General features: G+C 44.3%; 1 pseudogene; it reads left to right on the top strand.

Moving 5' to 3' along the window:
- Nucleotides 1–28034: 28034 nt before the first annotated feature.
- Nucleotides 28035–28154, top strand: LOC136643307 (5S ribosomal RNA; annotated as a pseudogene).
- The last annotated feature ends 43935 nt before the right edge of the window (nt 28155–72089 follow it).

The raw sequence follows: 72089 nt of genomic DNA on the forward strand, positions 1-72089 counted from the left end.
CACTGAGCTAGTATGTTAACACAATCCTATATTAATTGTTTAAGGCTGGAATCCTGTGCACATTTACCAGAGGGTAAGCCCCACTGAAGAATTCAGAGTAAATGTGCATAAGCTTGTACAGTAAATTGCTGAAAGCATGTGCGTGGGGGGGGGGGGAGATGAGTGAATGAGAGTCTTGTTCACGAATTAAGGTATACTTGTCTATTTATACCCCAATACAGATAGCAGAATACATGCATGGAAGTATCTCTGTCTGCCTCGGGAAACCATACGTGCAAGTGATATGCTGTGCAAGCAAGTTTCATTCTTCTGTTTATCAGCTGGAACTGTGTCTGAAACATTTTTTTAAACACTGCAACTTAGCCATGGATGAAATGCCCACTCGCACTGGATTGCTCAGGGAAAAATAGCCAAGCTACTGAAAAAAACATCAGAAATAGTTTGGTTTTGAAACAAGCCATTCTGATGTTGGCAGTTGCCCTACAAACTTTTGGACCCACTCAGTCTCTCCAGTCTTCTTCGAACCCACCAACCCTCCTGCCCCTTTCCCTTTCACCCCAATAAACCTGTTCAAGGTAGCAGGTCTGGTCGCAAAATGGAAAAAAGGGAGATCCGATTTCTCTTTCTTCTTCCCCTCTTCATTGTGCTTATTATGAACGTCAGGAGAAAAGCCCTCGTGCTTCCAGGCCTTAAACATTTTTGCCATTACTTTTTCAAGTTTCTTTCTGGGGTTAGAAATAATGAGTTTTTGGGAGCCTCATGAACAGCAGCCCATTAGAGTTACAAAAAGACTTTAGAAGCACACCCTTTCCATTTTTTTTTTTTTACACTGCAAGGTTATATTTTCCTGCACATCACTTACAACAATCCAAAAAGCCAGGACTAGTATGTAACTCATTGTTCCAGAATAGCCCCACTATAAATGGGAAGTTGCAATAGCCGCAGCAAACAGGAAGTTGAAATCCACGGAGCAAACCAAGATCTACTAAGTCTAAAGAGACTGAAGGCCTAATCCTAGCTGACTTTCCAGTGCCGATGCAGCTGCAATACAGCCCTAAGGAAACAAATGTTCCCTCACATCAAGGAGGCCTCTGTGACTGTTCCCCCCATCACAGGATGCAGCACACACACTGTTGGCATGGGTGCATTGGTGCTGGAAAGTTGGATAGGATTGGGTCCTGAGTCTTATTATGTTTGTATGTGGATCTGACCTTGTTGTAATCACGTTTTCTTGAAGCCACAAACGTTGCAATATATGTGGTATCCATCGGGACTATAGTAAGGCAGATCAGCACTGACAGGAAGTTACAGGGCAATTTGATGGAAAAGAAAATCATATTGCTAAGCCTTGCTGCCCTCAAGATCCAACAGATCTTCCTCTCAGCGGCGACATTACACCTGATTTCTTTCATTTCTTCTAGAAACCAGACATTTTGCTATTCATGTCATCAGGGTAGGTTAGATCAGAACCAGAATGACAAAGTCTCCTTCAGCCTTTCTTCCCTGCAGTTTGGTGTGCAGCTAATTGTATCTGGATGAATAATTCTAATAAAGCTGTGACCTTTAATGCCAACTGTTGGTTTTAATTTTAATTCATAGGCAGTCGCCTCAGTGTGAGCTTTTCTTGGACGTGAGCAGCAGAAAAGGCCACTGTGAATATTTACATTTACACACACGTAGAGGCACATACATAGGCGGCACAAAACAAATACAGGTACAAGGAGGAATCCCATGGGGTGAATTCTCATATTGTAGCTCTTTTTAAAAAAGGAATAGCACATTGCTGGCTTTGGGATAAAAATTGTATCAATTCCTAAGAATCAAAGAGGAGTCAAAAGGATAAAAAAGGCATTCATAACTAGAAAGCAGCCCCTACAGCTCATGAATAGACTAATTATGTGACAGCCCCACAGGCAAATGCAAAGTTACCAACACAATTGCCTTTGGAACTCACAGAGGGGTCAGTCACTACCCTTGGAATATTATCTTCTGTAGAGGAACACCTGGGCCCTCTACTTAACAGTGCTATTGAAAAAAAACATAACAAGGGGCAAATAGGAGGTGGTAACAGCTGTTCAAAGCACATGGAAACTTGCCACAGAGATTATTTTGAAAGCATCTATCACCAAGCTTTTTTGTTTTGTTTTGTATTGCTTTTTCTTACAGGAATCTATGTGCAGAGGACTCTGTTTTTAACGGAGTGCTTTCTAGACACCGTTGCTTATACCAGAAACAAACATAAGTGAAATGTTAAGCTTTTACCATATAGACTCAAAATGGCTAAAACTCCTGTTTGTGGCACTGGTGCTCATAAGAACATAAGAAGAGCCCCGCTGGATCAGGCCAAAGGCCCATCTAATCCATCTTCCTGTATCTCACAGTGCCCCACCAAATGCCCCAGGGAGCACACAAGACAACAGACACAACCTGAAGCCTGGTGCCCTCCCCTGCATCTGGCAATCAGAGGCAGCCTGCTTCTAAAACCAAGAGCTTGCACATACCTACTATGACTTGTAACCCTTAATGAACTTTTCCTCCAGAAATTTGTCCAATCCCCTTTTAAAGGCATCTATGAAGATGCCGTCACTACTTCCTGTGGCAAGGAGTTCCAAAAATGAATTACACGTGGGGCAAAGAAATATTTTCTTCTGTCTGTTTTAAATCTCCCAACACCTAGCAACTTTAGTGGATGTCCCCTGGTTCTGGTGTTATGCGAGAGGGAAAACAGCATTTCTCTATCCCCTCTGTCCATTCCCTGCATAATTTTGTATGTCTCAATCATGCTTCCCCTCAGGCGCCTCTTTTCTAGACTGAAAAGCCCCAAACGCTGTAGCCTTTCCTCTTAAGGGAGGTGTCCCAGTCCAGTAATCATTTTGGTTACTTTCTTTTGCACCTTTTCCATTTCCAGTTCCTGGAGGGGAAGGGCAAAACACTAAGTTTTTCAGGCGCCTGAACGGTGGTGTAAAGCAGCTCCTCCCCTTTCCCATCAGAGCGCGTTGTGGCAGCAAAAGCAAAGTGGAAGCATCTCTTTTGCTTTGCTTCCGCAGCCGCGATGGGATTGCCTCCCTCCAGAAATGCCAGTGGTTTGTGGTACAGTTCAAGTCTAGTCAGTAGTGATACACTGAAATGAATAAGAAATGGCTGTTTAAGGAACCTTCACAGTGTCAATCACTTTTCCGACATGGGAGTTGCTTTTGTAGGTTGTTCTGTGTTGCTGAATTTACTTTGCTATTTGCTGTGTTACTTGATTCTACGATGGCATAGAATGAAGAGTGTCTGTGTCAGGCGGCCATCCCAACACGGAGGCTCTGGATCGCTGCACCAGTCCTGCCTCCCTCCCTCCCACCCCACTCCCTCCCTCCGGCATGCCTCCACCTTCCCCCATGTCCCCGCCTACCTCTCCACTGCCCGGTGGTCTGTGCAACCACCAAGCAGCTGAGGTCCTGTGCTCTACAGGCAGTAGCCCAGTGCCGGCCAGCGTTGGGCTAGCACTGGCACTCCACTGGTGCTAGGGCCCACAAACATGCAAATTCTTAGGATTGGGCCCTCGGTTACTTTCTGTCCAAGTTCCAGGGGTATTGCCGTATCTGGAATGGATTCTGCAGGCACTCAGGGCTTCTCTGTTCCAGTTCTGGCATGCTGTAGGAGTACTGATATCACTCACCCCAGGCAGACAAGAGGAGACCTCACATGGTTGGAAAGAGCTCTTTGCTATATTTGCAAAATCTGGAGTGCAAAATGGCTAATGAAGACTGTTGTATTTTGCACCATAGGTGACAGGTCAACATCACTTGTGTTGGAAGTAATAATGGGAACAAAACCAGCACAAGTTGTTGAGCATTTTGCACACTGTTGATTAGGTGCTGCAATATTAGAAATAATAGAATATAGAGCGTTCTTTGAGAATCCAACTCATTGTGTCAATTTGCATGACAGACCATTATCCTGTTACATAAATGTTTTTGTGCATTTGCTGTGCTGGGAGCCATGACTATCATATGGTTTTGGAATTTATAATCTAATTCCCTTCATGATTAATTTCTGAGAGAATATGAAGTGATTCAGTATGTATGGTTTTAACTAAAATAATATTTTGTTAGCTACTAATACCCCTATGAGACAGAGTAATGCCATTCCATGTTCATCTTAATTAACCAACATTAACTATCATTAGACTTTTATATGGTACAATGCACATTACTTTATAACTTCAACTCAGATCACATCCAGCTAGATTATAATGCGTAATATCAATCATGGCTTTCTCTCAGCTTTCCTAACACCTAGCTTTGATTTTAAAAGTTAAGGTCAATGTTAAGTGTTACACTTCAGCTGAAAAAGGTAAAATCTATGTTAATTAACAGTGTTAATTAAATGTTAATCAGTTAAATGAAAGCATTTTTCATCCATTTCCCTTCTAAATTGTGGTCAGGTAACCTTGCATACATGGTTGGAGGTGGCCGAGGAGTATGTCATCACCCATGGGAGGAAGGCTTGTGTCAAGTGCCATTGCCAAGATAAAACCAATTGCTTATTCTATACAAAAGGGACTAAATTAGAGTAGGAACCCAGAGCCCAGACTTTCACAAATCGGAAATTCTAATCTGATACATTTGAAAATGGGCATGTGGCTCACCAGTGGCTAGTTTTATCTCATAGCTAAAGATAAAACTCACCTGCATAAGTTATCTGGATTCTAATAATAATATTTAATATTTCTATAGCACTCCTATGTAGCACTATATTTCTATAGCACTCCTACATTTTCAAAATGCTTCACATGTATTGAAGCAGCATTATAATGTTTGGTAGCATTATCTTGAAACAACAACCCTGAAAGGCAGAGCTAACCCAAGATGCCCAAGGTGGCATGCCAAATGCTGCCGCCTCTATTGGATCATGTGCATTGAAGGCTCAGAAGGCTTCCCGATTCAGTCCTGAAGCCGCACAAGGCTTCACTGCACTGCAGGTGAGTGGGGGAGGCAGCTTCATGTGGGGATGTGCCATCTTGAGTGGGGGGATGGCGGGGAGGCGCCTTCGTGGACCTTTGCCCCGGGACGCCTCGAGGGCAGGTCCGCTAATGAATTGACCTATGTCCGGGAGAAGTTTATCATTCAGAGTCTGGTAAAAGACATGGTGGAAAACCCTGGCTGTCTGAATTATTTTCCTCAGCTCACGCCCCACTTTATCTGGTGGTTGGAGTGGCAGTGGAGGTGGGCAGAGACAGTTCCTTCCTCTAGCTTGCTCTCCAGTGGCAGTCCTGCTCCTGGGTAGCACTGCCAAACTGCGCTGGTCACTGTGAAAGTGCGGGAAGAGGGAATATCCAGGCAAGGCTTTTCTCTTTCCTTCCTTTCCCAGGGGCCAGAAAACTGCTGAATGGAAAGCAATGTGGGGCTGGATGCTATTAGCTAATGAGGAGGCAGGCTCCAGGGACACCACAGAGCCCCTGGGAAGTCATGAGCCCCCAGCACATGCCCAGATAGGTTCTGCCCTTTGAAGTGGGCCCTGCCAGTCATCCACAATGAAGTACAACTAGAAATGGCCTCTTAGGTCCACTGTCTGCTGCAACTCCCAGATTAGCATGGCTGGCAGTATGTCTCAGCTCCCTCAGCAGAATCATTAATCCAAGCCCTGATATACAGAAAGATGCATCTTTGAGTTATAGTCCACCGTATTTTGCCCTTTCCTAGTTCGCACTAAATAATTTTGAAATAGCATGGTGCGGCCTTAAGGGAAAGATATTGAAACATCTTTTAAGATGGAGAATAAACAAGTCAGAATTGCTTCCTTTCAGGAAAATGCCCCTTAATTCTGTTCCTGTTTAAGACATCCAAGTTTGCTATGTTAATTATAGGACTCCCCACCACAACCTCTGTGGAACCAAAAGAGATGATGCATCCAGAAAAGAATCCTGTTACCTTATTTTAGTGCACTTCCTCCCCAGTCATGGGGATTTCCTTTATCTTTCAACTACATCTGCTGTTTTACAGGACTGACTATCATTACAGCAGTTCTTGAATGGGAACTAAAGATCATGAAACTTCTGGCTAGTGAAATGATGCTTTTTAGTCTGGAGCTGCACAATTGATTAAAGGCAAAGTTTCACCATATGTCAACCAATGATTACCCAGTGAGGATTTGCTCCCAGTGCCTAAATAGATTCATTGGGCTTCAAAATAAACTTATTGAAGGCAACAAGCCTTCTCTAGAATAAGCGGTTAAAAATTAAATGAGACTGGGAGAAACTGTGCTGTGTAAGACTCGCCATAATGCTCCAGCTCAATCCTATGGGCCATAAAATGCCCCGCAGTGTGCAAACATTGTGCAACAGTAGGTTCATTTGCAAAGTGTTAACAGCTCCAGGCAGCCACCATGACAGAGCATGGGCTGCACCGACCCTGGAAAGTCAGTGGTAGGGGTGTGTCATGGGCAGGGAGGGAAGGGGTGGATCCTGATGGCAGTGCCTTTGCCAGGATCTCATCCCCTCTTTCCCAGGCCACCCACTCCCTTTCTCTCCTTGGACTTACACCAGCTACATAGCTGGCATGGGTCTGAGGAGATCCATAGGTGGTCAGAAGGCTTACCCATATTTTCACTCACCTATGGTGAGTGGCCACCATCCCACACCTTCTGGTCACCGTTCCCCACCATTGGATGCAGCATGTGCTCCATTGGCTGCATTGTGGAGAATGGTGAGGAATAGGATTGGGCTGTAAGACTGCATATCTTAGTAACTCTTCCACAGATGACCCTGGTAAACTTAATCCCCAGTTCAGGTTTAGATCACCCAATAATAGCTGAACGTATCTGCTTTCTTTGTTATATTGCTTACCTCCCCTTTGTGAATCTTGGCTATGAATCTAAGATGGTTGGCCATTTCTTCAAGGGTCCTACAGTCTATTTTTGTGTAAAGTATTTTTTTGTAAAGCAACTACAACCCCAAATTTATTGAAAATGCACACATTTTGACACATTTAGGGTTTGCAAATGGAAAGCAGAGAGATTGCTTTTCTGAACACTATGTTTGCCTGGATGGCTTTGGGCCAAAAGGCTGGAGGTTAATTTCACTTCTGTGAAAAGGGCCAATACCACAGGTTACCTGCTACAAGTTATTTGCTTTAATGCCTTGATTACCGGTGAAGTTCTTTGCCATTTGTTGTTCCAGATGTCAAGCATAATCATGGTGGCTTATTCTGACCTTAAGGTCTATTAATCTTGTTTAGGGGGGGATTAAGTTAGGTTAAGAATTTTCATTCAAAGAAAAGGTCCATTCTTCCTAAACAATTGAAGGATAGGCTCTTTGTTCGTCAAATAGTTCTTTTTAATCCATATACTACATTGGGGAGGGTTCTGGTTCCCCATCATTCTGAAAGGCAGTGGCATTTTATAGCAAAGAGCTACAATTTACATTTGAGAAACTGTGGACCGGTTTCTGTCCTCTCTCTTCTAACTCGTCATCAGTGTTGTGCAGATATGCTAACCCTTTTCACTTTCAGGCCTGCTAACTCACACCACCTCTATGCCCTTGGCATAATTCAATTGCTTCTAGAACACTGCTTGCCATGTGCTCTGTCACTTTATAAACAAGGTAGATGGCTTATGATACTGACATAGTGGTGGCCAGAGGTGTACCTAGGAGCCACAACACCCAGAGCAGTGACGTCATGTGACATAATGACATCACATCCGGGTTCTCTCTGGAAGAAGAGGTGCTAGCAGCTTCCCCCCTCATTCCTAATACTGTGGAGGCTCCCCTTTGAAGGGGTGCTACTTGAAGGATATGCCACTGATAAGAAGAGATAGGGAATGAAGCTGCTACAGCAATCACTCCCTTCTCTGGGAGGACCGAAAGTGGCATAAGACAGTCATGAACCCCCCCCCCCCCACTCTTGATGTAGCACATGGGTAGATGCCCCTCAGGCTCTGCTGTTGTTATGTCTCTGGTGGTGGCAGATCAGGTGGTAAACGGGAATCAGTGGGTATCTTGAGAGGTCAAGGGAACAGGAGCAAAAACAATGGAAACATCTAAAGAGCAGACACAATATGGGTTCTTGAACGTTTTAGCTCAGGACCTACTTTTTGAATGACAATTTGCTGGGACCTGCCGGAAGTGATGTCATTACCCTGGAAGTGATGTCATGGTCAGAAATGACATCATCAAGCAGGGAAAATTTTTGACAATCCTAGGCTGCAATCCTATCCACACTTATCCAGGAGTAAGCCCCACTGACTATCATTGTTAAAAGCATATACATGTAGCCTGCTAAAAATACAGATCTCCCCAAATGCAGCCACATACCAAAGGCCCATCTAGTCCAGCTTCCTAAATCTCAGAGTGGCCCACTGAATGTCTTGGGGAGCACTCAAGACAACACAATACCTGTATCCTATTGTCTCTCCCTTGCATCTGGCATTCAGAGACAGGCTATCTTTAAAACCAGGAGGCTGCATATAATCATCATGGCTTGTCACTTGTGTTGGACTTTCCTCCATAAATCTGCCCCATTCCCTTAAAGGTCACCTTCATATATCTAACATATATCTGCTCCCCTCTTGCAGGTGCAGCAGCACCAAAATCAGATGTGCTGTATCCAGCGGCGGGGGTGTGTGTGTGTGTACAGAAAGATTTTGAGGTGAAAAGGGAATTCCCTTATACCTCCCAATCCACAATGAGTTCCCTTAGACCTGCACTAGCGATTTCTCTAGCGCAAGTCCCAGGAGAGAAAGGGGATAGGGAGGCTGCAGAGAGGGGGGATAGAATCTGGCATGTGCCATTGCTGCTGGATCCACCCTCTCCTGCAGTCTCCTCACCCATTATGCCCCCTTCCTGCCCAGTTTCTGCCCCCATTCTGTCCTCCCACTGCCCTCTCCCCCATTCCACACGTTCTTACTGTGATTGGTGGGTGGCTGGAGATCCACTGGTGCTAGCAGGAAGGCTCTAGAGTTCCTGCCAGTGCCATGGCAGTGTGCTACCCAGTGTGCTGACATAGTGCCTTTTATGGTCAGTGCCAACTGCTTTACAGCAGTCAGTGCCAGCAAACATGTCTTGCCCCAATAAGATAGCCATAAACCAAATAAATGGAAAAGGTATGAACTCTTACAAAAAAAAGGGGGGGGCCTAGATTCTTGAAACTTTCTCTTTGTATGGCACACACACTATGGGCGCAATCCTAACCCCTCATGTCAGTGCTTTCCAGCACTGACATAAGGGCAATGCAGCTCTGAGGTAAGGGAACAAACATTCCCTTACTTTGAGGAGGCCTCCATGAGTGACACCCAACTGCAGGATGTAGCACAGGCCCCATTGGTACCGCTATGCCGGTGTTGGAATGTACTGACATAAGGGGTTAGGATTGCACCCTATGTTTCCTTCTGGAAATTCAGTTTCATCTTTCACATACCCAATCAGAGCATCCGCTTGTGCCTGAAGCATCAGGCAGGAGGGTGAATAAAATGACAGATTTATGGGGAAAGTATCACTGAAGCTTTAATGGGACCATGTCTCAGAAGGCCCACTTACAAAGGAAGTTCTATTTGGAAAAGCGAGATTCTCCAAAGAAAAGGCCATTGACGAAATCCCACTGATATGTTTACAGTCGTTTGGAAGGAGAAGTGAAACTAAAGAAAGGCAAGAAATGATGATATAAGCTACTAGTCAATCAAGCAAAAAATATACCTAGGAGCCTCTCCCATTCTAATATTTGTTTTTTCTTTATGATGGTTTAATAGCATTCAGCTTGCCATAAATGAGTTCTCCAGAACTCTTAATTTTCTAATGACACCCACGGAACATATGAAGCAACATTATGGCTGACAAAGGGGACCCACGCCAGTGGTACAAGTTACGCTGCAACATGTGAAAGAGGGGAATGTTTGTTTTTGAAAGGCTTAAAATATTGTTTCTTTACTTTTCCCTCCAACTCTCGAGAACTCTGGCATTTGACTAGTTCACCGTGTGTTTAAGGCTGGTAGCAATATTGGAAAAGAAATACGATAATCGCATGCTGCCACAAAGCATTTTCTGTCCCTCGCTTTCTTTTTCCAGCTCCAGTTTCACATGTGTTGGTTCAATGGAATATTCAATAGACATTTATAGGAAATAAATTGAGAGATGGATGTAAACCATATGGCATCTGGAGGTTTATTTGTAAAGCTCTCGCATCAAAGCTTTCTGCAGATCACACCATATTAGCTATGTTTTTCCAGTCCAGCAGAATAAGGAAGGTAACCACAGACTTCCTTGATGGAAAACACATGAATACCACTGCTGATTCTGAATAGCTACCTAGAGTAACTGTTCAAGGAACATCATTTGAATAAATTTGTTCTTAAAAGTGTCAGGAGTATTGTTTGGCCAGGCATCTGACCCTAAAATCCAAAGGTTCTCCACTAGACCTCCCACCCTGGATTCATATACCAAGGAGTCCCTTTGAGAATTTCTTATCCTCTGGACAATGCCTGTCATGTCCCATCATCTGTTGCTGCTGGTGTTTTCTTGCTTTTCCCCTGTGGGGTGTCTGGCATACAAATAGTGTTCATTTCATAAACCAGTTTAGTTAAAGTTAGCTGATTTTGTTCCAGTGAAACTGCTGGTATTTATAACCTGATCTAATAGGAGGCCTGCCTTGCAGCATGGAAAGTGTGTGTGTATGGCTGCAATCCTAACCACACTTTCCTGAGAGTAAGTCACATTGAACAAACTAGGACTAACTTCCGAATAGGTTAGGATTGTGCCCTGTGTGTGTGTGTGTGTGTGTGTGTGTGTGTGTGTGTGTGTGTGTTTACAATGCCAGAATGTATGGTGGGTCAGCTGGTTTGCAAGAGGCATGTAGCATGTTCAAGCTGCATCTATTAGAGCCGTTGCTAGGTTTGCTACCAGTTTTGAAAAGGAGTAAATAAATGTTTTGAGTAGTCCATAGGTAGTTGCATCCTATCACTTAAAACTGGACATGCTCTTTACCTGTTGGGATGACAACGTATGCAAGTGTCATGCACTTACATCATACACTATCCTTTATATCCTGCTAGTGACACCCTACTCTGCTTCTCTTTTCCTCTTCCCACTTAATTCCTCCAAGTCTTGGTTTCTCTTGCTGGCATTTTGGAAAGGAGCAATGATGGCCCAAACGGTTATATTTCCAAACCTCAAACTGCTCTGCAAGCAAGTTTGGTACTTCAGATTAAAGATGTGGAAACTGATCAGTGGATTCCAGTTTTCATCAAAAGCTGCATGGACAGGTTTACTTATGTATTTATGTAAAGGTTTTATATTCTGTCTTTTCATTACTTGAGGTCCAACACGGCTAATATAAAACGTTAAAAGGAAAGTAAAATGGTAAAGGCCCCACCAACAATAAAAAGCTCATGCAAATCAACACATAGATTGAAATCAATAAGGCTAAACTAGTCAGAATTAAAACTCATTGAAGGTTTTAGAATTAAAACTGTTTCTTCAGGTACCTGAAATATATTAAACAAGGCTCCAGGTGAATATGTTTAGACAGATCATTCCATAGTTAAGGTGGCACCACACACAAGGCCCTGTATATTTACTAACCATCTACCTACCTTCTGAACTTCTGAAGGTGATGGCACCTGGAACTGAACCTCAGATGATTATCTCAATGGATGAGGCAGGTTCATATGGCAGCCAGGTTCTTCAGATATCTTGTTCTCAGTCTGTTAGGCAACAAAACGGCAAGGGAGGTTCAGGGGCAAAAGGGGAGGTGTTCACATGTTCATACTCCTGTCAGGAGTGTCAAGTGTCAGGATTGCATTGTGATTAGAGTGTTAGGTTATGATAGCAGATATCAAGGTTCAGATTGTCACTCAGCCATGAAGCTCCCAGGTTGACCCTGGACCAGTCACATGCTCGCTCTCTCCTTTTCTCTCCCTCCCTCTCTCTCTCATAAGGTTCCAGGAGGATAAAATGAGAGGGAAGAGAATGAGCCCAGGGACGCATGGTGAGTGGGGAGTCAGGTGAAGCAGAGCCTCCCCACTGGAGACCTTCGAAAAGCACCAATGCAGTGTGAGGTGCCCAGGCACCCACAACCCACATGCACTCTGTGTGGGTTGTGGGTGCTTGGGTGCCTCACCTGGCAGCGGCGCTTCTTGAAGGACTCCTCTGCCTTACCTGCCTCCCCACCCACCACACATTCCTGAATGAGTCATATACACCACCCTGAGCTCCTTGGATAAAAGCAGCATTAACAAAAACAAGGATGGTAGGAGATGGTCAGGAAAGAGTCTTATCTATTTGTCATCTTTGGAGTACCCCTCATTTGCCCAAATTGTCAGCAGTCCTAACAAACAACAGGGCATGCGCTGCATCCTGAAGTGGGGGGCAGTCAGCAAGGCCTCATGGTAAGGTTACTTTGATTCCCTTATGTTGGGTAAACCCCTGCATCCCGCTGGGTCTCCGGATGGGTCTCCAGATGGGTCTCTAGAGCTGGCATAAGTACAAGGAATGTAAGAGAGATGAAACAGGTGAAAGGATAGAGATAGAATCCTGGGGCACACTTGGCCAGAGTCACATGCTGTGTGTGGCAGTGGTTCCACACTGCAAGTGCTGCCATCAAAACATTTGCAACATTAGAACTCTGTTCCGCTGTCACAGGGCAGCCCATAGAGTTGGGCTGTGAGTTTAAGTTGCTAAAAACCCTGGCCTACCTCTGGTGTAAAACTACCAGTTAAAACTCAACAAGTCATTTATAATTAGTGACTCTGTTTAAACGACACATTTAAAAGTCATTAAGATCCTTTTGGGCTTTACTAAGTGCATATGTACCAATTTCGTTTACAAATACATTATTAGAAAGGTGGCACATTCTTAAGGTAGAGACTATTGATTCATATGAATGAGAAATTTGTTCTCTCAAGTGTATTTGTTTTAGTAGGAGGAAACAATTGCTTCCTGGAGAATGGCAACAACAAGCCTTACATCTGAAATCAAATTAAATTGTATTCTCCTGCAGTATGCCTTATAAATCATAATGAAATGCTATGAGCCTTTGTGTGTATGTATGTATACATATACATTTTTTTTAAAAGTGTTCCTTTCCTTTCCAAAATAATTTTCATTTTTCATTGTCAGCCCTTCTGTCGCCACTCAGTTCATTTGCAATGATTTTTTATGTTAAACTTTTATGTGATTTGCGTTTTTTTTTTAAAAAGTCACTAGTTTAATAGTTATTTGTAATTATAATAATTATTAAAATAATAAGTCAAAGTTTCCTCACTGTGGCTTACCTACTGCAGAGTTGAAACCAAAGGACCTGCCTGTCTGCGGCAATTTCATTTGTTAAAAGTAGGTTCTGTAACATGGTTTGCCATCACGATCAATGCAGAAAAAAAGAGTGCTTGCTAATGAAAAGGGAATCACAAATAGAATCCAAGTTCTGAGTCTTGATACTAACTGTGCATCAACTAATTAGCAAACAGACATGTGTAGTTATACCATATACAGCAAGAATAACGACCCACTGATGGACTTTGAGGACCCTGCAGTGATGTTCCCCAGGTCCTTCAAATGCCCAGATGTAGTATAGATGTAGTATAACATGTAGTTATACTACATAAGAGAAACCTGATTGGATCAGGCCAAGGCCCACTGAGCTCAGAATCCTATTCCCAACAGTGGACAACCAGTTGTTCCTAGGAAGCCCACAAGGAGGAGACAAAGGCTACATACCCATCTTCCGCCATTGTTTCCTGCTACTGACCTCAAAGGCATATTATAGAACGTGTTGGAGGTTCTGTGACCACATATGCTTAGTGACACATGTGATGGCTGTAAGCTTACTGGTACTGGTGGTGGCTGAAGGCTGGGGGTATGCATGTGTGCAGTCTCCAGCCATTCATGCTGGTGACTCCTAGCATGTGCTGTCGCTGAGGCCTGGGCCTTCGTCGACAGAACCCAAGTTCCATCAGTGGAAGGCATAGGATTAAGCCATAAGTGTTGTTACATGTGTACCAAAATGCAAGTTTAGCCATTGGTTTGTGCTGCATCCCAATGGAAGTTGGCATTATCCATAGGCAAGAAAGACATCAGTGCAATATAGGTGAAATCACATTATTGGGGGAATAAATGTGCAACCGGAGGGAGTAGGCAATCAAACAAGAGTGCAATCAAATTTTTTAAAAAGGGATCTGAGCAATTGAATATCCAATATTCTTGCTCATAGAATAGTGCTAGAACTGGTTGGAAGCAACAACTGAGGACATGGGGAAGAGGGAGAGAGAGATTTAATATTGCCTTGGATGGTAAGGGATGGATGAGAGTGGAGAGACTCTAGATTTGGCTTCTTGGAGTGGAGGGGATGTGAGGGGGGGAATGCAAAAGCAGAGAAATACTATTTACTCAGAAGGCAAATTGATTTCAGGGGAGGCAAAAGATTCTTGGGCAGGTGGAAGAGGAACAGAGGTATCTGCTAATTCAGCAAGGAGAATGGAACTGAAGATGAGGCAGAGGGATGTGGCTGGGCTCGTCTTAAACTAGCAAAGGAAGGAAGTTCAAAACATCACCTGGGATCTTTAAAATGGCAACTGAATTAAATATACAGGTGTGCGCTACATTCTATTACATTTAGCCCCATCTAGTGGCTGAATGCAGTATAGCATATATGTAATGCAGTGAAATTGACTGGAATGTAATGCAGTAGGCTGAATGTCCACATAACAACGGCATCATTTAATGATGGGGATAGGAGAACATATCCCTGTTTTTAAATGATGCACACCTGTACAAGATAAACTTAGAATGTAGATTTAGGACATAAATCTTTTATGAACATTTCATTGAAAAGCGGTATATAAATACTGTTACTACTACTAGTACTACTACTACTAAAACTTATGAACTGCTGGCTGCAGCTGTGGGCAGTCAATTCTCCAACCTCTCTGGTAATCCGTATGGAAGCTTTCATTCCCCATGGATTACTAGAGAGGGTGACGAACAGACTTCCCGCAGCTGCAGTCAACGATAAAAACAGCAACAAACAAATTTCTATAAATAATAAATACATAAATCTTCTCTAATAATTACAAATTTAATTGTTTCTGGGTGTGTGTAGGGGTGGGGAGAGTTGCATGTGATCCATGATTCCAATTTTTGCCTAAGTGGTCCACAGGCACCTAAAGGTTGGGAACCACTGGTCTGTATGTACCCCCAGTATTTGGCCCTTGACTAAAGAGACATGCTGGGGCACCCCCCAAAATAATGTGACAATGTTATTGTCACGTAATATAGCCATTGTGACTAGGATTGTATCCCCAGAAGAGTGAATAACATATACATCCACAGAATCAATAACACCCATAGCAGACAAAATAGTATGAGCATTTATAGCCCAATCTTGTCCTCCACCATTTATGATGATGCAGCTGCACCGAGGGAGGGTGTGCTGCATAGGTGGTGGTGGTGGGTTCAGAAGGCCAAAACAAACAAACAAAATTGTACTTACAGCTGGTAGTCGTCTTGGCTGCCTATGGATAGCTGCTGTAAGTCCAAGGAGAAATGGGGGCAGGTGGAGCTTATAAATGGGGAATAGGATTTGACTTGCACTTTTGCTGCTGAGATCCACCCTCTCTAGCCAACCCACCCCTTGCCCCCCCTTCCCTTCCCTGGAACAGCCCTGAACCTCTCCCTCCCCACCCTGCTGCCAACTTACCAAGACTGGCAGAACCTCTGGGAGCTGCTGGTGCATGCTGAAACATGGGTCCTGGCAGTGCAAGGCTCGAACAGGATTGGAATTCATTGAATTCATTCATTGAAAACATTTTTACCCTGCCTTTTAATGCAAAGCTTCGAAGGCAGCTAACAACAACATTTAAAATCAATAAAAAGCGTATAACAAAACTATAAACACCAATACAAGCAGTAAAACGGCAGCAATAAAACAATAAAATAACAGATTTAAAACAAGCATTAAAAGCTTGGGAGTAGAAACCAATTAAATGAGTCAGAGTGAAAGCATTGTTTTTTGCCCTCTCTCTAGCATTGCCTCCCATCTGGCTCCAGAACAATGCTATACCATCATGTTGCTGTGTCCTAAAGAGAGAGTAAGGGAAATGCTCCCAGCCCCTAGTCTGCCTGCTGCTCTATCTGCATGCTGGGAAAAATGGCAAGAGATGCCAGGAAATGCTCTAGCCACGATTTCCAGGATAGTGAAACACATGGCACTAAAAAAGGTGAACAATTTTCACCTTATCCTGGTTTGCTGAAAGTTCTATTCAGCCCTACTCCATATACCTTCTTGAGACCATAGAGAACGGGGATTGCAAATATTGATTGATTGATTTAGATCCCATCCTTCCCCCCAAATGAATGGAGTGCTCAGGGCATCTTACAACACAGAGAGAAAACAGTAAAATGCCAAAATAAGAACAAAACATAAAGTACAATAAACATATAATGATGGTTAAGAATAGTACCATTAAAAAAAATATTCAGGTCCAACCTTGTTATACATGAATTTTTTATATTTATGGGCAGGAGGTCTGGTCTAGAGGGTAGAGCCTCCGTCTGCCTGAAGATAAGATCCACAAGGTCGCCAGTTCGAGGCCACCGGCACCGTGCGACCTTGAAGCAGCTGATAAGCTGAAGCCGAGCGATTCCATCTGCTCTGAGCGTGGGAGGATGGAGGCCAGAATGTGAAGCCAGATCGGAATGAAACACCTTGAATGTAGTGGTTCTTGAAAGAAAGAACCTTCTTTCAAATTGTAAAAATTCCTATTTAATAAGGGATTTAGATAAAAGCCTGCCTATGTAAACCGCCTTGAATAAAGTCTTGAATAAAGACCAAGAAAGGCGGTATATAAATACCTGTTGTTGTTGTTGTTGTTGTTGTTGTTGTTGTTATTATTATACACAAATTTGACTCAAGACGAACAACACGAATGGCCCCTGCAAATGAGAAGGAATGTGCTGATCCCTGGAAAAGGGGAAAATGCACCCCTTTAAAATTGCAGTTTAAAAAAGTGCTTTCTTTACTGTTGTAAGTCATGCAAACAATTAAGGTATAACCTAATTTTCCATGGATTTTTCACCCATGGAAAAATCTATGGATTTTTCTATCTCAATGCAATGAGAAGGGCCCTTCAAATGAAAGGGAAACAGTAATTTAACAATAGCCTCCTTAATAGGAGAGATGGCAGCTTCACTCCAAGGCAAGCGACCCCTTCCTTTCCCCTGAGCACATGAAAGAATCACTTTGCTCTGGGTGAAGGGAGGGGTCACTGACTCAAAGTGAAGCCTTTCTAAGTGCCTGGAGAGAGACTGATGGATGGATTCTCTGTTTAATGACTCTGTTTTACAACAGAAAGGTCAGCAAGGCTGTTTTTAAATCGCCTAGCAAAAGGACATTGTTTTTAAAACTGATTTGCTTTAATGCAATTTTTGCCATCCACCTGAGTTCTGGGAAGGGAACCATTGCAAATAATGAGACTCAGCCTGTACAACAAAACCTCAAAGTAAGTCTTCAGCCCTCACTGGAAGGCTAACAGGGAGGGGGCAGTTCTTAATCCCCCTGGCAGGAAGTTCGATAACAAAGGCACCACCGCAGAGAAGGTCCTGCTCCTTGTTGCTGTCAGTCTGGCCTCCACCAGAGGTAGTACATGCAGCAGCCCCCCTCCCCCGCTGACATTAGAGATGGGTCCATTTGTATGGGAGAAGGTACTTCTCCTCAAATGTCCTGTTCCAGAGCTGGTCAAAGGTCAAAATCAGCATCTTGGAAATGGATCAACAGTCTGTGTAGCTGCAGAAGCAATGGATAGGCTAATTGTCAAGCACCAAACTGCACAGGCCAACACATTCTGCATGCTGTAATGCAGTGGTGTCCAAACATTTTGGCAGGAGGGCCACATCCTCTCTCTGACACTGTGTCAGGGGCCAGGGAAAAAAAGAATTAATTTACATTTAAAATCTGAATAAATTTACATAAATGAATTTATTAGAGATGGAACTTATATGAATGAATGAAAGCCTTGCAGTAGCTCAAGACCTATAAAAGGCCTTGCACAAAGCAAGGCCAGCCTTTCCTTCACTGCCACAGCTGCACACAGACATGAAACAGCAAATAGTGGAAGGAGACCTCATCCCACAGCTCAGGTGAGAGGTCGAACAGTCGTCCTCATGCTGAGAGCAATTGTGTTGGGCCAGCACGGGCTCCAGCAAGTCTCCAGAGGGCCAGATGCTCACTGGAGACTGGGGGCTCCCGGAGGGCCTGATTGGGAGCCTCCAAGGGCCGCAAGTGGCCCCTGGACCAGGGTTTGGGCACCCCTGCTGTAATGTCTAGACTAGAGCGGTCTAACTTTTAACAGCCTGGGCCGTACAACCCTGGCGTCATCCCCTGAGTACACAGACATGGAAGTAATTGTGGTGACATAATGATGTCAGTGACAGTTACTTCCGGTTTCTGAGTCTCTGAAGTCTCTCTTGGCAGGCTCAGGCAGCAGGAGGTGGAAGTGGTAATGGATGTGGTGCTGCTTTTCAGTCTCCCTGCCCTGCCAAAAAAGAAACTGGAGATTGAAAAGCTGCTGAAATGGGAGAAATTGCTGGGTGGTGGCTGCAGTGGGGCTTTTCGAGGGTTACCAAAAATGGCCTTGCGGGGTGTATGTGGCCCACAGGCCTCATGTTGGACTACCCTGTCCTAGGTAGTCTTCAAGGGCAGCCCTACACAGAGTGTGTTGCTCCATTTAGACTCAGGTTTCAATTTTAGCAAGGCTTGTCCAGAACAAACTGGGCATGAGCTTGGAACTATGGTGGGTTGTAGGTGTAGGTAGTTGCCTGCATCTCTGTGGATGTTTTTATGATTGTCTTTGAGCTGTGATAGAAGAAAAAGGTAAATAGTCTTGTATGCTGTATTTTCTCTGTGAAGGTGACTCAGATTCTGTCTGAGATTCCCTAGACCCCTGCCACTTTTCTCCCCAGCCATCTCTTCTGTTGTTGCTCTCTCCTTTTTTATGGCTGCAGAAGTGGGAAGAGGAGGTGACAGTGGTGATGCTGGTGTGCACAAAGACAAGGTGATGCTGGTGTGCACCAATCCACTTTGTGGATTGGCAGAACCACTTCATGCCAATACACAAAGTCTCACAAATATAGTGTTGAGGTCCACACTTATATCAGTAGTCTAAGAATGGTACTTTAGGGATCATGGCAGATAAAAATGCTTGCTAGAAATGTCAATTCAGTGTGCAGCAGCAATGAAAAAGGCAAACTCAGTATTGGTCCCAGGAGCAGAAAACAATGTCTAAAAGGTATTTGTCACTTGTGTATAATTAAGGGCACAATCCTAACTCATGTTCCAGCACTGACATAAGGGCAATGCAGCTCCTAGGTAAGGAAATAAACATTCCCTTGCTTTGAAGTGACCTCCATGAGTGTCCCCCAACTGCAGGATGCAGCACACGTCCCATTGGCACAGCTATGCCAGTGCTGGAAAGTGGGTTAGGATTTGGGCCTAATATACATACATGTCATTCTCCCATGTCTGGCTATAAATACAAATCAAGCAGGCAGTAACGAAAGGAGCATAAAGAAAGGAAATAGAAAAAGCTAAAGGACACCAATCAATTCTCCAATTTTTCAACACAGCAAGGCTATTCATGGGAACTCATTTTCTAGGTTTGTACCAGACCCAGAAAAGAAATGATGTTTGGACACTGTTTGGGGACCCAGCAAATCTTGGAGAAAATAATAAGCATGCAAGAATCATCATTTTAAAAATATGCAGCAAACTTCTGGAAACTATTAAAGCCCAAGTAAACAAAAGAGATTACACTTCAAAGAAATGTCAACAGTTCTCCCCACTTCTAGAACAGAGCCGTTTCTCCGCTTCAGTTCACAGCCACATCTGGAAGGTGCTCACTGCTTTACACATTTCTAAACAGTAAAGTGTATTTATTGTCCTTTTGGAAAATAAATGACCGATAAATTTTTATGAGAGTTCCAAGAGAAGGCTGGATTCACATCTTGGGTTTATACATAGTCTGGGAACAATAGTGAAGAGTTTGTGAAAATAATAATATTCATCATCATCATCCAAGATATTTAAGAAGGCTATCCCATCTCCAGTCAATCTTCTGAGAAGAAGCTGGGCAAAATTCTAGCTCTTACTAGTCCAGTGGAGAAGTGCTCAGCATGGGAATGTACTGATCAATCAGTGACAAAGGGCGCAATCCTAACTGGCACATAGGCCGGCATAAGTCCCCTGAGAGGGTCGCAAACGTGCTGTAAAGCACGTTTGCACCTCCATGTAGATGCAACATTTGATGCTTCCTCCCACTTTACTACATTTGATGCTACCATGGTATGTGACTGCATTTGGAGAAAGATTACAGACCACAGGCTACTAAGTATATTCTTTAAACAATTAGTCAATGGGACTTACTCCTAGGTAAGTGTGGGTAGGATTGCAGCCTAGGATTGTTAAAAATGTTCCTGCTTGATGATGTCACTTCTGGCCATGACATCACTTCTGGTGGGTCCTGTAACAGATTCTCATTCTAAAAAGTGGGTCCCGGTGCTAAATGTGTGAAAACCACTGATCTAGTGGGACCAAAGTTGATCAACTGAAGTTTCTTACAATGGCATTAATGATACCCTTGAAGGATGAGATGCTTGTGAAAATGTATGAGGTTTCAGCTAGAGAAGATATTACCTTTTTCATTCCACAGTCACTTGTTAAATTTAATGCACAATGGCCCCTTCTGACGTGATTCAACTGGTGCGGAAGCAGCATGTGTTCTTCCTGCTCTACTATGGTAATATCAGATGTTCCAGGTCACCTGGAAGGAACTGACTGATGCAGTTGCTTTCCAAACCAGCGCTGCCCTTTCTGGAAGTTGGAGCATTGCTGGCACATGGAATTGATTGTTGATGGAAAGGATTATGCAAATTTGGCCTTCATGCATATGCGCTTCCACATATGTCTATTGACTATTCCATGGAATGCAGAGCTCACACAGTTATACATGTGACAGGAAAGAGTGCGCACACTCCCACTCTGTCTATCACATTTTAATTATCCTTGACTAGTTGAGAGGGTGAATCAGCCCATTTGTTTCATCCTAAACTTGTACATCCCACACTATACCACACAGGAGCAGAGACTATCTTTTCAACGAATATATTTATTAAAACACGTTTAGTCCAACTTTCCATCAGAGACTTTTAGGGCAGCTTACAGTGTAATCCTGAGTATCCTTACTTGGGAGTAAGCCCCATTAAACACAACACTCTTTAAAACAAGTAATTAAAAAAACATTGCATCTCCTTACTGCGGGGAGAGCCACTGCGCTGCACCTCCTCTGGAGGTGGTGCAAATTTGAGTAGTCTGGGACTGCCCAGGAATGGGGTTAAGATCTGGTATAACTGCCGGATCCTGGTCCCACCTCCCCACCTGCCTGCCCCTGGCAACGTCCACCTCCTGCCCTCCCCCTGTCCCCCAAACGCTTCTCTCCTGCCTTCTCCCCACCCTCTCCATGCCCCCCCAGACCCTTGCATTGGCCAACCTTGGCTGTTGCAAACCTACCTGTCCCCAGGGCCTGCAACAGCACAGGGAGACTAGCGCAAGTCAGTGCACTGGCCTAACTCCCTTCAGAGTGACGCAAAGGTGTCAAAAAAAGACATAGTGGAAATGGAAAAGGTGCAAAAGAGAGCGACTAAGATGATTACGGGGCTGGGGCACCTTCCTTTTGAGGAAAGGACACGGCGTTTGGGCCACTTCAGCCTAGAAAAGAGACGCCTGAGGGGGGGCATGATTGAGACATACAAAATTATGCAGGGAATGGACAGAGTGGATAGGGAGATGCTCTTTACACTCTCACATAACACCAGAACCAGGGGACATCCACTAAAATTGAGTGTTGGGAGAGTTAGAACAGACAAGAGAAAATATTGGGCTGCTGTGAGATACAGGAAGCTGGACTAGATGGGCCTATGGCCTGATCTAGTGTGACTGTTCTTATGTTCTTATGTAAAGGTGCTTTATAGCAAGGGCAGGCACAAGGGACTTGTGCTGTCCCAACAGCGGTTCTGAATTGCGCCCATAATGTGTTAAGTGTCTTTTGGCCCAATCCTGATGAGGGCTTGCTTGTTATATTTACTTTTGCAAGTCAAGTTGCAAGTATTCCTTCTCCAAGTATAGGCAAACAGTTTGCAAAGGTAACGAGATGCACCACATGATTTCAAGTTCATAATGATTACAATTACTGATAGAGTTAAGAGCCTTTGTTGTGTTCTTCTTGTAGCTGGAGTTTCTCTGTTTAGGTGGTCCAAATGGCCAGTGTACAATTCCTTTAAGATCCCACATTTGTAGCAGCCAGAGCCTGCGAAGTCTGTTAATTTGATTTGGGTTTATGATTAACTAGCAGTAGCGACTTTGCCCATGACAGCTCGAGCCAAGAAAAATGATATCTTTGGTGACTTACCAAGTACCAAAATGTGGACAACAGATTTTCCCCCTCTGCTACAGAACTATTTTTAACTAACAACAGTGTTTTTTTCCCCCCTGAAAAGTCAAAGCATTTTAATAGAAAGTATAATGACAAGGTGCAAACTTTGCAGCACAATCCAAGGGCTCTTTTTTTAATTCTTAAAGTACTGGAATATGTTGTAATTGGAGAAAAACACAACTTAAGCGTGAAGTGTACAGCGAGGCCTGTGTAGTGAAAGGGGGGGGGAAAAAAAGGAAAATAAACCATAATGGGACTGCTATGGAATAAGAAAGCAATCCCAGCTTGTTTATTTATAAACGGGCAACAAGTAGATCCTTTCGCGCTAAATAAACGAGACAGTAATTATAAACACAGATTGGTTAAATTCCCTGCAATCTATCAGAGGAAATGAGTTCCTCTATTTTCCAAACACTGTCATTTGTTTATGAAGCCTCTTTTGGAGCTGATTTCGTTAAAAAAAAGAAACCCCAAAAACCCAATTTTCCCCTTCCCTCTCTCCTCCCAACAGTGTGAATCTTGTTAAAAGCATTCAGGATAGTCATTACCCGAAAGTGCACAAGCAAGTTCAGGATGCATTTTTAAAGAGCAGCCACTGCGATACAGCACAAATAACAGGCATTGTTGTCTTCTGTTACCAAAAACATATGAACACTGTGCAATGGAACAGGGGAACTGATAAACCATCAGTTTCATCTGATTAGTTGTTACCTGAATTCTCAGAGGTGAACACAGTGTATTATTGCATTCCGGGGAAAAAAAAAATCTGAAGAAACTTGGGTGAAATTTAAATTATGCAGGCACTATAATGTCACATTTTAAAGCTATTAGCTGTTATCAATAAAGTAAAACTGAGTTCCTCATTAAAGTAATGGTTTCATTCCAAAAAGAAAAAAAGAAGGGCGTGATGCTGCTGCTTATATTAGCTAGTGTCACATATCAGATTTCGACAAACTTTAGCACTGTCGACACTATTAAAACATCATTATTGGAGCTGTCATGCTTGGGTGGCTTAAACTGCAGTGAACTTCGGCTATTTTTTGGGAAGTCGGCAAGAGACAATCGTGGAACTTGGATTTGGCAGAAGTGTGATCCAGGGTATGGCACTGACTTCCGCAGAAATTGGACTGGCAAAGTTCACCATTGTGCCGAATACCAAGACATGTCTTAAGTTCTGAGTCAGCGCTGTTCTGGCCATTTAAGTGCAATACAGGTTGGTGTTGAAGTCATCCTCAGGAAGTGGAGTCTAACAGCACAATTTTAACTTGCACTGGAACAGGCAGGTCAGTTGGCCTGTGAAGTACCCAGCACAAATCTGGGGCTGACTCAGGAGTGGCCCGAGGCAAGGGGAAAAAATTCCCCTTACCCTGAAGAGACCTGCAGTGTCCCCAGTGGATCTATTCAGATCTGTGCCTCCTAAAGAGGTGGTGCAATTCTGAGCAGAATAGAGCAGCCCGGAGCTGCTCTGTGCCGCCCAGGAATGGGGCTAGGATCTGGCAGAACTTCCAGGTCCTGGCCTGGTCTCCTACTCCCTACCCACCTGCACACAGGTCTCCCTGCTGCCTGCCTCTTCTGTCCCAAAACGCATCCTCCCAACCTCCTTCTTGCCCTCCCATGCTCCCCTCCCAGTCCCCCAGCTGAGCTTGGCTCGCGCAGACCTACCTTGTTACATCAGTGCAGAAGCTGGATGCAGCCTCTGCGGGCCAGCGCACAACCCTGAACTGGCCCAGCCGACTCACACAGAGGCACAAAATACTTTACAGCACGTTTGCGACCCTCCCAGGCTGGCGTAAGGGACTTGCACCAACCGAACGGATCCTTAGGATTACACTCTAAGTGTTCTCACTGTCTGTCTGCTTCTTCTATTGTCAACTAAAACGATGGGGGCAGAGTTTGGTCCCCAAACCTCTTATTTTTGGTAACCAAAAATAAGCACTTTTCTCACTTAGGAATTCATTAACTACAAATGACAGAAGAGAAGACACAAATCTTTATCATATTTCAAGATATGGGAGAGCCTAATTTTCGTGGGGGCTGCCCTTTTAGCAGTAACACCTCAGCACTGCTCAGCAGCTGAGAGCCTGAGGGCCAGATAAAAAGCTGCTGCGGGCCGCATCCGGCCCCCGTTCCTTATGCTTGACACCCCTGATCTAAGGAATCAGAAAATTTCAAGTGTATCTCTAAATGAAAACAGCAGGTTGGAGTGGATGGAAACTTGTCCCTCCATTTGTGTTTTTTAAATACTCAAATGTTTACCAGCTGACCTTTCACTTTACTACAGAGCTGGGAATCAAGGTGCACACAATAAAGTTCAAACCAATCAACAGCGTTCAGCTGTTCCTGTGCAATGAATTTCTAAAGCATTTGGTCATTAAGGCCAATCTATATGCAGGTCAGTTTTCTGAACAGGCTGGGAACAGTTTGGGAGCAGATGCCAGGGCACTGACTCATGAAAGGGGGCTAGTAAAGAAATCTAAAATCTGTTTATGTTGGTCTGTCCCATCAGCTGCCTGCCATGCAGCCTTCCCCTTGCTCAGACAGATGCCATTGCCAAGAGATTTCCCCCCCCCCCCATTTCTCTGGTGCCTGCTCCGTTAATTGAAAGAATATGAAGTGAGTGGGCATACTCGCCCAGCAGAGTGTTCACTAACAGTTGTTAATGAGGAGGTAAAATTACACGTAGATAACTTTTCTAAAATAGATCCTCCAAACGAGTGTTCTCATCATCCCCAATCAGGGAGATATTTTCAGGGAAGCTTCACCTAAGAGACAGGAATCTCTTATGGTGGGATGGCAACAAAACAAGAGACTGGGAAGCTGAGCAGTGGCTTTTCCGCTGCAGAGTGCTTCTTGGGGAACTGGGCAGTTCACACGGAATTCTCCCCCAGTCACAATCTGGGAAACCAGTTGGGAGACAAGAGCTTGGGGGAAAGTTGAAGGAAGATCATCTGATCTTTTGAACGTGTTTTTTTTTTGGTCAATGTCTTTGCTTAGTATATTTTTAGTTTCAGGCGCTGCTTTGAGCATTTTATGGAAAAGAAGTCTCTGAATTCAAATAATAGTACTATATTAATACTGTAATTGAAATACACGTTTTATTCCCATCACTTTTGAAAGCATCCTGAAATCCTTTGAAAACGGCGACAGACATAGGAAGCTTTTAATACAGAGTTAGACCACTGGACTCGTTTAATACTGTCTACTCTGATCGGTTGTGTTTCTCAGGGAGTCTTAGGCAGATGTTTTTCTTAACCCTGCTACCCAAGTTCCTTTGAAAACTGAAGAGACTAGGGATTCAGCCTGGGATTTTCTGCATGTGAAGCAAATGATCTACCTCAGAGCAATGCCCCCTCCCTTCTGTGTACTTGGGAAGTCTATCTTTTTATTCGGTTCACAACATCTGGCCCACAGCAGAGCCCTTCCTCAAATAAGAGGAATAAGTTCGTTGTGAGGAACATCTTGCTGTGACGTGTCTTTCTAGACAATGCACAATAACTCTGCCACAGCAGTTTATGTTCTGGATTAGGACGCATACATAAATAAACTGGAATTTATATGCAGTCCCCAACAAATAAACAGGCAGTGTGGACAGGAATGTCTAGCTGATGGAAAAATGAGACACCACAAACAAACCACAGCTTGATGATAAAAGGGCTTGAGATTTATACAGCACAGCTGGTTATGTATTCGTGCTTTTGTAAACCTACATCTGGTCACTAATTGTACATGCCTGAATAGACGGAGGTTCATGAAGTTTGTATAAACCTGAAGAAAAAGCAAGAACTAAGTAGGAAAAAAAATATGCTGCCTATACATGAAGTTCCTGATGTCGTTAATGTGATTTCAAGAGTGAATAAGCATACACCTTGCCCACACAACACTGAATGCAACCCAACCAGTAGTGTCGCTAGGAACGTATGGTGTTGTGGGCCACACCGTGTGATGCGCACAGGGGGGTGACACCACTGCTCACCAAAACTTTTTAAATCTTGGTATTTTTGAATAATACCATCATGTCATATATCAATCGATGCATAATTTCATGCAGAATGCAATGAAGCAAACCACATTGAAATATCTCTATTCTATAAAACGTTATAGCCAAAATACTAGCAGGGGTGGGGCAATGGTGCATCCCTATGCCCACCGCACAGGGCGTTGCCGCACCCACTGCATGGGAGGAGGTTCATCATGGGGGTGATGCACTGACCTCCCAAACCGGGTGATGCAAGCCCTAGTGACACCACTGAACCCAACAATTATATACAGTAGACTCTTCTGGGCATGATGGAACGATGGTCAGGTTCCGTATAAGACAACTTTGAATTTTCCTGTGAAAATCTGTGTTCCTTAGACGGAAGGCTCTTGGCACATGTGATTACTGTGATGAGCTTCCTCGTGGTCAAAGAGGGAAGGACATCAGGATTTATCATGCCAGTTGAGGGGGTGAGGGGTGGGAGACTTACAACATACCTTGAGCATAGTCCTATACTTGTCTACTCAAACATATGTCTCACTCGGTTTAATGGGACTTACTTCCAAGCAAATGTGCATTGGACTGCAGCCTTAAAGTGTACAAAATTTAATTAAAAGTCTGCGGTTTGGTTGTTGGGTTGCTGTTTTGTTTGTGATCTGTTCTTATTGCTAATTTGATTGATATTTTGTCCTGTATTACATTTTATGGTTTTTAAAAATAGAATTCTTGCTGCTTTGGGTTGATGAGAGAACAGTAGGATAAGAATTTTTAAAATAAATAAAGTTCATTAACTGCAGGCACGATTTGCATAAGTTTGCACAATTGGGAATGTGGGGGGTGATGATTTCTGGTCCCAGACTAGAAAGGATTTTTAACATCAGCATTTAACCCCATTTGACTCAATAATATTTACTTATATGGCTTATTATATAGGCAAGGGATCTGCACAATTCACTCATCTTCAGCTGAGAATGTGGTTCCACAGTTTTTACAGACATTTAGTTATTAACACGAACATTTAGAGACATCATTTAAAATGAAAAAAAAAATGGGGGGGAGGAAGAAAGCAACAAATGAAGGGTATGTTCTTGCTTCTTCATCTATAAAGAGTCTGAAATAGAAAAGCCAGTTAAAAAGAAAGGAGAAGCCGAAGAACCTTCATGCATTACTTGTAGGGTAATTGAGTCTTCTGTTTCCAGACGATGACTTCTTTTTCTTCCCTTAAACGCTCAAAAGACGTACAGCATTTCACAATGAATTCAGGGAAATGCAAATACAAAACCCCTTAAGAGTCACAAGGAGGAATGCAAGTGGTTGGTTTTATTGAAGCCAAGGGTAGCGCCGCTGAGTTGAACTCTGGCGATAGAAGCCGAGAGCTGAAGGGGATTCTCGTGTTCTACTTGAAAGGAGGCTATTTAAAGGCAAGACTGAGTGATCAGAAAAATACTGAAGGGGAAAAGGAGTCTCGAGGCAGAGCAGGCACAAAACAAAGAGCAGTCGTCATCTCCAATGGAAAGAAATATTTTCAGTGTGTGCTGCTAGAATTAAAAGACCAACCCAGCCTTTCAAATCTGCAATTGAACATTCAAAAATGGCTCCAAATAACATATTCAGCAACTGTTACCCTGCACATGCCCAATCTTGTCTGATCTTGGAAGCTAAGCAGGGTCAGGCCTGGTTAGTACTTGGATGGGAGACCGCCTGGGAATACCGGGTGCTGTAGGTTTATACCATAGTCTTTCGAGATTGAAGGTTGCCAACCAAATTTTAATTACTGATCTGCAGCCATTCACTTACCCCTAGTTGCAGTAGCATAGTTAGAGGGGGTGCCAAGCAATAAGTTTTGCACAGTGCCTCACTGCGGCGGGCCAGCGGTTCCTCCTTCCCCCGCTTCGGAGCCATTCTGGGCCACTAGAGCAAACGGAGGCATCCCCTTTGTTTTGCTCTAGTGGTCCAGAATGGCTATGAAGGGGAGGAGGGGGAGCCACTTGCATGCCATGATGACGCACTGTGCAAAACGTAGTGCTTTGCACACCCTCTGGCTATAATACTGCCTAGCTACCAGGTCAGATAGTAGCTACAGCTGTGATAATAGGGCTCTCCCATATCTTGAAAATATGATCAAGATTTGTGTATTTTCTGCCATTTGCAGCTAATGAGTTACTAAGCGTGAAAAAGTGCTTATTTCCGGTCATCACCTGCTTAATGATGTCACTTCCCGCTTAATGATGTCACCTCTGGCCCTCAGCAGGCATCATGAATGCTATTCGGCCTGGTGTATGAAATGAGCTTGACACTCCAGCTCTAAGACAGGGCCAAAGTTCCTTGGGAGATCGCCTCCTCAGGAACCTTGTGCTCTTCTGACCTTACACCTTGACCCAGGCACCTTTGAAGACCTCTCCACTCTTGCCTGGGAGGGTAATCCGGGCCTGGAGGTGCTTAGGTTCTTCCTCTTCTCCTTCTTCTCATTCTTCACTATATTTATATCCTGCCTTTCTTCCCCTGGGGCCCAAGGTGGCTTGCAACAATGGTTAAAAACGTATATTAAAAACATAATTTAAAAAAGATAAAACATATTTGCAAAACACATCTTAAAAACAGCAGTCAGATAAAAGTGTAAAAGAGCACAGAGCAGCAGTTTATAAAAGGATCCTGGCCTGTAAGCAGGGTTTAAAAAGGTATTAAAAGATGTTAAAAAATTATGTTAAAAAGGTCAGGAACTCAGAAGGCTTGTCTAAACAGAAGAGTCTTCAGGCCTTACTGGAAAGTTTCAAGAGAGCTCTTGGTAGCTGTTATTATTCTTAGCTCTTATTAGTTGTTTGCTTGGAGCTCTCCAGTGCTCTGCAGCTCTCACCTACCTCATGGCTATCTGCTTGGGGGAGACAGTGCAGAACACTGACCAACATCAGGTTCCACTTCCATATGAAGTAGAGCAGAAGCGAAGTTGGGGGGGGGCAGCACCCCCCCAAGTTTGGCATGCTCCTCAATACACCTTGTAAGCAGCCCCTCCTCCTTGGCAGCAGAGCCATTCGGGGCAGCAACGTACCATTGCTGCTCTGAATGGCTCCAACGCAGAGGGGGAGGGGCTGCTAATAAGGCGTGTTGTGGAGTGTACCTAGCTCTGCTTCTGGAGTAGAGGACTCTCTCACTAGGTGGGTGGCTGCCTGCTCTAGGGTGAAGCTACCCAATGTCTGGCAAGAAAGATTCCTTGCTCAATGCTGCCATAGTTCCTGACTCCTCCTCTGAATTTCAGCATCCAATTGAGTGCAGCGCATTGGCATCACTAGGGGGGCTGTGGGCCGCACCGGGTGACATGCAGGGGGAGGACACCTCTACTGGCCAAAATTTTTAAAATCTTGGTACTTTAGAATAATACCATCATGTTATACATCAATCGATGTGTAATTTCATGCAGAATGCAATGAAACAAACAGTGCTGAAATATCTCTATTCTATCAAAAGTTATAGCCAAAAAACCCAGATGGGGTTGGGCAATGGTACATCTCCATGCCCACCATCCGGGGCACTGACCCGCCTACTCTACTGGTGAAGGTCCCTCATAGGAGTGGCATGCTGGCATCCCTCACCAGGTGACACAAACCCTAGTGAAGCCACTGGTGTAGGTATTGGGCCTTATGACAACATTCTGCATTAGCAAAGTGCTGTGTTGTACTGGGAGGGAGGGCTGGATATAAGCAAAGTATATCATGTATCAAGGTGGGGTGGTGGTGTGGATGGACTACAAAGCTGGCAGAGAGAATGTTCAGGTTAGAGTTAAAATGAGGAAAAGTGTTGGACGGGTTTTAAAAGGGCAAACAGTTTCCAATCAAAATCACACAGATACCCCATTTCAGATCTTCAAAATATGGGTATTGACCATGTGTGGAAGACAGGCTCTTGTTACCCAGGGCACAACCATGTGTTGCATTTAAAAAAACCATATAGCATTTCCATATATGCAGTTGTATGCTTGTAGAGAGACCACTGGTTGGTTGTTGGGTGCAGCTTACTGACAAGATATCCCCCCCCCCATCCCATGCACATTCATTATCCATGTTCTAAAAAGAGCTTCTTTTGTCAAAATATATTCTGGATGCATAATTACTAAAGTGCACTAACTTACCTGTGGGCAGCAACCCCACTTCTGAGCATTGTTTAAGCTGTATATACTCCCTGCCAGCCTAACTTGCTCTTGAGCTTCAGACTTACAATTATGCCACTGCAATTGCTATGCGATGTCATGTAAAATCTGTGGATACTTTAGCCGCTCTTGTCAAAGCTAGGAAAATCCAGGCTGAACTGAAGCAGACATACAATGTGGCTGAAGCGTCACCTGGAGTAGGATGTTGTGGGATGCCTGAGTGACTTCTCAACCAGGAAGCTACCTCTGAATATGTACACAAGGCAAAACAGATGTTGTCCTGACCTCTGCGCTTGCAGGAATCTCATAGCTGCCGTGTTTACCCTCTTTGGTCTGTCTAATGCACCTTTAAGCCAGGTGCTGCCACTTATCAGGTATCTCCATCTTTCATTTGAACAAACATTAACTGAACTTGACAGCAAAAGGGACCCCGAAGCAAAAGGGGAACAAAATGCAGTAAGAGAGGTCTCGAATGGTATTTTCACCTTAAAAAAAACCGACGTTTTGAATTAACTGGAGGGGGGAAAAAACCCTAAGGGAGCAAGGTTAGCAAGTTAAACTCTTGACCTCCATCTCTATGGAATGAGTGTCAGCCTGGTTCACGCTCTTTCTGTACATAAGGTGGAGCTGCACAAATCAGTGAGACTGGCAAACTTCAGGATGGGTCAGCATGTTGCGATGGGCCACACACTTTAGATAAGAGGTATGATCGTTTCTGAGTATCCATCATCACAAAGCAATACGCTAGCTTGTCTGCCCACAAAAAACTTGCCAGTTTGGTGAGCACATGCAAGATGCATGTGTTGTCTTGCATGATAGCCAGTTTGGTGAGGTGTTGGACTTAGAATGGAGAGACTTGGGTTCAAATCCAAGGGTGATGGTCTTGTAATTCTCCTAGCAATCTGATTTTCCACCATGATTCCACCAGTTTTAAAGATGTGCACTTGATACTATGATCTAATTGCCCAGTTCAAATGGGGAAAAAAAGTCATGGATGTTCTTTACAAGTGCTGTGTGACCACAGTTTTTTTGTAGGAAGTCATTTTGTTGAACCAGGTCACTGCAATCCTCCATCAAATAGGAGGGAAATGGAATGGTCAAAACAGATCCTGGAGATAAGCTGTTTCACAAGATTAAACTCCATGGCTTCCATTTCCCCCATGGGGAGCTGTCTTGGAGCCAAACTGCATGCAATATGCAGCTTTGTGCCTCTTTCCTCTGACTGAAATGGTGCATACTGGGAAGGGGGAGGGGGGGCTCGATCTGAACCATGAACAGGACGGTTTCATGCTTTGCCCCAGCTATGATCCCAATTGGATCAGAGCATCCCCATTTCCTATTTGAATGAGGAAAAGTCTCCCATTGCCTCCAACAAGAGCGCTCTCTGTTTCCCACTGGTCAAATAGCACTGATCTAGATTGGAACTGAACAAAAGTGTTAAGGCACATATGCTCTCCACCATGGTGTCAATCCAGATTGGTCCACACAAAGAAACTGCAAAGTAACATGTGGGAAAGCTCTCAGACAGCTTTCTATATCAGATAGCCCACGTAACTCTTTTCAAGCACTGTATTGCTGCACCTGTAATACAATGCAAAGATCCTTGGTGATATATGCAATGGAAAAAGATGGCTTTTTAAAGCTGATCCATTTCCCCAAACTAAACCAGCACCATTCACTCTACTGCACTGGTTGTCGCTGTGTGGTCATTCTCCCGAGGAGTCAATTAGCAGGATAACCTGCACTGCACAGTAAAAAAAAACACAAATGGTTTCATCTCCACCAAATCTCCTTGCCCATGTCTTGCATTTCTATAATTGCACCAGGTCTCATAGTAGGAGTTAAATTGAATGACATCACCGCTTTGATGGGGGTAGAACTATAATTACAGATCCACAAGGCGAGCGAATACCAAAAGGACACTTTCAATAAAGTTTTGGAGCATTGCCCTTCTTCTCTTTCCCCTCCCAAGCTCTGACACATCCATCTGAGATAAAGTGCCTTCAGATCTGTGCATGTTCCTGACAGAGGGAGAGGGGAAAAAAGAAAGATCATCTTGCTACTGAAACTGAAAAAGCAACTCCGCTGACACCAGCAAGAAGGTTAATGAAAAAATACTGATACCATGAGAGTTTTGTTATCGACATGGAATAGGACAACACGACCAAGACAGAGTGAATCTATATTTGTCATACCAACCTGATGAAGGGTGTCCTACTTGCTGTGCTGCTTTTTAGAAACACACACTGAAAGTGTTTCAGTGAAAAATCACTGAAAAGTGATTTTTTTTTTTTTTGGTGTACCTGGCAATTTATTCAAGGATATCCTGTTGAACAAGATACCATAAATTCATCAACATGAGGTGTCAATTGGAATATATCTTCCAGTTGGCTATCCCTGGGTGAATCCTGTGATTTTTTTTTTTTTTTGAAAGTACAAATGTGCCCAAATAGTCACTAGAAAATAAAGCACAACTAGCATTTAGAGAGAGTGTGATGTAGTGGTTGGAGCAGGGCTTCTCAATGTTTTTACTGCTGCAACTCACTTTGTCAGCCATGGGCCCCATTGTGTCCCAGAATGTCTTGTTGCTACCTGGTAGTTCAGGCATGCAACCCACCAAAAACTGAGTTGTGACCCACTGGTGGATTGCAAACCACAGTTTGAGAACTGCTGGGTATTGGACCAGGCTGGGAGATCTGTCTTCAAATCTTTCCTTGGCTACAAAACCTTTGGGTGACCTTGGCAAGCCGCCATCTCTCAGCTTACCATACCTAACAGAGCTGTTGCGAGGAAACAAATGGGGGTTAGTGGAAGACCCATGCATGTTACCTTGAGCTCCTTGAAGGACAGTGGGATAAATTGTCATTGATAATAGAAATGATGCTGGGTGATGCCAACATTTCTGGCTCTGTGCCTCTTTTGTTTTATCTGACATCCCCAAAGGTTGGGAGATCAGTAAAATATTTGATGTTTAGTTTAGTTTCAAATGGCATAGCAGAAAGAATGTTTTGCTCAAGAGACTGCATGCCTTGCATTTATTTACTGAGCACTCCACTCAGTGGAGTGGCTTCTTCCTGCTGTAAGACATTGGAAAGCTAAATGAGTTGAATCATTTCAGAATCACAGGACATGTGGTTACCTGCCTGGCTGCAGAAAGAATATTTATCTTGCCATATGCACTGCAGCGTCTTCCTGAAGAGACTGGGGGTGGGGTGAGTGGGTATTATTTCTGTTTCAGTGAAACACGGAACTGGAAATGAAGACAAACAGGTAGTTTCATTGAAAGAGAGAAGAGATTAAGCGGTTTAGCCCACAATTGCCTCTCCACTTTGATTAAGCGACAGGAGTGTTCAAACGGGAGAGTTGGTTGTTACCGGTCATCTCTGTCTACCTGGTGAGATCAATTTGGTGGAGGCTGGGCTGTTTGTTTTAAACTGGGATTGGAGTCTGTCTTAAAGTTGAATAGCTAATTCTCTGGACTATCTTTCTGGTTGCTCTCACGTCCCTTTACGGGCTCACCCAGCCTCCATGACAAGGGCCTTCACTGAATGTTGCATTCTTGTTTTGGAAACAAAAAGAGATCTGCTTTTTTTCATGGCCTCTATTTTGGGATTTTTTGAAGGGGTTCTCTTTACATTTCCACCCCCTCCTCAGTTTTAATGGGCAAAAAAGTGGCTGTACTGAATGATTATGTGAATCAGATAACACAAAATTAAAACAAGTAGATAAAAAGTGTCCTTTGTTTTTAACATTCCATGGGAGAAAAGGCTCTGTCTCTTTTGTCACGAGTCGCCTGATTTTTTTTTCATATACTCTTTCTTTGTCCAGTACACCTTGACATTTGTAATCATTACCTAAATTCTTGGATTTCCTCTGACCTAACCCCTTCTGATATTACTCTCTCCAGGTTCATGAGTGATGTTTGTGACTCTTTAACTGCAGCTGTTGCTGGTTATTTATCTGAGATTCTTAAAATAACGTTGTCAGAATTTAAATAATTCTGGTATTTTGTTTTAAATTGTTGGGTTGTTGTGCAAATTGTTATGACAATTGTAAAGTATAAGTGTTAATTGTGTTGTGTTGATATGCCAATAAAGGTTTCAGAAAGAAAGAAAGAAAGAAAGAAAGAAAGAAAGAAAGAAAGAAAGAAAGAAAGAAAGAAAGAAAGAAAGTGTCCTTTGAAAATGCTCGCTTCAGATACCTTGATTGGATTTCATTAGCTCTAACACTGAAGGCAGAAGTCACAATATACTCAGGGCTGCTAGAAAAAAATGGTACAATCCTGCAGGGCCCACATTCCTGTAGTTGTGTGTAGAACCATCACATAGGAATCAGTGTTGCTCTCCACTCCCACATTGGACCAATGGCAGGCTGCCAAGAGTGAATAATCATGCCCGGCCTTTTGTTCCAAGGCTCTTTGGCATTTTCTTGACTGCAAGTATCCACAAGCTGTTTCTTACTCAGGCCCTCAACATGTAAAGCTACCCTCAGGAGCAGTACAGTAGAACCAAGCACAGAGGTGTTGAAGAGAACAGGCTTGTGGGTACTTGTTGGGAAGAGGCAGGAAAGCCTGTCTTGGAATGATTGATCTGGCTTTGATAATGTATGCCCAGCAGGGAGGGAAAGAGTTGGACTGTCTTCCCTGGGGTGACTCAACATGCAGTTCTGTGTGCATAGAAAACCTGCAGGACAGGTCAGTGATAGAGCATATACTTTGCAGGGAGAAGGTTAATAAGAACATAAGAGCCCCTCTGGATCAGGCCAAAGGTCCATCTAGTCTAGTCTAGTATCTCACAGTGGCCCACCAAATGCTTCTGGGAGCACACAAGACTACAAGACACAACCTGCGTCCTGGTGCCCTCATCTGCATCTGGCATCCTGAGGTAGCCTACTTCTAAAATCAGGAGCTTGCACATACCTATCATGACTTGAAAACTGTGATGGACTTTTCCTCTAGAAATTTGTCCAATCCCCCTCAAAGGCATCTAGGCAAGATACCATCACCACTTCCTGTGGCAAGGAGTTCCACAGACTAATTACATGCTGGGTAAAGAACTATTTTCTTCCCTGGTTCATTGTATGGCATCTCTGTGAAAAGGTTCTCAGTAGGGCTAGGATAAACCCTTGTTTGGGATAGCCAGTTCTGGTCTGAGTAGACTGTTTGGAGCTGGATGGTCCAATGGTCTGACTCAGAAGAATATATTTGCATCTACTGTATTGTAACCAATGGGCTTAAGTGCACTTAGCTCTGTATTTGATTATGTCTGGTTTCTTGGGCCATTTCACTTTTGCAGGTATATCATGCATGCTTCTGACGCCAATACAAAAGCAGAGTCTCAAGCAGCAAATATTTATGCATGTTGGTGACCAGAAACTGTCCAACTGCAGCATAAAATATAATAGAAACCCGACATTTGCTTTTTGTGTTCGTGAATTAATATGTATGCCAGGAAAGACAGGCTCCCATGGAAATGGAGCTTCCTAATGCTATTCCTTATTCAGAAAGTGCCATTCAGCTTACAGTTATCATCACAATCAAACCAGCCAGTACTCTTGCTTTGTAAAATCAACTCTCAGTAAGACATGGAAAACTCCTGGTGACACTACTACCGAAACGAAACAGGCGGATTCCTGTGACGCTCACAAGTGGAGTGTGACAAATCCTTGCCTAGGCTACTGCACATGCAAACAACTTCATTTTAAGAAAATGTACAGCCCTACAGGAAACTCTCAGAACACAGCCAGGAACTCTGAATAAGTACTAATAAATGTATTTCATTGTACATTTATTGTATTTTGTGGGCCCTTAAGTGGGGTATAAATCCCTTAAATAAATAAATAAATAAATAAATACTGACTGCAACAGAAAGAGGGGGAGAGAGAGAGAGAGAGGGAAAGAAAAAGAGCCCACTCCAACTGGGCTGGGAACCATTGCCATTTGACTCCTTTCCTAGGACTGACTCCATTAGTAGCCACCTGGGCATCAAGCAGCTTGACACTTTTTGATATCTGAATTGACTTGTTTTTAGTCTTCTCTGCCCAACCCTTTCTCCTTTTGTATCATGACTATTAGATCGTAAGCCTGCAGGCAAGAGCTCTCAGCATTTTTTTTAAATTAAAGTAGTAATCAAAGAAGAAGATTTGCATGTTACAACAAAGAGGAAAATATATTTGGATGGAGGTGATCCTGAAACTTGTTGTTCCAGAAATTCACCAGAAAAGTAATTTGTTTGTCAGTTCTTCTGATTTCTCAGTTCTTCTGAGCTTTAATGATGATGATGAGATAGGCAAGCACACCATGAAGTAGAGGTGATCAATTTAACCCATTTCTGTCCAGCCCACAGTTGTACATATTTGATCCCAGTTGCATATATGCAATGTTGGGCAGAAATAGCTTAAAAGAGAGTGTGGGCCAACATCAGTGTTAGATGCTCTGGGCTCACACATCTCCTGCAAACTCCAAATGTGTCAGCTATCCCCATATCAACTGTAGTTACACGTCCCAATTTAAATCATGTGCCACCAGTTTAAAAGGAACACACACAGAAGGAAAGATATGAGTTTAAAGAAGATGGAGATACATGCAGTTAGAGAAAGAAATGTAAAGTGGCCTTATCCTAACAAGGAAGGAAGCAGAGAAATTATAGGCTGGTATTTGGATTGTTTGAACCAAGTAGGGATGATTGGAACAAGATCCTCCACTTTCTCTGCCCCATTTGAAATGATAAAACCTCTGCTAACTGGGTAAGAGGCACTTTTTAAGTGGGTGCTCTTCTTTTATTTAGCGGGGGGGGGGAGGGAGAGTAACTGGCCCTCCTCACCCCAGCAGTGTCTTTTCTGGTGGCTGTCTGCTGGTGTTTTGCATTTTTTTAGATTGTGAGCCCTTTTGGGACAGGGAGCCATTATTATTTGATTTTTCTCTGTAAACTGCTTTGTAAACTTTTTGTTGAAAAGCGGTATATAAATACTGTTAATGATAATGATAACGATAATAATGATGATGATGATTGATGATGAAAATAGGGAGGCATTTTGGCAATTTGAAGAGGCGTGAGAATTTCTGCAAAAGTTTCAGGCTTACTACTGGTCCTTTTTGTTTGGGGGGGGGCACTATTTATTTATTTATTTATTTATTTATTTATTTATTTATTTATTTATGGCAGTGGCACTGAAGACAGCAGTAGAGTTGTGGGCTGCTGTTTCTTTTTTCTCCCAGACACTTACTCAGAAGAATCCTACATCATGGCATAGTGTCATTTCCAATGCTATCAGGAGGTATTATTGTTAAGAATAAAGCAACTGTTACCCTGCACATGCCTGATCTTGTCTGATCTTGGAAGCTAAGCAGAGTCAAGCCTGGTTAGTACTTGGATGGGAAACCGCCTGGGAATACCGGGTGCTGTAGGTTTATACCATAGTCTTTCGAGACTGAAGGTTGCCAACCAAAGTAATGACAGGCCAGTACACTTTAAAGCAGGCGTGATTGGTTAAACCACCAGTAGGAGGTGAGCTGTCCCTGAAACTCTTGAAGAAATTCTCATCCTCCTCCTCTTTGGAACAGTCCTTTTTTTGCATGCCCCTGAATTCCTGCCATACCCCAAATTTTGAGTCAAAGATTTTTCCAGTGAGAAATTCTGGCTTAGCATTAGAAAAAACTGTCACGGTATTAGGTTGTGGGTACTATTGCAGAATGGGATGGAAGGCAAGCAATGCCTTTTTCAGCTGAGTACTTTCCATTATTTAACCTACACCTACACCGGAAGAGGCTCAAGCTCTAACTAAAATTCTGAGGTCATATAGCATGTTTCTTCTAATTGTAATCAGGAGGATGTGTGATGATAGAGACAGGGCTCAGACGTGGCCAGACATCACTCATAATAACTAGAGATGGGTGAAATTGGTGAAAACAAAATAAAAACTCATAACACCACTTTCTGCACTTCTCTTTTCTGTAACAACAAAAAAAATCTTCAAAAAAAAGTTTTATTTGGTTTTTATTTATTATTTGATGGGAGTGCATGGGTAATGGCTGTGGGTTCATCTACAGATACTATGCCACCTATCTCACCTACCAAATATACTTATTCAAAATGATTATAATTTATACTTATAATGTGAATTTAGAATAAAAACACAGAGCACCACTTTCTGCACTTCTAACTTTGAAAAACACCAAAATCCATGAACAAATAAAACCGTTTTCAACCAACCTCTACCCATAATGTCTGTTTCATTTCTCCCACAAGTTGGAGAACATAACGAGTAAGAAACATTTAATTCTTGGTTCTGCAGTAACAGTGTTATTTCCACTTTCTCCAGGGTCTCAACTCTGGGCCCCACCTGCAACAATTTTTTTTCTTCATACTCTTTGCACCATGGAATCAACAATAAAAGCAGAGACACTGGGCATTCTTTGGAATCAAGTGCACTGAGCCAGCATTTCTGTTGGCTTGCTACCAAGCAAATAAAAGTGGTGCTTAGAAAAATAGGAGATGACACACTCTTCTGCGAAAGTTGCTGTAAGCTTTTCCCGACAGTCTAATTTAGTCTAGGCCTATATGGAAAACTTGTGTGTGAAATCATTGCACCGGTGAGGAATTTTAACTTTTTCACATTGAAAATATCTTGCTAAGCCTAGAGAAAGGAGGGCTTGCCCCTGAGAAATGCTTTGGCTGTCTCCCAGAATAATATAGGGTTATGATCCAAAATAGGGTTAGATGATGTAAAGATTTCCTGCCTTTCTTCCAAAAATACAGGAAATTGTTGTTCTTTAAATAGAAACAGGCTAGGTTACCAATTAAAAGAATTTGGAGCAAGCAAAAGTGACACGGTATGAAATTGAAATATTTCCAGTTCATACTTAAGGAAATCATATTGCAGAAGGTTGGGGAGATAATTAAGAAAGCACTCTAAGTGGGAATAAGACGTATAGATTGGGGAATAAAATACGATGTGATTTTCACTGGCATGTAGAACCTGCCAAGTATCTTAAGAGTGATAATTCTATGCCATAAATTTTTACTGGACTTTATTCTCTTGCCAAACCCAAGGCTTTTTTTTCCTGAGTTCAAGGCTAGTACACTCATTGGGACCCCATCAAGGACAATGAGAGCTTTAAAGTAGGTGAAGTGAAATCTATGCAATCAATAAATAATGCAGATGAGCACTGCACAACATTAAAGAAAGTCATGTGGGAAGACCCATAACTTGGGAATAATGAGCTATGTTGTCATTCCCCTCCATGTGATCTCCTTCAGTCTGTTTATGACAGATCTGATCCAGAGTTAGAAATGGTATGGTGAGAAGTCCTAAGGGTCTGTTGGTAGGGGGGATATCTGCCATGTGAAAGAGCAAAAACCTGAGAGCTGGTCTAGTCTAGTGGCTGAGATCAGGGCCTTTGAGAGGAATTTTATCAGGGGGCACAACGTTTCTTTTGGGCTCCTTCCTTTCTTCTACATTGGATCATAACTTCATATAATAATTGAATCATAATTTTTACGAATTATGACATATAAAATGATGTAGGCTTACACAAAATGAGAATGCTTGTCTTTGCACAATTTATGCAAACATTTTCTGAGATCCCAGGAAATTTCTGGCTCCCCTCCTTTGGCTCCTGGGCCTCCTTTTTTTTTGTTTTTTGTTTTTTTGTTAACCATTCAGGTACAATGTGGCTCCTGCACCCCCCTCTCATGGGCCCTGGTGAGATGGAAAAGAGTAGAACCCAGGAAATTTATTTACCCCCATCCTTTGGTTCCCAGGCCTCCTTTTTTAACCTGGGCCCAGGTACCATTTACCCCCTGCGCGCCACTCTCATGGGCCCTGGCTGAGATGTTAAGTTACAAATCAGGAGCCCCTTGGTTTGAAGCTTGTTTTTGCCTATGAACTTATTCAGTGACCTGAGACAAAGCACTCTTTCTAAGAATCAACACTCCCATCTATAATATGGTTTACTCTTCAGGTCATTGTAAAGATTATTTATATCTCACATGTGCACCCAGTCCTACTTCCAAGGAGTGCAGGACAGTGTCACCCATTCTGCATTTTATCCATATAACAACCCTGTGAAGTAGGTTAGGATGACAGATAGTAATAGATCCAAGGTTTCATGCCCACTCCAAGATCAGGGCCCACATGGTGGGTCACTTGCCATGAGTGATTAGCCCAAGGTGTCACTAGGGTTCACATCACCCCATATGAGTACTCATTGCGTCACACCTATGATGGACCTCCTCCCGTACCAGACCATACAGAATAAGTTACAATATCATATCCACAGTCTAAATGCAGTGGCATTTGGTGTCACCCCATTTGGCATTTGGCACCCCGTTTGGCAGTGGTTTGGTGTCACCCCATTAACTTTATTTATTTATTTTAATATATAACAGTACAGGTCACCCAACAAATCAGTAACCAACAAAAAAACTCAGTGGCCAACTTGACGACACTTACGGAACTTAGTAAGAGTTCTAGTATTAGCTCCAATACATGGAAATGAGAGCTGACTTATACTAACACCTTATTGTCATACTGCTGTGTCATATTAACACCTCATTGGACCTCAGAAAAATCAGTCTCAATGGTCAGTTTTGAAAATCCACTTTTTGTTACATAAGGCAGTTGTGTTTTCATTTTCTGGTTATTTGGCTATAACTTTTGATACAATACAGATATTTAACCACGGTTTGTTTCATTGCATTCTTCATTAAATTGTGCATCAATAGATATAGAACATGATGGAAGTGTTTGAAAATATTAAGATTTTCACAATTTTGGCACTGGTGGTGTTGCCCCCCCCCCCGAGTATGACATTTAGTGCGGTTCACAACCCCCACAACCCCCGTGTGATGCCACTGTGATTAGCTGCTCATGAAAAAGTACTTTTCAATTAACTAAAAAGAATCTTCTAGATCACTGCTAAAATGGTGCTAAATGGGAGTGAGAGAATATAAATTGAAGATTAGGTTGAAAGTGCTTTAAACTATGTGGTTGCTGCGTCATGCTGACATGTGGCCAGGGGGTTGATGTTTGGGGGGAAAGTAGCCATGGAAAGCCTTTGGCTTTAAATTGGAATTTCTCCTCAACACCATTTTGCAGTTGTTTAGGGGAAAGTAGCAGGGACGTGAGGTGTCGGTGTGGCTGGTGAAGCAGAACCACCCCATCCATGGAAAAGCATGGAAATGCAGCCTTGCCTGTTTACACCCAAAAAGGCTCTCCCTATACCAGCTTTCTCAGGTGTAAGGAGAGCCTCCTTGGCTATAAGCAGGCAGAGCACCTGTGCTGCTTTTCCACGGATTATGATGGGGTGGCAGTGGCGTTGCTAGGGGGAGTGTAAGCTGCACCGAGTGACGCGCACTGGGGGGGGTGACGCGCACTGGGGAGGGTGACGCACTAAAATCGCAGTGGTTAGGAGTAACCCCATCATATTATACACCGTTGGATGCGGAATTTCGAACAGAATGCAAAGCAAAAACCCAGAGTGAAATATCTCCTTTTTATTAAAAGTTATGGCCAAAAAACTGGAGAACAAAAAATGCATGGATCCCTATGGAAAGTGAAAGTGAGCCGTATCATGCATTTACTCGCGAGTAGGCAAATATGCCTTAGTCCATCAGAAAGGGCAAGCTGAGAGGAATCCAACGACACCAGAATGGTCCTGACTTGCAAAGCCAGGTGGATCCTGACAGTGATCTGGTTTAAACAGAAGTTCTTAAATTGAACTGGGTACTGGGTAGAGCTGAAAACCTTACTGGTTTTGGAGAGGGGGTGTTATTGGAGGCAGGCTGCAGAGGAAATTCACTTGGTGGAACAGGGCTGGCTTCTGCTTATTTAATTATTTGTTTTACTTTAATTATTTATACTGATTTATTTTAATTTGCTTTATGATGTCACTTCCACCAGATCATCACTTCTGGTGGGTCTTGCACAGATTGTCATTGTAAAAAGTGGGTCCCAGTGTTAAAAGTTTGAGAACTGCTGCAATAAGGTGTTAGTAAGTTGACACCCGGGGGTGTGTGTGACACCACTAGTGACCAAAATCACTAAAATCATAATTTGGAAGAATAATACCAGCATGTTATATATCAATCAATGCGTAATTTTATGCACAATGTGTTCTATCTTTGTCTATCAAAAGGTGCAGCCAAAAAACCAGTGGGGGCGGAGTGATGGTTCATCACCACGCCCACCATCTGGGGTGTTGCCCCACACACTGCATGGGGGGTGATGCACTGGCATCCCGCACTGGGTGATGCGAACCCTAGTGACACCATTGTGGGGTAGTTCTACCTTACCTGCCACACCTGCATTGCATGTCCCTGGAAAGTAGGGTTCCCAGACATGTTGTGCAGCACAGCCAGATATCTGGTTCTATCCCTAGGAAAGCTAATTTGTCTCAACCTCAGTCTTACCACAACTCAGTATGGGATAATGATACCATACTACCTTAAAGGGTTGTTGTATTAATTACTCAGGGTATATGAAGCACTCAAAAATTACTCAAAAAGCACTCAAAGAGGCAAGCAGCCCAATCCTTTTAGGTGTTCCACTAGTACCGACTACTGAAAAGCAGCTGTAAAGTGTGCTGCCGGAAGGCCTGATCATTCACGTCAGTGGCGTAGCTAAAGATTGCTGAGCTCAAATGATGCCCTGGATATGACATCATGCCTGGGCTTTTGAAAAAAATGAAAATGGGGGGAAATCCACCTCCTTCTCCCAGCAGCTTGCAACCCATTTGCCCTGCTGCCTCCCCCCAGGTTAACCTCATATTAAAACCTCATTGGTTCCCTACTGTATCATAATAACACCTAACTGGCTCTCAAAACAATCCGTCTCATTGGTCAGTTTTGACTTAAGAAAATCCAGTTTTTGTTACATAATGCAGTTGTGTTTTTTAGAAAATTTTCTTGTTATTTGGCTATAACTTTTTATAGAATAGAGATATTTTTACATGGTTTGTTTCATTGCATTCTGCATTAAATTCCACATCGAATGGTATATAACATGATGGCATTATTCAAAAATAACAAGATTTTAAAAGTTGTCCCCCTAATGCTTGTTGCCCAGTGCAATTGCTACCCCTTGCGCCTCCTTAACTACGCCACTGATTCATGTGCATGTTGACAGACCACTGACCAGATGCTGGAGTGGGTGAGCCAGCAAGGGGGGGTGAGGTGGAATGGAGCCGAGGAGAGCGAAAGTAGGCAGAGAGGAGGAACAGGGGCAGAGTGGCTGTGGGAGGGGTGGATCTTGTATACCCCCAGTCCTATCCCCTCCAGCAGCAGCTTTCCAGCCCCCTCTCTCTCCTTGAACCTGCAACAGCAAAACTGCTATCGCAGATCTGAGGAGACCCATTGCAAAATGGGAGGCTTCTGGATAGGTAAGGGGCTTTAAATCCTCTTTCCCTTCCAAAGCTTCTTGATCCACCCCCCCCCCTTTGCTGGATACCATGTAAGTACACAGCTGCACCAGTGGGAGTGGGGATTATTATATGAGTACTGTCAATGCCACCTGTCCTGACCTACTGAATGTTAAGATATATTCAAATGAAAGTTGACTGCTTAAATTTTGGTAATGAATAAACCAAAGAGCAAATAAATAAATAAATACTAAAATTATGTAAATAACCCTGTAAAATGTAAGAGTGGGAAGAATTTGGAAATATTTACATTTCATTTGGAACCTGCAATCAGACCTTCGACAGCAACCTGAGCATCAGCCCTTTTTCTCCCTAAGCGCTAACTACTTTGTTGAAAAAAACCAAAAAAAAAACCCTCCACCTAATTTTGGTAATGCAACTTCAGAGGTTGCTGTTTCGATTGCACCAATGACTGCTCGATAAAGCAAGAGGTGGTAGCTACGAGCCATAAATGCTCTGTCGTCATAACCCGTTCAATTTACCCCCTAAAGGAGCATGTTCTTCATATATATAGAAATTATTGTATTATTAACTTTAAAAGCCTTGATTTGGCTCCCAGCAAAGCTGCAAGGAAGAATTACACATTTAAGCATTTCTGTCTCTGATGTGTAGTGCCTGGCAGACATCGAACATGCTGAGACAAACAAGAGAGTCCCCAGAGTGCTCATCTACTACGGGACTTATTTCATACCGCATCAATAATGTAAATTGAGATGTGATGATAGCTCCCTATTTCTGTAAGGTATGATTACACTGGTGTAGGCAACATGCACTCAGCTTCGATAGATGTACCGAAGTCAGCTTTCCCAGCTGCTATTACAAGGCTCACAATATTTTATTTTTATTTAATACGTGGGAAAAAATGGATTTACCACTATTATCACCTTATTTCACATTTGCATTGTTGTTTATTGAGCATGCAAACTGCTTTGCATATATTATCTTGATCTCACCCACAAGGCAGAGGTTTCCACACTTTTTCGACTGGTGGTTCCCTTGACCTACTGGACCATTGGCCACAGCTCCCCATTAGGGCTACAATCCTATACATTGTATAGGGTGGCAGTTTTTTCACAAAGATTCCAAATCTTCCCTGGCTGGTTTCTACAGCTCCCCAAGAGCCACAGCTCTCAATCTGGGAACCGCTGCCATAAGGTAAGTGATATTATTATCCCCACATGCAGCTTGGGAACTGAGGCTGGCAAGGGATGGTTTGTCTTTGGCTACATGCTGAGTCCATAGCAGAGGTAAGACTTGAACAGACTTGAAACAACTTCCTGTTTTTGCAGGTCACTGCAACACTCACAACTTTTTAAGGCAGTGAGGCATAAGTCCCATTGAATTACATAAGAACATAAGAACATAAAAACAGCCCCACTGGATCAGGCCATAGGCCCATCTAGTCCAGCTTCCTGTATCTCACAGCGGCCCACCAAATGCCCCAGGGAGCACACCAGATAACAAGAGACCTCATCCTGGTGCCCTCCCTTGCATCTGGCATTCTGACACAACCCATTTCTAAAATCAGGAGGTTGCGCATACACATCATGGCTTATACCCCGTAATGGATTTTTCCTCCAGAAACTTGTCCAATCCCCTTTTAAAGGCATCCAGGCTAGATGCCAGCACCACATCCTGTGGCAAGGAGTGGAACTGTGGAACTGAACTGTGGAATTCTGTTATACTTGTTTCTGTGTAGGCACACATAGGGTTGTGCTATGAGACATTGACTTTAAAGAAGAAAAATTGAACTGAACATGGATCTGGTATGAATAGCGAGCCCGTCTTAGCCATCACTTGCACCATCAGTGACCCACCAATCCAACCTGAGCGTACTCTCTTTGTATTTTGGCCTGTCAGTGCTTGTCAACTTTCCGTGTTTAGTTTCTGGCAGGCTCAAAACAAGAGATTCATCAAACTGAGATGCTACAAATGGCTATATTCAGCTTGGTGGGCTGTAATAGAGTTGACTTGAAGCAGTTATGGAGCGATGCTGCTGAACACTTGGAGGCAAGGCAGAAGCAACAGCTGAAACAGGAGAAAAAGAAAAAAAAAGAAAATTTGACTTCAAGGGAAAGCAAAAGTGCCTTCATTCTCAAAGAACCTGCTTTTTGCCCTGTGTCCATGACAGGAAGCTACTTGTGGCAAGGGAGGTAACCCCCAATGAGGGCATCACTGTACACAGCACAAGTTATGTCATTGATATTGGTGATGTTCATTTGGGATCCCTTACACCCTTTTCGAGAGCAGCATGGCATCATCACAGCAGATCCCCACTCCACTGGACATGTAAATTAGTTCTTAATTTTTCATCATTCAATGTTGAATTAAAGCGTTCTGATATATTCTGTCACTCCTTGCATTGGGGGTGTGGCCCACAAGATCCAACAAAAAGGTCCCAACTTGAGTCATAGGACATAATATATCCTCTGGTGGCAACACAAAGGGACAACTGGTGACAGTCCTAGACCTCTACTCATAGTTCAGTGGTTCCTTTGTGTTTTTGGAGGTTTGACAAGGCAAGGAAGAGTCCGCAAAGACACGGAGTCAACACAGAGCCTTCCTTCCTCTTTGCTTGTAATTTCATCTGGCCTATATTAGGCCCTACCATATACCCAGATAATGAGTAAGGCATTCCAGAGTTGGAGTTGGTCAGTTGGCGGCAGTTACCAAATCTAGGACTGTGCTTCAGCAGCAATGGCACAGGTCATGTCTTGGCATCTCAAAGTGAGTGACATATACATGAAGGAATAACTCACACAAATTTAGGTTGCAAGCCTATATACACTTATCTGGGAGTAACTTCAATTAAATTCAGTGGGGCTTAGTAGACACACATAGGATTGCACTGTTAATAGAATTCCCATGTTCAGTGCTTTGATTCAAGGACATGCAGTTAGGGGAGGCAGGAGAGGCAGAGCCTCACTGGACCCAACAAGGGGGAAAAAAACCCCCACAAGGACCCAACAAGTAAAAAAAAACAACCTTGCCTTTCTTCTTCAGCACAGTCAGTGAGTTAAGCAGTACATACACCCACACACAAAACAATACTCAGGGAGGCAGCTAGCAGCTGATTCATTGCAATCATGTCTGACTTCCAATGAAAAACAGGCAGGGTGACTAAGTCAGTTGGGGAGGGAGCAGGCAGCACTGCCTCAGTCAGATAGGCTGCAATCATGGCTGGCTTCCAATGAAAAACAGTCAGGGCATCTGCATCAGCAATAACTGGGGAGGCAGCAGGCAGAGTTGCCTCAGTTCAATTCAAAGAAAGCAGTGACAACAGTAGGGTGCCTGCCTCAATAAAGCACTTGGGGAGGCGTCTATTGAGCTGCCTCAGGGGGTGTATCCCTGAGCTCTCCGTAGCTCTTGAGTGGGAGAAGGTGATTTTTTTTCAATTTATTTCTGGAAGGAGAGGGGGGAGAGAGAGAAAGGGAGAGAGAGTATTCAGGTGGCTGTGCCTCCTCCTGCCTGGACCTTACCGCACGTCACTGCTTTGTTTACAATATTGCCCAAAACAGCAACAGTACTCTAGCTGATTCTAGCCCAACCAACACACCAAACCTTCTCCGCATGTCCTCTTTTCCACTTAATTCTATTTTATCTTATTCTAGCTTGTTCTTTATCTTCATCCTTATCTCATCAAAAACACAAGATTGAAATTTCAGTAATTCTATCCAGAACACAAGTCTGTAACAACTGTGACATAATTTAATTATTAGAAGTCTCCTTGTTTCCTAATAGTTTGGTACCACCTGAAGAGACAATTTTTTTAAAATCAAAATTGCTTGTTCTAATTTTAGCTATAATGCATCTGCTTCATTTGTATTCTAATTGTTATTGTTACGAATAATGAAAATCTTAATCAAGTACTTAAAGGGCCAGAAGTCAGTGCTTGTACCTCTGCCACTTAAACTGGGTCTGCAGATGCCATCCTGGAACCATCAATGGAGCTACCTGGGGGGGGGGGAATACTTGAAAAATATTTGGAAACAATAGTACTTGAAATACCGCTTGCGCACCTTATGGTGCGCTAGTGGCGAATTGCCCGGTCTCTCCATTCAGCTGGCAGAAGGCTCTGACTGCCAGCTGATTGGCTGGATAGCCGGGGGGCGGGGCAAAGCAGATTCTGCTCCGGCATGTGTGTACCTGAGCAGATCAGTCCTCTGTCTTGTAGTAAGGACCAAATAGTCACCAATCAGGGTGTCTGTCTGGGTCATTTTACAATAGAAGAATAGTTGTCTAAAGAACTAACTTATTTCCCTCCCAGCAATATGTTTCATAAAACTCTGTTGAGCTAGCCTACATCTGCCAATCTCCATTGTTAATGAACTATGATTAGAATAAAATCTAAAAGACATAAATCAAAATCTGCTAAATCTCTTTTTCTGCCAAGACACATAAATGTTTCCTATCTTCCATCAAATTATTTTAATTACAGCTGCTAAGCATCACCATTATTTTTAGACAGGCTGCCTCTGCTACCATTAAGCAATGTAGGTTCTGTGTTCCTTAGTGTTACTTTTGCTCATATTATTAGCTTGTGTTGTATTATGGAAAGCACCTCTTACAGACAACCAGGGCCAAAATGTTTTCTTTTGTACCTGCCTCAAATATTGCTATATAGCAACCACTTATGTGGGGCAAAAACACTCCTGTTTCACCTTTGTAGGTTTCACTCCCTGGTCTTGGGGAAGTTATGTGCAGTGGCATATCTAAGGTGTGGCAAGTGGGGGCATCTGCCCTGGGCACCATTTGAAGGGGGGAGCCAAATATGGGCTTAACTATATTCTATTAGTGGTGCGTTTCTGCACCACTGGCAATGGTGCATTTTTGCACCAGTTTCAAGTGACCTCCAAAAAGAGGTAAATGCCTGCAGAAAAAAATCAAGGTGTTTCCATATGCCTGAAACAGAAGTGTTGCAATGCTGAATAAATTCACCTGGTGGAATGAACAGAAATGGCTTCCCTCCCTGTGATTTCCCCTTCTCTGTTTGAACAGGGCCACATTTTCAGTTCTTGTCATGTGCACCGGTTTCCATAGGGCGCAATCCTTACCCACTTTCCAGCACTGACATAAGGGCAATGCAGCTCCGAGGTAAGGGAGCAAACATTCCCTTACTTTAAGGAGAGCTCCGTGAGTGCCACCCACCTGCAGGATGCAGCACACGTCCCATTGGCACCGCTATGCCAGTGTGGGAAAATTGGTTAGGATTTGGGCCAGAGATAAGCTACTGGTTGTGTGACATGTCAAAACACCATTTAAAACATATACACAGTACACACACTGCTCGAGTTACAGATGTTGGGCTTACAGGTGGCGGTGTTTGCAAGGAGGCATGGTATATCCTTGGGTGGGGCTTCCAGGCAGGAGTAGTAGCACTGGGTCAGCAAGAACTGGCTGTTCCAACCTCTGACAGTTTCAAGTAACGAACAGAAATCTAGAACCTCACCTCTCCCTAAGTGGGAGACTTATGACCCAATCCTACCCCCTGCCAGCCCATAGCACACAGCACATTAATGGAGTGCACACTGCATGCTGTAGTACAGGGACTCAACCAGGTGGCCCAGGAGAGGGAAGTAGAAATCTTTTTTACTCAACTCCCTGTAGGCCGCCTGGTCTCCAGTGGGTCTTCTTGGACCAACACCAGCTATTTGGTTGAGTAAGTGTGAGGAGACTCAGGGGGCATGAAGGGTTGGGAAAAGGGAGATAGGATCTTGGCATACACTGCTGATTCCAAGACTCTCCCCTTCCTGCCCCCAAACTGCCCCTGCTCAGCCTGCTCCTCACCCCAAACCACCCACAATCCTCCCCTGTTCCAGGCCCCCCCCCCCACTGACTTACTGGCAGCAGTGTGGGATGGAGGAGGTTCAGTGGGTTGCTGTTGCCTGCATGCAGCCTCTAGGTATTTGCTTTGGTGGCCATGGCCTCCACAATAACAGAGAAACTGTTTCAGGACTTTCACCAATGGATCACAAGATTCATCAGCATAAGCCCTGGATAGCTTTGGACTGTCTGAATAGTTTGGAAAAATGCAGAGTTAACTGCCTGACCTGGCTTCACCATAAAAAGGGCTTGTAATGGAGAAACATAAGGCACAATGAGATGTTAGTGTAGGTAATTAACAACTCAGTCCTGTGCATGTATACTCAGAAGTAAGTGCTACTGGATTTAATGGGTGATAAAATAGCAACTACATTCATGGAATGGGGGGCCATTCTGATCAGGACTTCGCCATACCTTTGTACAGCACTGGAGCAGAAGTGATGGAGAACCTTTCTCCTGTGGTGTTTCTTTGTATAAAACCTATCTGCTTTTCTGAACAGAGCAAAGAGCAGTTGGAGGGATGTGATTTCAACTAAGAAAATGGCACAAGAAGAAGGGGTGAATGCCTCACTGTCTCAACACCAGGGCTCAACTCTGGATTGAGTCCCAGAAGTTGCACTTACCATTTAAGAAAACCAGTGGAGAATCAGTTGTGAATCTTCCATCCTGTTGTTTAGTTTAACCTTTAGTTACTGGCTACATGTCCCATGTGGAAGGCAGGTTCCATAGGTGTGCTAACAAGCAGGCGCAAAGGGGAAACAGTTTGAAGGGCTTGCATGGGCTACAGGAAGTATAGGATTCACTGCAATCCACAGTTTCAGGCATCCGTGGAAATAGTAGGAGCATATCCCCTAAGGATACGGTGTGTATATGTGTGTACATGTGACTGCATATGTTTTCTTGTTCCTGCTGATGGCAGCCAATGACAAGATGACGGAGCACAAAAACACTGAGCGCAATGATGTCATGTCACATGTCTGCTTGAACAAAATGTCACCAGGAGACAAGGGGAGGCGGAATGGGTTGACAGGCATGTATTTAATGTGCAGTTTGGGCTTGAAAAACTTTTAACATTTGACTCACAGCTCACTGAAATGAGTGGTACTCGGCTTATGTATCTGCACACTTTTGAGAGTTCCTGAAATACTTGTCATTTACAGCATGACAATAGCAAGAGTTTTCTGAAAGAAACAGCCAAAGTGACTTATCAGGGAAGAATTTGTATTGCTTCGGTGAAAGCCAAATTACAATAGCTGACAAAACATGAATGTTTAATCATAGTGGATTAGAAGGCTCACCAGGCGTTTGAAGGAATTTATCGTTATTCAACATTTCAGCTCGTGATCTCTTAACACGTCTTGGGAGAGTTGGTTTTTCTCCGGGCTCCGGAGGAAACCCATACGCATGGAAAGGCTAAAGGATGAGAACTTGATACGTAATGTACCAAGACAGCTTTCCATCCTGTTTGACTAGGTAGCCTAACAAAACTGCACCACTCCTATGCCTGGATGCTGTTGTGCCACTCAGAAAATACACATCCTCTCTCACATCTGATATAATTGTTTCCTGTAGAACAACCTCCTTTAGATGAAGTAAAAAGGCTGCTGATTTCTCCATGACTCATCCTATCTTGTCAGCCATGAACTATATTTCAAATGTTTGCTCTACCTTTTCGTTTGGCTTCAGCTGCAGTCATGTTCCCCTTGAAGTCAATCAGAAAAAATGACAACTGCATTCAGATGAATCAGATTTCATTCAGGGATCCTTCAAGTCAAAACCCCATAATAATGACACAGATGTTTTGAACAGGAGGTTGCTGCTTTGCACTGCAACCCAAAACTCATTTGTGTAAATTTACAACATGCTCTAGATGCCAGAGTTGCCCCTTCCCTGTGCCACCTGGCTTGCCTGGCTTGCCACCTGGCTGTGCCACAGACCCCCCACACCACCTGGATCTTAGCAGGGCTATTGTGCCATTGCAAGTGATTCAGCAGACATCTACGAGTAAGTAACTGGTGCCAGTGAGCTCTACCTGCACCATTTGGTGTACTGCTTGCCATGTGATTTGCAAAGCCTCAGGGTCCTGACTGGAATGGACAGGTTGGTGGGGCAGTGACCTTACTTACAGCTGCCAGGCTCCCACTGGTCACTGTGGACAGGTGGGCTGTTAACTTCCTTTGGGGTCCATAAAATGTCCTAACCTGTGCAATGGCTGCCTGTTGGGAGCAAGGGGTATCATAGAGAGAGTGACAAGGAAAGAAATTAACCTTTGCCACACCTGGTCCCTGGTTTGGGATGCATACTTGGCTAGGGGGCAGGCCACCCTAGATACCAGCCTTAGGGGAAGGGTGAAACCACAAATGACCCAATATTGCTAACATTGCGGAGGTTAGAAATAACCCCATCATGCTACACACCGTTGGATGCAGAATTTCCAGCAGAATGCAATGAAAAAAACTGGAGGGAAATATCTTCTTTCCATCAAACGTTATGGTCAAAAAACTGGAAAACAAAAAATGCATGGAGCCCTATGGAAAGTGAAACAGAGCCATTTTGCGTGTTTGCTCATGAGTAGGCGAACTTACCTGAGTCTGTCGGAAAGGGCAGGCTGAGAGGAATCCAACAACACCAGAATGGTCCTGATCCAATGAACACAGCCCCCAAAAAACACCCAAGAAGGATGTCCCTCCCTCCAAGCAGACGGATGTATTGAGCCCTATGGAAAGCGAAAGTAAGCCACATAGGTGCGTTTACTCATGAGTAAGCAAACATGCCTTAGCTCCTGGGCAGGTCAGGCAAAGGGGAATGCAAGGCTGGCTGCATGGTCCTGATCTGATGAAATTGGAGCTCAACATCTGCTCCAGAAGGCAGCACCCCCCAAAGAATAAAACAGAGGCTTCAGCTGGTAAGGTCCATTTTTATTTCCTTTTAGACTTGTAAAGCCAGGTGGGTCCTGAGAGTGCTATGCTTGAAATGGAAGAACTTACACTGAACTGGGCACTGGGGAGGGCTGAAAATCTCACTGGGCACTGGGGGGGGGGGGTTTCTTCCAGGCAAGCTACAGAGAAAATAAAATAATGCAGATACTCCCTTTGTTAACACATTTGCTGATTCAGAGTTGAGCCCCAGCCCTATCCCCTACCATTAATGACAATGCAGCCACATTGGTAAAGGGTACACTGCATCCAATGATGGGGGGACAATCCAGAGGGAAGGAAAATATTTCCTAATTACCTCTGCATATACATCGTGGTGGCCTTTGGGTCTCCAGGCCATGGACCTACAGGCTGAGGAGATACAAGGTATGGTTTTGACACAGGGGATCCTGCAGAATTTTGGTGGCACCAGGATCCACCCTCCCTCCCCCATCCCCAAATACCCCCTGCCCTCCCCCCTACCCACCCATGACATACTCCTGCCATCGACTTATCGGAGTCAGCACTATGATGACGGGGTGCATTGACATTCCTGGAAGGTGTGTAGAATGCTAAGTTGCAGGCTCCTGAAAGCCTGTGCAAAGTGGCTCCTCCCCTTCTCCATAACTGGCTCTGAATGCAAGGGGGAGGGGCAGCTTTGCACCAGCATTCAGGAGCCTACAAAACTTTGTGTTCCCCCCCCCCTCCAGGAATGCCCATGGTGGAATGAGAAGCTGCTGTTGCTTGGCAGCTGTGGCTTCAGCTGGCTCAACAATGGCACACTGTTTGTACCATGGTGGAGCCTTTTATGACTGTGGAATGCTCATTCTGCTCTCTTCAAAGGCCCATAGGCCAGGCTGCAATTCAAGGCATGCTATGAGTAAGCCTTGCTTATTTCAATGGGACTTGCTTCTGAACACAGTATTGGACTGTACAGCCCCCACAACTCCACCTTCACTGCAAATATGGACAAACACTTCACACTACATACAAAACAAACGGACGTCGCTCCTGAAATATAAGCAGTCCATAAAAATTATGAATGGGTGGCAATTCTAATGGGTCGGACGGGGGAGTTGAGCAGGAGTTTTCCATCAGTAAGCAAAGCCTCTCACAACATGTTCACTAATTATCTATTTTACAAGGGAAGGCTGAGGAATATGGTTTGGCTGCTAGAATAATAGAGAAACATGCATTATGAAGATGATGTATTTCGCCTGCAGGAGCGAAATCAGAGCTTCATCAGAATGAAAGTCTTTGCTACTCAATCAGCAGAATTAGATTTGATTCAGCTCAAAGGGTGGGGGGGCAGAGACACTTGCCTATCTTAAGAGTTCAAACTAAGACTTTTGCGCTGAAACTAAGCAACACACACGCACCCTCTGTCATTTGGCTCTAACTGCTTCAAAGATCATTTATTTTTCTTTTTGTTCTTTTTCCTTTATTTATTTTTTTGAAAAATAACTTGCAGCTTATAAAACATATTTTTCAAAGAAGGAGCTGGAAGGCATCATGAAAGCAAGCAGGGATACGCTTTTTGAATAGGCTGAAATAATTAATGTGGGAATGGTTCCGCTTGGGTTTTCTCTTTCTTTTCTTAATGGACTCGAATCCATTATTTCCTTGCTTTTATAAATAGGATAATTTGTTATGCAGAAGTGGTGGTTTCTTTAATCTTGGAGTAATCCAAATATACGCATGGTAGTTAGGAATCTGTAGGGTAGGGAAGCTCGTTCCCAGTTTGGGGCTGACAACTTCGCTTCATGAACTCTAACGTTGGAGCCAGATCTTATCCCACCTTGAATTTGCCATCCCAGACTTCTCCCACTGCTGCAACTCCCCATGTTTGGCTTCCCATAAATTTACAGCCATTTCATCAGTGGTTGGCAACCTTCAGTCTCGAAAGACTATGGTATAAGCCTACAGCACCCGGTATTCCCAGGCGGTCTCCCATCCAAGTACTAACCAGGCCTGACCCTGCTTAGCTTCTGAGCTCAGATGAGATCAACACCATCATTTATATTCGTCTTTGTGCCTGCTACACGTAAACTATCTTGTGGTGGCATGCTGTGTAAGTGTGTATGTGTGTTTTTGTTGCTTTCAAAAACCTCATGCAGATGTCAACCAATTGACCAAAAAAATAAAATAAAATTGAAGGCCTTTCCATCACATTCATTTATTAATTTAATAGTGGCTCAGTCATAACTTTAGTGCTATAATGTTTTCTTACATCGGACCCTTTCTTATGGTATGCCAGTGCAGTGTGTCACCATCCTATGATGTGAGCATGACACAAGGAACTTCAGTCTGTGGTGGAGGAGTTCACCATGGGCTAATTTCCCCATTTTGCCCCAGTTTCTGGGAAGAGTGAAGCTCAGGTGGGAGAGTAGCCTTACAGTCAATTTTTATAGTCTCCCTCCTTGCTGGTGCAGCCATGCCAAAAACATACATGCTTCATCCAGCAGGGGTGGGGATGCAGATTGAGAGACTTCAGGAGATTTAAATCACCTTAACCCTGCATAAGCCTCCCACTCCACAATGGGTTTCTTTGGACCTGCACTAGTGATTTTGCTAACACAAATCCTAGGAGAGAAAGCAGCAGCTCTCCAGGGTTTCAGATTGGGGGTGCTTTCCCAGCCACCATCTCATCCTAAATGCAAACATCTATTTCATTTTTGTTTTTTTGAATCCTGGGGTTGTCTGAAGATGGGTGCTTGTAGTAAAGCATCAACCAACTTTAACTGCAAGAGAGACATAGGGCCCAGTCCTGTCCAGCACCAATGTTCCAGCACCAATACAGCATTGGTGAAACAAACATTCCCTTACCACGGGGGGCCTCCATGATTTCTCCTGCCACAGAATGCATTGCATGCCCATTGGCACGGCTGCATCAGTGCCAGTTGGACCCAATGTCCACCTACAAGATAGAATAAGGCAATGATTTTGCTGCAGTGGGGCAGGAAGACAGGAGAGGAAAGAAGCTGTGCTGCACCAGATGAGCAAAAGTATGGTTGACACTGGAGATGAATATCTCAGCCCATCCCTGTGTAAAAATAACTCATGTATCTGCATGAACTTAAAGTGCTCTTAAATGGATTATAAAAAAACCTCTGATAAACAGGAGAGCTGTTTATATATAGGGCTTTGGTATCATACAGCAACAAGCAGGATGAATCATCTGAATCATGCGCCAGATCACAAGTGCAATTGTCTCCCACTCTGGGTTCATGCAGACTTCCAGCTTTGGCTGCCTTCTTTTCGAAACCTCTTGTTGTCCATTAGACTTGTAGTATGGTCACATTTTATCAAGTCAGGAAAGCCCCGAGAGAGCCTGTGTTGAGGTGAGCCGTCTGAAGTGCAAGTGCTGGCATTATTTAGCCCACTGCAGAGTGTTGTTCTTGGCAGGGAAGCCCAGGCTCATTCATGAGGCAAGCTGATGTTCCCTTGGCTCTGCGCAAGGCCGTTTATGCAAAAAGAAACCAGCCAGAGCGAGTTCTATGCGGGCTCCTAATGTTTCTATCTTCAGGCATCTTTCATTATTCAGCATATTTTCCTTGCTTAACAACAAATTACCTGGTAACATAACAAGGCAGGTACACTTGTTTGTAAACGATGCTCTCCCGGTGGACCTTAAAATGCTTTGCATCTCAGTGAAGCTCTCTGGATTCTCATGGTTCTGGCAGTCCTTTAATAACAGGTGACAAGATTCAAGTGATTACGTGGATCATGATAAACAAAAAGGGTCCTGAACCTAAAGAATGGTCAGGCTACACAACATTCATGTAAGAACTTCTTAAGGCTTTAGTTAATCCAAATGAAGTCACTAGTCCTCATGCTCACAGATAAAGTCTTGAATAATTCAGCAGGATGTGGCCAAGGATGAGGCTGTAGCTCAGTGGTAGAGCAGATATTTGGCATACAGAAGAGCCCACATTAAATTCCTGGTATCTTAAGACAGGCCTGGGAAAACCCCCAGTCTGAAACCTTAACCAGGAAGCCTAATGTCATCATCCTCTTCACTGCAAGATCCTGATTGGGTGGGATAATCCATCTAGGAAAGAGAAAGAAACAGCTTCCAGGAGAGAAATGGAACTGCAACAGCAGCAGCCCCCAGGAGAAATGGTGGTACCAGTAGCATTTTAAAATGACTGTGTTTGCACAATCTAAATATTTTTTAGGAAAAATGTCTCCCCCAATGAAACTGGAAATTTCTAACTGATTACTGAAGTAGCATATTATTTGGGAAAGCTCTAATCCTAACCGGGCATCTTACAAATTTCATGTCTCTGATTGTAAAACAACTGTATGTCCTCTTTAAGAGAAAAGCCCAGAAGTCCTCACAGTGAGACTGGCCATGTGAGAGAACAAATGGAAGCGGTTCCACCTTGGTAGCAGAGTTCCTTGTGAGTGACTAAACCTGTATTATCTGTGTAGGCGCCTTAAAATACCTGGCCCAGAGGAACTAGTAACCACAAGTGTGAACCTTTGTGAGAGAACTGATTGCCTCCAAATTTTCTTTTTCATTCAAGCCTTTGTGAAGTTGCTTGTTAGGCTGTGCATATTTGAGCCATTGTAAAGTGCTGGCTCGCTTCAGCCCTTTTACCGCAGTTCAGGGCGTCTACCCGTTCACCCGTTTGACCACAACCCTCTATGAATACCAAAGTGCAGAACTTGTGTACGACTTTAATTTGATGAAGAGAACAATGGATTTTAAAGGGGCTGTCTCTCTAAAGCTACCGTAGCAGACAAAATCAGTGGAAAATGTCGATGCCTCTCCGTTGTGAAATGGGCCAGAATGAATGCGGTCCTCTTCACACCCCACTTCTCCCCTTGACGAGTCAGACCTGCAACCTGTTTCAGTTAAGCAGAAGAGCCTACATCCTTTATTTCATTTTTACTATTAGCCACAGAAATCTACTTCAGCGGGTGACTCGGGCTGTGGCGAATTAATTTCGCCAGCCAGCAATTGTCTCAACATGCCTGGTTATGGTATAGTAAAAGAATCATTAGCTCCTATTCCAAAGTGGCAGGGTTTGACAGGGGTTCTACAATCAAGGATGATTCTGGTGTCAACTAACTGTGACACTCCATCAAACCTTGCATCCTTAATGTCATGGAGAGTTACATCCCTTCATGGGTGATAAAACATGGGCTTTCTGACAAGCCCTGGTTTTAACTGTCCTCATCGGCCTCTTGAGGCTCATGTTACTTCATTGTTTTATAACCTAAATTGTCTTACACTGGAAATGAGGGTTCATTTGAAGATTTTATTGTTAACCTTTAAGGGCTTTGGAGTTCTTAATCTGCTCTATCTACAAGAGTTAAGTGAAGTTTATGCTCCAAATCATAATCTAACTCTAGTTATAGATTTCTGCATGCATGCTCCCTGGCTGGCCTGATAGCCTTTCTAAATGCCTGATAGCCATTGTAAACTTTGTTCAGGTGTCAGCATCTGCCGAGATGCTTCAAAGATCACAGACCTGAATACTGAATATGTGTGTGTGCACTTATTTGAATCTCGGAATGCTCATTCAGAAGTCGAAGGACGGATGTGCACATTTTTTAGAAGTGCAGGATACAGCTTTCCTGGGACTATATAATTCCAGAACGCAGAAGGGAAAATCACCTTCAAATTTCTCTATGTAGAATATTAACACTTAAAAAAAAAAAAAAAAGATAGGCTAGAATAATTCTCTTTAACATGTTAATTTTCACAAGCAAGATATTTCTAATATTTCCAATATTGGGAAATATTTAACCATACAATCCCTCCCTTCATTCCAGACTAACACAAGAGCAAGATGGCATTCCCTACACTGCTTCTGAATTTGTGGATCAACATAGAAAGACATCCTGGTTGGTTGCTTGTTCACTATGCAACTTCCTTGCTTTGGAGGCAAAGGTGTGGAATATTCATCATTATAATAAACACCTTCTCTAAAGCACAAGAGCATTTTCTCTGGGCAAGTATTCTGTGACCCAGGCTAAGCAGGGGGTGCTTCAAATGAGAGATTTAGGACGCAATCCGAACGCCTTATGTCAGTGCTTTCAGCACTGGCCTAGCGGTGCCAATGGGACATGTGCCGCATCCTGCAGTTGGGTATCACTTACGGAGGCTTCACCAAAGTAAGGGAATGTTGTTCCCTTACCTCAGAGCTGCATTGCCCTTATGTCAGTGGAAAGCACCGACACAAGGGGTTAGGATTGTGCCCTTAGTGTTGTTATTTGCACTAATTAATTAGCAATTAATTAACAGTTAATAACTTCGAAAATGTTGTTACCCAACTTCAGCTTTTGGATACAGTGCACTAAAAATACAAAGAAAGAAGGGAATGAAAATGAAACATCCTGTTTAACTGAGCTATTTGTCCTTTTCTCAATAATCAAACTATTGTTAAAGCTTTCTTACTTTGCTAGCCAGAAGACTCAGTTAACTAGAATCTCTGCCTGGCACTCAGGCACGTGGTGGCAGAGTGGTCTGAGTGTCCCAGACACACAGAAGTGGCTCTGGCATGGCCGTTACTTCCTAAGTGCAGCTACTACTGGCCAGCAGGCCCAGAGTGTTGCAGAGATAGAGTGGGCTGTGGGTCCAGGACAGTTGCGGACCTCTCATTGTAGTCTATAGGACAAATGCCTGGGTGCGAGCCTCTAGGACCCCTTGGAAGTCTCTCTGAGGCACCCGACGGGGTCGGAAACTGTGCCTCTGGTTTTCTGGAAGCACAGTTTATAGCGTTGGGGAAGCTTTAGGAAGTTTCCCTGATGCAGACTTGGGTTGCACGAGGCTCTGTGAGCCTCAGGTGAGGAGGGTGGATTTGTGCATGGGGGTGGTGGTGACAGCCCATGGGGGGTGCCATCGCAGACCTTTGCCCCAGGATATGGGTCTGGGGAAGTCCATCACTGGCCCAGGAATAATTGCTGGTGGCTTAACACTGCTGTAGCTGACCAGCTGGCCCAGTCCAGTAAAGATGGCAGAGTGCGCTATGGTTCCTGAGCGCCATGGTGTGTCTTGATTATGGGCTCAGGTAAAAGCTAGGTTAAAGAGACATATTCAATTAAGTTGCAACCCCTGCTCTTTATGGACACTTGGTTTTACAGCAGTGGTTCCCAAACTGTGGATTGGGACCCACTGGTGAGTTGCAACCTGATTTTGGATGGGTCACCAAAGAATGATGGAAAGATCGGATGACTAATTGTCTCAAACCCTGAGGCTATTGAAAAATCACATGCTATAGCTGCTAATTACCCTGCAAAGAGCACAGCTCCTACAGTCTGCAAGTGTGTGTAAATATAGGGAGATAAGTGTTTGAAGGTCTTTTTTTCTGGTTATTATTACTTAGAAATATAATATTTCTTTCTAGATCTCCTTTTTTAAAAGTCTGGTAAACCTAGGTGGGTCCTGATAGAGTGTCGTTTAAAAAAGTGGGTCTTGGTGTTAAAAAGTTTGGGAACCACTGTTCATAGTAATACACGAAACAAACTTTTGAGCTGCAAAGTTGGTGCTGGCTAATACCCAATGGAACTCATCCCCCTGATTCACCCCCTCAAGTGAGTCAAGTTTTCTTTGCAGTCAACAGTACTAAAAACTGTAATAAATATCTAGATCAAACTTCTTTCACTTTAAAAATGTGATCCACTAAAATGATCTCCCTTTATATAGATTTGCGTCAGTTCTGATCTTAAACATCCTTAAGACTGGGCATAACATACTTAAGAATCTACAGCTTTGTATGTGTTCTAGCATTCCCTCCAAGATCAACCAAGGGTGTGCTCTGAAGTAGGCCAACTGTGTCCTAGTTGCAGAAAGCAAGGCAATGCATAAAAGGCGTTCTTGGCTGCTCTGCAACTGTAGGTCACTCCTTCTAACCACGTGGCACTTATTTTCTCCTTGGGACTGTGTACTTGGGCATTATTGCATGGAGAAAATTTGGTATGAGTGATCTGATTACCCAGGGGCAACTGCAGTACTTACTACAATCAGAGCTGCCCTCTATGATCATGGAAAGGGTTGTGGTTGCTAATGAAGAAGCCTCAGTGTGTGGGAACATACCTTGAATATTAGGTGGTGAGGACATGTGGGGCTGCTACCTTCATGTTCTGCTTATAAGTTGGCAAAAGCATTGGGTAGCCCAACTCTAAACTGTGTGGATGCAGCCAAGCCATATGGCCTGTACTGCATCCAGTGCAGCTTAGGAGCCAGCTGGAGGTCTCCTTGGGGTAAGGGGATACATTTCCTCATACCCTGAGTAAAGTCCCAGCCATCCCTATGGGGTTTCTTGGATCCATGACAGTTGCTGTTGCTAATCCCACCCCCTCCCAGGCCTGACCCTCCCCCGTTCCACCCTCCCCTGCCCAAACACCCCCTCCCTGCCATCAAACCCTGCCTTCCGCCACACTCCCTATATCTCTGTGCCTCCTGGCACAATCTTACCTGTTTTGGCTGGTGCTGGCTGGCTGGCACATACCTTTGGGCTGGCACTGCTGGCTCTCGAGTTATCCCAAACATGCTTTACAGCACATTTGTGACATTCAGAGCTGGTGCAGGGTGGGTTGCACCAGCTTAAAGGACTGTTAGGCTTGTGCTGTGAATTAGATAGACTTTAGTTTCTATCAGAGCTCTTGTCTTTTCTTGTGCAAAGCCATTTTCCTCCTCCCTTGGAAACGTGTCAAAATCCAAGTGATAATCTCTTCCAGAAATGAAGCAAGACCTTTATTTGACTTCTGATAACTGGAGGTAAGCAGGTGAGGGTTGGCGTTTTAACATCACTCATGTCTTTCATCTTTGAAGAGAAAGAAAACAACCTGTTTTTGATATACGTGTTTGTGTGATTTTTATCATTCTTGTTGACTGTTCCAACTGCACTGTGAAATGGGGCATGCAAAATACGAAATAAAACAAATAAATGTTTCCTTGTTTCTGATCCACCTCATCCACTCCTCAAGATTAGGGCGGCTAACAGAGTCTTTGATCTTTTGTTCTCTCAACTAGCCTTCATTGAGGGGTTACTTTATACTTGTGGTGGCTGAAAAGGGCTCCACCTTGGCACTTTATTCTCATGAGCTGAAAACAGCCCACCTTTATTATTATTACTTTCCCCATTGATCTTTAGTTGATATTTTGATTGGAAATCCAAAAGTAATCACAAAGCTACCTGCTTCCATCCACCTGGTGCTAGCTGCTTCCGCTGACCTCAAGGCCATACCATTCTGCTCCAGAATGCTCCTTGGAGGGAGTGGTGGTGGGGACCAGCTGAAGTAGGCACGTAGATGGGCATTGGATAGCATGGGATATACATGGGACACCCAAAGCCCATGCTGCCACCTTTGCCAGGCCAGTACTTGAGATTACTGTTTTATGCTGTCCAGTTGCCATGCCACTCTGATCCAGAGCCTGCTGAGTCATCTGAGAAAGGAGGAGGAGTAAATACCGGTGCAGCCTATTTATCCACAGATTTTTTATCTGCTGATTTGTCTCAACTCGAATGGGGTGGGGGTACTGAAAGTCACACACACCTTTCCCTCCTTTGCCCTGTTCTGGTGTCTCGCTCCATTTCAAGGCAGCCCAAAACACTGCAAAAAGGCTCCACCTCGACCAGGCAGGGAAATAGCCCTGGAGCCATGGAAGAGGTTCCCCTTGCAAGGAACAGTAACACTCCTTGAGCCCCTGAGCCAGCCAAGGCTGAAGAGGGGAAGGGGGGGCGGAAAACCTCTGTAGCCAGAACACGTGCATCAAGGTGGAGCTCTCTCGCGCTCGCACTCTCTCTCTCTCTCTCTCTCTCTCTCTCTCTCACGCACACACACACAGGGGCAGGCTCGGTAGCAACAGAGGGGATTGCTTTAAAAAAACCGAGGGAGTGTTTGCCGAATTCCCCCCCCCCCCACTGAGGTGGTGCAGGCAATCACCAGACAAAAGCAAGCCTTCCCAGCAAGCAAAGCATGAGATTTAGGCTACAATCCTCTCCACACTTTCCTGGGAGTAAGCCCCATTGACTATAATGGGGCTTACTTCTGAGTAGAAATGCATAGGACTGGACTCTTAAAAGCTCAGCATCCCACCTGTGAAAGGGGAAGGAGGGGGAGTGGAAGGATCGGAGGGGACTGGTAACAGCTGCCTTAGTTTCCTTCCAGCCCCAAATGTCAGGCTGCAGTGTATTTGCATAACTCTGGAATTTAGCACAACATGTTTTTTGTTAATTGAGAAGAGTCAAGGAACGGAACTAATGCGGATAAATAGGCTCCACCTGTAGCTCTCCTCCTGCTGAATCTTTGTTATTTTTTTTTTTAAATGCATTCCCCAGATCCTGTGGAGTAGTGGAAAAAGAGGTGCTAGTGGGGAGCAGCTGAGGCTGGATGAGCAGTTGGGCAGACGAATGGCAATTGGGGCAGAGAGTATGCAGGATATCCCCTGCTAGTCCACCAACCCAGTCAGGGCAGGGGGTATGCAGGATATCCCCTGCTAGTCCACCAGCCCACCATCTAAGATGGCTGCTTCAGTTGGCCTTATGAATATGATTTTGTGTCTCAACTGAAATTGATCAAAAAGTAAATAAAATTTAAAAATTCAAGACCCTCTCCCCCCTGCCGCCCTTACTGTTGGAGCACCAACACACAAGGATGTGTATTGGGAACTGAGAGCTGCTCAGTCTTCCTTCTCCAAAAAGTAAATAAATGAACTGTGTGCACTTCATCAAAGATCACTTTGAGCAATCATTTTTCTAGGGCTGGTTGATACTTTGGAAGGTGACCTGTCTTGTCTCAGGAGGCATACGACAATAGAATGGCAACGAAGCATAGCTGCTACTATAGAATTCTATAAAAGAATATACTTTGGCCACTGAAGTATGGGACTACTTCTCCTCTTCCCCTAACAAAAATAGCAGTCCAGACACCAGTTTTGTCATGCTGTGGTCAGGCTTGGTAAACTGGGAGGATACCAAGGTATCCTTCCTTGGTATCTGGGAGGTAGACTGGGAGGATACCAAGGTAGGTAGGATTGTGGAAAGTTCCATTAACATATGAATGAATGAACTTTCAGCCTGGGCTCCTGTAGACATGGGCCTGCCTAATCTTTCCAAACTTGAAGCTGTGTTGAGGAAAAGAATCTAGCTTCAGAGCATAGAACGAGTGCAAACAGAAAGTAGGTGACAGAAAATAAGAGGAAGCAGCACTGGCTGCAACTTCTGATAGCCGGAAAGAGCAGCAGCCACAGAACAACCACCACCTCCCTTTTCCTGAGTGCTCCAAAGATTTTGGCAGATCCACAGCTACTGCTACTCCTGACTTTTAACTGGCAGAAGCTGCTGGCCCTGGCATCACCTTCACATTCTGCTCACTCCCCAGAGCCTGAAGAGCAACAAGGAAGAGGCAGTGGTGATATTGCAACTGTTGCTATTGACCGGAGAAGAAGTTCCAGCCAAAATCAGCAGAGGCCATGCTAGTGGGTGGTGGACCAGCAGAGCTGGCAGGCTGGCAAAAGGTAGAAACAGCACAGTCTCTACCAGTCTGGTCCTGCAGTGTGCTTCTCTGGAGAGATGCCACTGTCACTGCCAGTTGCGTGCCTGCCATAGGCTGACCTGGGGCAAATGCCCCGAGCGCCAGCCTCTAGGGCCCCGTAGAAGCCTCTCTGAGGCTCCTGACTGGGGCGGAAACTGTGTTTCCAGTTTGCTGGAAGCACAGTTTATAGCACCAGGGAACCTCACAGAGGTTTCCCCTGCATGGGAGGAGGTCACGCGAGGCTCCATGAGCCTCTGGTAAGTGGGGGGGGGTGAATTTCTGCCTGAGGGGGGCGGTGACAGCTCACGGGGGGGCGTCGTCGCGGAGCTTTGCCCTGGTTGCGGGGCTGCGGAGGTCCGTGGCTGGTCACTACTGCTGCGAGATGACAGAGTGATGGAGTTGTGACAAGGCAGAGGTGGAGGGGGTAGGCCAGCATGGAGTGTGAGCAGAGTACTCCCCAATAGTCCATCACACCTGACAGCCTGCTGTCTAATGCTTCACAGGCAGTGGAGGGGACAGCTGTTTACAAAGCAGCAGTGGTTACTCCACGGCAGCACTTATGGAAAGAGCAGCAGATGTGGCAGCAACAGCTGCCACCACCAGATAGTGGGGCCCAGGTAGAGGCAGAGCCAAGAGGAGGATGGCTCCTCCCTCTTCTCCAGCAGGGGCAAGTGTTGCCACCACCACACTTCTGAGAGGAGTTGCAACCGTTGATGCTGTGTAACAGAAGGCGGCAGAGTTGTGGCAAGGTGGCGGTGGTGGGAGGGGCAGAGTGCCCACACCAACCTGCTGCCCGAAGCTGCCACATCACTGGGCCTCATCGGAAAGTTTGACAGTAGGAAAGAAAATTGCAGTCCAAGCACCACCTTGTGGCTGACAGGCAGAATTGCAACCGGTTGTTTCGGAAGGAATAAAAAAACTGAACAATGACATCGAAGATGGGTGGGTTGGGCGAATTTTCCCATGAGACTTTTTATTGAAGTGATAACATCAAACTTGAACATTTCATGTTACCACTAGTTCATACAATTGTTTTGACAGGGAAAGGTTGCCACAAGGTTGCATTTCCACATCCATTTTCGGTAGCCTGCTTTCCAGGGCAGCCCAATGTATACACAAATTGTACATTGGCCTTTTTCTGAGACGGTGTCTCTGTTTCACCATGCAGCACAGTGAAGAGTCTCCCAGCTCTCTCTCTCTGGCTTTCCTCTCAAATGAAATGGTTGATTCTTTTCTTTGGCCCAGGCCCATAACGCTTCTTCGGTGAATGAATAAATAACAAATAAGCAGATTTATATGGAAACTCTTGCTCTTAGGAAAGAACAGGAACACCCTTATTAAACAACAACACACCTATTTTTTTTTCTGTGCATGTAAGCGAAATTCCTTGAGGCAAGGGCTGGCATCCAGCATGACATTAGTTATGCAAAAAAGGTCTATTGTGCTCCATGCTGGCAGAACACTGGCTAGAGCTGGGGTGGAATCCAGCCAGCTCTCCTGTCAGTTTGCATACCCTGTGACTAGAACAGAGTAACCATTTTGCCTTCTGTAGCACAAAGCCCCCCCCCCCCGTTAGAACTTTGTGTGTCCTCGAAGAGGCACAAAATACCTTTACAAACCTAAACCATGCCAAGGTATTCCATGACGTCATACAGGATTCCTACAATGGAAAGCCTTGATGGCATTTTTTAAGTCACAGAGCCCGTTTCCTGGAATTTGAATGTCCCAAACCATGCATGTACCCAGGACACTTTCGTGTCAGGATCCCTTACCAATTTCCCCCAGATATATGTTTCCTCTCTGAACCCAACTAAAGAAGTTGGGAGAAACACCAAGCTGCTAATGCACCTTTCTCTACTCCTGCATGACAGGCCAAGGGGTCTTCAAAGTTGGTGCTATCAAGGGAAAAGCAGAAAGTTTCTGTCAAGATTAAAATGGAATTATGCCCCTAAGGCCTAGTGAAGGTGATGATGAGTTTACAGCACAAATGGCCCAATCCTATCCTGGTCTGGTCTGTAGAGTGCATCTGCCGCATCCTGTGGGCTGGATGGGGACTGGGCCACCTGAGAGAGGTAAGTAAAGAACAATTTTACTTATCTCCTTGGCCAGCCCATGGTTCCCTGTGGGACTCCTCAAAGTCACATCCAGATACCTGAAGATAAGCCTCCTAGTCAGGTGCTGCCAGGTTTCTGGTTACTCTCAGCCCCCCCCCCCCCACACACACACATACATGCCTGGTCCAGCTATGAGGCTGGTAGAACCTTTTACCTCAGATTGGCAGAGGCAGGAAATACTGCTGGGTGGGTGGGGGGGGGGTGACACATACCACATATCTGCTTGCCATCTGCCTGGCCAGTCACCTGCCTGGTAGCCCCATCCATTCCCTGAACCTCCTTCCTCCTCTGATCTCCAGCTCTGCTATTACTTCTTACAAAGTGATCAGGGAAGAGAATGCTGGGAATAGAGACATTCGACTCCCTTCACTGTCCCCACTAAGGCCATTTTACATGTGCCTTGTGTGTGTGCATGTGCAATGGTATGTGCTGCATTGGTTGTTGGTGTGCTGATGGAGATGGGGGGATTGGTGGTGAAATTTCGGGGGTAGGCAGCAGAATTGGGGGTGAATTCAGGTGGCAGCTCACCTTGGACCACTTTGGTGTATGCACTTTCACATGCATGCGTACAGATTTATACATTCGCGCCTTCGCCTAGCTAGGGGTGAGATGTGTACACTTCCCCAAGCTCCTGTTCAAAACATGCAGAGCAATTACTGCCTGTCTTCTAAACATTAGCTCCTGGTAAGGAAACATCAAGCAATAACCCTGGCCCATGAAGACATGATCTGCCTGACTCGAGAAAAGATGGCTGGCAGTATATTACCTGCTCCCTTCATGCCATCCTGGATCAGATCCATTTAATTCAGCATCCCAATTACACCTACATTAACCTGTCAGTGCTTCAGGAAACCAGCAAGCAGGATGCAAAGAACTGATAGCCATAATTTGTTTTGCCTCCACGTCTGGGGCTTACAGGTAGACCACATTTTCTTATGGGGATTTCATTTAGCTATTATAGTTATTAGCTCTTGAGAGTTCTATCGTCCATGAATTTGACTAACAGTTCAATCCTATCCCCTGCCAACCCACAGCATGCAGTACTGTCAATGGAACTTTTTCACTTACCTCCTTGTAGGTTTCCTGGACCCCGATGGATCTTCTTGGACCGATGACAGCTCTTTTGCTGGCCCAAGTCCAAGGACACTCCTAGGGGCAGGTCTAGGCTGAGAAGGTGGGATAGGATAGGCGTGCGCTGCTGCTGCTGAGATCTTTCCCCTCCCACCACTGAACTGTCCCCAGCTTGGCCCATTTCCTGGATGATCCTTCCCTAAACAGCCCTGAACCACCCCTTCTGCATTTTACCTGCTCTGCAGGGCATGAGGGAACCTACCACTTGTGCCAGTGGCTCCATAGTACATGATAATGCAGCACTCTGGGGATTATGGCAGCACATTGCAAGATCTGTCACTATAAGAACCCAGTAGGATTCTTATATACACCTTCTTGGGAGCAAGCCCCATTTAATGCAATGAAACTACTCATTGCACACACATAGGATTTTAGAGGTAGCAGCTAACATTCACATTTTGAGGTAGCTTCCATAAGTTACAGCACAATCCTATACAGGTTTACTCAGAAGTCAACCCCACTGAGTTCAATGGAGCACACTCCAAAGAAAGTGTGTATAGGACTGTGGCCTTAATTATAAAATGTGTACAGTAGCACTGTACTGCCTTTTGTCTGTCAATCAACTTTACTGGTTGGTCTGAGTTCTCTCCTACTGAGAGAGGAGGACGGCTTTCCTCCCTGACACTAAAGCAAAACCCAAAATATTCAACCAAGAAAACTACCCAATTTCTACAAATACCAAGATTTCACAACTGAAATCTATCCAGATTTGTCAAACTTTATTTATTTTTATTTATTTCTACGTGCAGCAGTAGATTAAAGAGTGATTGAAAAACATCTTGTTAAAATTCAATTAAAATCTAATTAAACAGCTGACCTAGCTATGCATCTATCAGTTAACCCCAGACTTTGAATTTAATTTAATTATAATTATAATTTAATTTTACTAGTTACCTTCTACTCCAAGCGTAGCTAGAAATTTAAAATAAATAAATGAATATTACAATTAACTCCACTAACAAAATCAAGATTTTCTGGTGCAAAATGTATAGACCAGAAGAGGCAGCTGGATTCCATCTGTAAGCAAGTGCTAGTAAAATTGATTCTATTTATACCTCACAATTCCAGATCTTTTAAAAATGGTAAACTTAGGGTATACAGTTTAATAAATAAATATGTTAATAAACTTAGCCCCATTGATTTCAATGGGAGGGCTTTAAGTACATGCTTACATTAAGAGGATTTAAAAGTAAGCTGTGCTGGATCATTTGCACACTATATAATACATTCTCATTTCCAATTTTATTCAGCTCTAAACAGGGCCATAGCTAGGCGTGGGAGGCACATAACAGTGCTTGATTCCTTGTAAATATCTGATATTTGTCACATTGCATTTGGCTTCTCAATCCAGAAGTAACCAGTGTTGGGAACTCAAGTCAGTGACTCAGACTGACAGTAGCAAAAAATGTGTGATTTGGGGTGATTTGGTGAAGTCGCATGCTTGGAAGACTCTGAAAAAGACTCAAGTCAGGATCCCCTGACCTGGCACTCATCCTCATGCATGCTGACTCAAGTCTGCCTGTGTCTGGGGGTGCCTGCTCACTGTTTTTGCCACATGGAAAACTTCATGGGGCCAGCATTCCAAAGGCAAACAGCAGGGAGTTCCAGCTGGGAGGCAGGAAAGGGTTAATGTGAGCAGGAGCGGGGAGGCGGGACTTGGATCCCCCCCCCCCGTCTCTGATAGGAAGTGCAGAACAGATGATCATTGGACAAAGGACGGGCATTCTCATATTCCCATTGGCTGAGGGAGGGCCGGAGAAGGAGCAACCCTTGTTGAATGAATGGCTACAGTGAGACTACTTTTGAGTAGCGCTACAAGGATCGGGTCGTCCTGGTAAGCCTCCCAGCTGCTGCTTGTGACCCTCCTCCCTCTTTCCACTTCTGTCCCCGCTCTCACGCAGTCCCCCCCACTCCTCCTGCCCTCTTTAAAGATGAGCAGGGACAGCAGGGCAGTGTTCAAAGAGAACTCCAACACACACACAGAGCCCAGCAGTAGCCTCATGTTTTTCCATGGCTGGCTTTTTAAAGGGGGGGGGGTGACTCAACTAGAGTCACTAAAGGGTGACTTGGTGACTCAGAAAGTGCCCCCATTATGACTCTTTTTCGGGTCGGGTCCTGGGGGGGCAGTGACGGAGACTTGACTGTAAAGTCAAGCCATCCTGGATTTTCCCATCACTGGTAGTAACTGGCAATGACATCATCTCCAGTTACTTCCAGTGGTAACTCCAGTTGGTGGACCATGCAAAGTGGTATGGCAGGGGATAAACATTGAGAAATGCTGGTTTAGATCACTCAGCAATCACATTTTTTGGAGTACTTGTTTTAATGACACTTATTTGTGGAGGAAAGTAAATGCCTTCCTTTCCTTCCCCCCCCCCCCCATTCTACAGTGCCAGTGTTTGACCAAAATGATTACTGGGCTGGGGTACCTCCCTTATGAGGAAAGACTACAGCATTTGGGGCTCTTCAATCTCTTCAGCAGCTAAGGGGGGACATGTTTGAGACATACAAAACTATGCAGGGGATGGAGTTGATACAGGGATGTTCTTTCCCCTCTCATACAACACCAGAACCAGGGGGCATCCACTAAAATTGGGTTGGGAGATTTAGACAAAAAATATATTTCTTACCCAGCATGTATAGTCTGTGGAACTCCTTGCCACAGGATGTGGTGATGGCATCTGGCCTAGATGCCTTTAAAAGGGAATTGGAAAGATTTCTGGAGGTAAACTCCATCACAGGTTACAAGTCATGATGGGTATGTGCCTCCTCCTGGTTTTAGAAATAGGCTATCTCAGAATGCCAGGTGCAAAGGAGTCGCATCAAGATGGAGGTATCTTGTTGTCCTGTGTGCTCCCTGAGGCATCTGGTGGGCCACTGTGAAATACAGGAAGCTGGATTAGATGAGCCTTTGGCCTGATCCAGAAGTCTGTTCTTATGTACTTATACTATCCCTCCGCCTCCATGATACCCTTCTGTAGAATTCCGAATACAGTTTTTGGATCAAATATTCATTTAACCTGAAATTTAAGGTATCTCTTCTCTTTGTTTATCTATCTAGGATATTTTTGCAGTAGGTTCACATGTACGTGACCCCCGTTACTTTCAGAACCCATAGTCTGAACTACCTGACTCTACTGTCTGCTCCATCTGCTTTCCAGGCAGTGGTATAGGATTGGTCATTGCCATCGCTGCCTGGAATGGCTCCAACAAAATGGGAGGGGCCACTTATATGACATGTCGTGGTGCCTGCAGTACTTACCACATCATTACCCCCCATAGCTATGCCACCATCCAGGTGACATAATAAAACTTTGAGGAAATTTCTAGATCATTCATTAAAAACAAATCAGAGTAATGCAAACTGTCAGAAACAATAAAACATCACTAGGTTAAAATAAACTAGATGACTTGGGCATATAAAAATCCCCTCTGCCCTTGACATTAAAAAGGCAGCACATCTGGCAGCAGCTAAGCTTCCCAGGTAAGGGGATTCCACCTGCAGTGGGGGACAATCAAAAAGGTCTTCTTTCTATCTAGTCACCCGCCTACCTGGCTTCAGAAGGGTGAAGAGACTTGGAAAAAAGGCATTCAATGCTGAAAGTAATATTCAGGCAAGTTGGTTGGTTGGTTGGCAACCTTCAGTCTCGAAAGACTATGGTAGAAGCCTACAGCACCCGGTATTCCCAGGCAGTCTCCCATCCTAGTACTAACCAGGCCTGACCCTGCTTAGCTTCCGAGATCAGACGAGATCGGGCATGTGGTTCTTCAGATACCTGGGTCCCAACCTCTTTAGGGCTTGAAAGCAGGGGTGGCATGACTAGGAGCGTCGCCCCATACTGAAGCAGTGGCTACCTCCTTTGCCATGGTGCTCTAGGGCAGGAAAAAAAAAAAGCTCATCATGCTTGTGCATTTTTATTATACCCAGAAGTGCAAGCCTTCTGGTTTGATTTACAGGGGCAGTGGAAGTGAAGGATCTGCTTTATTCATGCTGTCTCTTTAAATGCAACTGGAAGTCTTGCGCTTCTAGCTATAAGGAAACTGCGAGGAGCACGGTAAGAAGGGGGCAAACCACTTCTCTCAAGAGTGAGCAGGAAATGGATCATTGTGGCTCGCGTCACTGGCAGAGTGGATGGAGGCAGTGGGGGCAGCAGAATCAGGGTGACACACATCTGGAATCCTCCATCCCCTTTGCAATCTACCACTATTGCAGTGGTGATCCTGACCCCAGTACCCCCCAGGGCCACAACCACAAATTGCCCCCCCCCATTGCGCAGTCCGCCGACCTCTCCCCTGCTGCTTGCACCTGCTGCTGCCCTGTCTGGAGGCCTTCCCTCGGAAGGTTGTTAAAGGGCATAAAAAGTCACTTCTAGTTTCCCCGAGAAACCTGGAGTGCCATTTTCTGGCCCTCTGAAGGCTTAACAAGGCATGCGGCCTCTCTGGGTCTCTGAAGGCCTCTGAATGGGAGGCAACAGCATGACCGGTGGGGGAGCAGCATTGCTGGGGGGTGGACCCCTGATGCATTGCCCTCAGGTCACTTGACCCCATGGACTCCCCTAGGTGCACCACTGTACTAATGCAACCTGCTTCAGCTTACCTCATGGCTGGGCTGGCAGTACTTTAAAGGAAA

Source organism: Tiliqua scincoides, chromosome 2, assembly GCF_035046505.1.
Source record: "Tiliqua scincoides isolate rTilSci1 chromosome 2, rTilSci1.hap2, whole genome shotgun sequence".
NCBI classification, from domain to species: Eukaryota; Metazoa; Chordata; class Lepidosauria; order Squamata; family Scincidae; genus Tiliqua; species Tiliqua scincoides.